The 57,909-nt window shown below is 40.6% G+C and overlaps 1 long non-coding RNA gene across 5 annotated transcripts; it reads left to right on the top strand.

Annotated features, from left to right (window-relative positions):
- The first annotated feature begins 3,474 nt into the window (after positions 1 to 3,474).
- On the top strand, positions 3,475 to 49,845 carry LOC131415003 (uncharacterized). Of its 5 annotated transcripts, none has more exons than XR_009222290.1 (7): positions 3,475 to 3,612; positions 3,852 to 3,921; positions 4,711 to 4,793; positions 9,842 to 9,983; positions 38,027 to 38,213; positions 43,991 to 44,082; positions 46,746 to 49,845. It is a non-coding gene; the product is annotated as an uncharacterized LOC131415003 (long non-coding RNA). The 5 variants fall into 5 exon arrangements; XR_009222288.1 differs by having other exon boundaries at positions 4,680 to 4,793; XR_009222289.1 differs by lacking the exon at positions 4,711 to 4,793.
- Positions 49,846 to 57,909: the final 8,064 nt, after the last annotated feature.

Below are 57,909 nucleotides of genomic sequence, written 5' to 3'. Positions count from 1 at the left end.
GAGATACAATTCACATACCATACGATTCACTCATTTATAAAGTACAGTTCAGTGGTTTTTAGTGTGTCCACAGGGTTGTGTACACATCAGCACTAATTCCAGAATATTTTCATGACCCCAGAAAGAAATCGCATTTTCAGTAGCAGTCACTTCCCATTCTCTCACCCCCACATCCAGCCCTAGGCAACCACTAATCAACTTTCTGTTTCTATGGATTTGTCTATTCTGGGCATTTCATATAAATGGACTCATACAATATGTGGTCTTTGTGACTGGTTTCTTTTGTGAGGAGATCAGCCCTGAGCTAACATCCGCCAATCCTCCTCTTTTTTTGCTGAGGAAGACTGGCCCTGGGCTAGCATTGGTGCCTATCTTCCTCCACTTTATATGGGACGCCGCCACAGCATGGCTTACCAAGCAGTGCGTCGGTGCGCGCCCGGGATCCGAACCAGCGAAGCCTGGGCCGCCGCAGCGGAGCGCACGCACCCAACCGCTTGCGCCACCGGGCCGGCCCCAGTTATTCATTCCTTTTAATTGCTAAATAATATTCTATTGTGTGGCTATACTACATTTTATTTATCTATTCATCATTTAATGGGCTTTTGGGTTGTTTCCACTTTTGGGCTATTATGAATAATGCTGCTATGAACATTTGTGTACATATTTTTGGGTGAACATACGTTTTCATTTCTCTTGGGTTTATGTATATAGGTGTGGAATGGCTGGGTCATATAATAACTCTATGTTTAACTTTCTGAAGTACTACCAAACTATATTTTAAGGTGGGTGCACCATTTTACATTCCCACCAGTAATGTATGAGTGTTCCAATCTCTTCACATCGTGGCCAACACTTGCTATTGTTTGTCTTTGTGATTTTAGCCATTCTGGTGGGTGTGAAGTGGTAACTCACTGTGGTTTTGATTTGCATTTCCCTAATGAATAATGATATTGAACATCTTTCCATGTTTTATTGTTTATTTGTACATCTTTGGAGAAATGTCTATTCAATTTCTTTGCCTATTTTTTTTTTTTTTTTGTGAGGAAGACCAGCCCTGAGCTAACATCCAATGCCAGTCCATCCAATGCCAATCCTCCTCTTTTTGGCTGAAGAAGACTGGCCCTGGGCTAGCATCCATGCCCATCTTCCTCTACTTTATACGGGACGCCGTCACAGCATGGCTTAACAAGCGGTGAGTCGGTGCGCGCCTGGGATCCGAACCTGCGGACCCCAGGCTGCTGCAGCAGAGTGCACGCACTTAGCTGCTTTCACCACCGGGCCAGCCCCTTCTTTGCCTATTTTTAATTGGGTTATTTAATTGCATCTTTTTATTGTTGAGTTGTAAGAGTTCTTTGTCTATTCTGGATACAAGTCCCATGTCAGATATATGATTTACAAACATTTTCTCTCAATCCTATTGGTTGTCTTTTCACTTTCTTGATGGTGTTCTTTGAAACATAAAATTTTTTAGCAAGTTTTGATGAAGTCTAATTTATCTTTTTTTCCTTTGGTCTCTTGTGCTTTTGTTGTCATATGTAAGAATCCATTGCTAACTCAAGGTCATGGAGATTTACTCTTGTATTTTCTTCTGGAAGTTTTAGTGTATGATGCATTTTGAGTTAATTTTTGTGCATGGTGTGAGGTAGGTATCCAAATTCATTCTTTTGCTTGTGGATATCAAATTGTCCCAGCACCATTTGTTGAAAAAATTCTTTTTTCCCCATTGAGTTGTCTTAGCACCCTTGCCAAAGTCAATTGACCATTGTTTTGGACTGAGTGTTTATGTCCCCCCCAAATTCATATGTTGAAATCTAATCTCCAGTGTGATAGTATTTTGAATTGGGCCCTTGGGGAGGTAATTAGGTCAAGAGGGTGGAGCCCTCATGTATGGGATTAGTGCTCTTATAAGAAGAGGCCAGAGAGCACCGTCTCTCTTTCCCCTATTTGAGGATGTAACAAGTCTGCAGTCTGCAACCCAGAAGAGGACTCTCACTAGACCTGGACCATACTGGCACACTGATCTTGGAATTCCAGCCTTCAGAACTGTGAGAAATAAATTTATGTTGTTTATAAGCTATCTAGTTTATGATATTTTGTTATAGCAGCAAAAGCTGAGAGCCATAAATGTAAGGGATTATTTCTGGACACTCAGTTCTATTCCATTGATCAATATAACTAGCTATAAGCCATACTGTACTGTTTCAGTTACTGTAGCTTTACAGTAGTAATAAATTTTGTAGTAATTAGTTTTGAACTTGGGAAGTGTTGGTTTTCCAATTTTGTCCTTCTCTTTCAAGATTGTTTTGACTATTCTGGATCCCTTGCATTTTCATATGAATTTTAGAATCAGCTTGTCAATTTCTGTGAAAAAGGCAGCTGAAATTTTGATACAGGTTTTATCCCTTTCTACAGATTGAATCTGTAGATGAATTTGGGGAATATGTCATCTTTACAATATTAAGTCTTCTGATCCATGAACATGGGTTGTCTTTTCACTTTTTTAGATCTTTAATTTTTATCAACAGTGTTTTGTAGTTTCAGTGTACAAGTCTTGCATTTCTTTTGTTAAACTCTTGTCCTAAACCCCCTTCAAATATGAATGAAGCTTAGTGATGGCTGGGAACTATGTCTTGGTCAACCCTGAATCTCTCCTACCTGACTTAGTGTCTTGAATTGTGGTTGGCAATCCCTGTGCTTATTGAAGTGAATTGAGAAGATATCTTTTATATCTATAGAAAGTTTATGATATCATTTCCTTTTTTATTACAGCATCCCATTAACAAAACAGGAAAAGTATTAAACCTATTTAATAAGAAAGTTAACTGATGGATAATATATTAAGGCCAAAAATGTTAATAATGTGACCAAAGACACTCAGTCCATGTCAAATATAAAATTAGAGCACAGTTCAACATTTCCCCCTAGCATTGTATTAATTCTGAAAGCATTTGAGCCAGAAGGACATGGAGAAGATCAGGAGACAAAGGGGGATGGCACTAAGTGATTTTACTGAATTACATTAAAAATGTATATTGTCATATTAAACAGCTCCTTCAGGGCTAAAAGAAAGGTTTCACTAAGGAGACGTATTTCTTTCTTGGACTTCTAAATTAGCAGAGTGTTTGGAAATGAGGCTTACAGTTATCTCCATTTCAGTGACTCAATGATGCGAGGGTACAAGAATCTTGACTTGATGGAAGTTAAGGTCTAACTACTGGAGATGGAGTTAAAGATGTAGGAAACCTTCCAGACTCTCTTTTCTACTTGTGTTTCAAAGGTAGGGATCTCTTCTATGAGTTGACATCTCCTAGAATGTTGTCTCTGCTTCAGCCTTTAGAATTGAGCATCCACTTAAGCATTTGGTTGAGCATCCAATAGGGAAGCTCATGGGATGAAATAGGTGTTAAATTACTGCAATTGAAAGGAGAGCACGGTATGAGTGTCGAGCATTTACTGAGAGGAATTTCCAACCAGGAAGACATTGTTAAGGGGAAGCAACCAAATGGACCAGGAGGAGAGTGCTAGCCCTGGCTAAATATTACTGATTACACAACTCTCAGTAAAAAGGGGAAAGAAGTCCCGCTGACGGTTTCTTGACCGTGAAAACAAGAGGTACATTAAGAAAATGCCTGTTATCTAGGGTATTAGACACTGTGGCCTAGAAGGAACTGCTGTGATTGACTGATGCCTTTCAGGTCTGAACTGGATGAATGATGATGGCTGCCTGGATCCAAGATAAAAGAAATTTTCAATTATAAATGGTTAAAAAAGAAATGATCTAATACTCCAGGAAGTATTCTCCAAGGAAGCCAGGTTAAAAGCTGCGATAATAAAATATGTTTTCTCTGTAGGAAAATGTAAGTAGAGGGACAGGGGCTTCGGAAATGGGAGTGAAATACACGAGAACTTGCAGAAGGAGATGTGAGTTGAACTGCTCTTAACCACATATTTACTATCTTATCAATTGTTTGAGAGTCAAACCAATTAATATAAAGGAAAGGTACACATTTGTTGGAGACCATGAAATACACCCTTGGCATATGTGGGTGTAACATTTGTAATTCCACTACATTTAGATCATTCTAGAGGTCCAAGGACTTTGTAATTTTGCTGAGTCACAAGCTTGACTTCTGAATTTGAGGTTGGAATGGGAGAGGAAGTTATTTAGTTAGGAAGTGACTTAGCTAGAGAATAAGAGAGAATCTTTACAAAGTTGTTTGGTTTTATTTTGTTTTTGTTTTTAATTTGCCAGCAGCTCTGGTAAAAATAAGTAGGAGGTAACATGAGTATTTACAGTAAAATATTTGAATTACTTGGGTTTTATTTCATGTTAACCTTATTTTCCATTAACATAGATAAGCGAGTTTATTTGGAGGAGATAGAGCAGTTCCACATTTCTATTCAGGAGTTTCTTAGAGATAGCAAATGGTAGGGAGGTGATGACTTTCATTGTGAAGCTGCATTTCCATAGTGAGTATCCAAGTTTAATTTAGGAGAAAATTAAATAAAAATTGGAAGACTATTTTTTCATCTCAGTTTCAAGTAGGCTCATAGTTTCTTAAAAAGAGAAGAATCAGAATATTGTTGTTGCTAAGCAAAGTTGAGATACAATTTTGAATAACAGGTTACCTAGGCATTTTCCTCAAACTGTTATGGGAATAATATCTGATCCATTCCAGGTTATAAGGGTGAAAGCTATTTTTACTGCAGTGGCTGTTTGGATGCAACATAATTTTGTGAAAGGCATACCCAGAAGTCTCTTTGAGATGTCTTTGGAAACTGCAAACTCAAATGTAAGTTTTTCTGAAGACTGAAGGTATTTCAGGCCCCAGGTGAACAGAGCCAGAGTGGGCTCATTGGATTTAGCAATCAAGGACCGGATTTTGCGGAACAAACAACAGAACTGTGAATTAGGACCCACAGTAGGACCTGATGCTGGCTCTGACGCTGTGTGGAATCTCGGAGCACAGAGTTGAGTTCTTTGATGTTTATAAGCAGGACAAGTCACTTCAGTGAGCAATACATCAACCTTGTGTCCTTCCTTTTGAGGCGTTTGGCTCTGAGGCTGTCTCGAGCTTTAGAAGCTGCAGAGGCAGGAAGATACTATCCTTTCCACGTCAGCACCCCCCTCCCTGCAGGCATTCAAGGGGATAAACAAATGAATAAATGCTAAGCCCTTCTTCTGATTTTGAAATCCATAACAACAAAGGAAGGAGCAATTCAGAGGCAGATCAAGAGCTGAAACAAAACGAGCACTTGGAATCCCCTTTCCCTTTGGAAATGTCTTATGTTAAGACACACTGCTTTTTTTCTTTTCTGCTTCGGGTGTTCATTGTTTCCACTGTTGCAATGTAATAGTTTGAGTCAGTGTATCTTGGTGATGGCACATTTCATTTGCCCCAAATCTTCTATACAGGGATTTTTTTTTCAATCGTGCCTTTTAATATTATCTTTTTAATTCAATGATTGGCTTTACAACTGGTCAAGCGTTCCTAGATACATACTCTCTTGCAGTGCGTACTCCTTCTCTGGGTCTGCAAAAATCATACTTTTCACGAATCCATCTTCAAATTATCTTTCATGGAGGCTTAGAACAAAGTTTTCTGAACTTAGCAGATTTCAAGACAATTTTAGTAATTATAAAACCTTGAAGTTTTAAACAAGACTGAAGCTCATTAAAAAACTCTGAGGCATTTGTAGGGGAGAACTATAAATTTTCCAATCAAGGACTATAAAATTGAAGGCTTCGATTCTATATCATGTCCCCTAGGAGAGAGAGGGAGGGAGGAAAAATGAAGATGGGGATGTTGAAAAGACATTTCACCCCTAGAATGAAAAGAGCAATAAAAAGCAGCTCAGCTAGGGAGAGAGACAGGATAGAGAATGAGAGGTGGGAGGCAGGACTTAGTGGCAAATGTGCTCAGGTGACACTCTGCTTTTTAACCATCCTAGTAAACAATACACTTTTATTTGAGCCCTCATATACTTATGGATGGGATGATCATCCTTTTTCTCCCTGTATCCTTTTAAAACATCATTTGCAGCCCTTTTGATTGACTTTTCTTGTCGTTCATGAGGAAATAATCAAATTCCTTTGGAATGCCTGCCTTCTCCAGCGATATCAAATAGACTTCCTGACTTGACTGGAAAATATCTTTCCTACTCTTATCTGCTAAAGCCAATGTTTATTTTCTCCAATTCTAGTCATTTAACACATGTGCAAGGTGTGTGTTAGGTGTTAGAAATTTTCTTTTCAACTTAGCTTTTGGATCATTGAATTTAAATTTAACACAAACTTGCCTGATTGCGGGACCGGCCCAGTGGTGTAGTGGTTAAGTTTGTGCACTCTGCTTCAGTGGCCTGGGGTTCGAGGTTTTAGATCCTGGGTGTGGACCTACGCACCACTCATCAAGCCATGCTGTGGCAGCATCCCACATACAAAATGGAGGAAGATGGGCACAGATGCTAGCTCAGGGCTAATCTTCCTCAGCAAAAAGAGGAAGATTGGCAACAGATGTTAGCTCAGGGCCAATCTCCCTCACCAAAAAAAAAAAAAATCATTTGCCTGATTGGCTTACCTTTGGTTTCAGAAGATATCTGGATATCTAGATTACCTGGCTCTCTTAAGGTTAGTGCCTATCGATGTGACGAAGAAGACAGTGTTTGTAGGAGTCTTTCCCAGAGCCTTGCACAGAGCAGGTGCTCAGTGGTTATTGGTTTTCTTACTTCCTCGACAGTGAAGTGGATAATGGAAGGTTTTTTTAAGTGGCAAAATTATAATCTAGGATTAAATGGGTTAACTAAGGGTCTAATTTTCTTTCTGGGTAGACTTCGTGTTCCTATACCCACAGAGCCTTGCTAGGATCCAACTAAAATTAAAAATTCGAAAGATTTTAGGGCCAGCCCTGGTGGCCTATTGGTTAAGTTTGGCGTGTTCCGCTTTAGTAGACTGGGTTTTGTTCCTGGGCGCCTGGGCGCAGACCTACACCACTCATCAATGGCCATACTCTGGTGGTGACCCACATACGAAACAGAGGAAGATTGGCACAAATGTTAGCTCAGGGTGAATCTTCTCCACCAAAAAAAAAAAAGAAAAGAAAAGAAAGATTTTACATCACCAATAGTTAATAATGTTTCATATTTGCATCTAAGGCTTAATACACTTTAAGTTTCCTCTGACTATTTTGAAGTGTCCCTTTGGTATCAGTAGCAAGTATTTTAGGTATAAAACACAGTTCCTTCTGATCTGAAGCCAAACCTTGTGTCTTTGCAGCCTCAGGGACCCTCAGCAATAGAACAAGTCATTTAGGGTTATTCAGGAAAGTTACAAAGTGTTGTTACAGCTGTGAATGCCTATGATGGTCTCCTCCATTCGTTAATGTATCCAGTGAGCATTTATGGAGCACCTCTGTCTAGCTGTGCTCACTGTTCCTACACTGATGACCAACACATGCTGACTTCGTCCCTTCTCGGGGTTTTTATTTTTGTGATGGCCAATTAGTTGAGCAGTCTTGACTCCCTTCCAAGGCTGTTTTAGATACCATAATTTTGAAGGATTTATTTTAAACATCATATCATGTGAAGAATAGGTCAGGGAGCCAGGTAAAGTTACTCTGAAAGAGAGAAGTCTTGAAGACCTGTCTTCACCTTTTTGAAGACTGTGGTATTTACATCTCCTAAGAATTTTGTAGGAAAGATTCTTGCAATATAGGCTGACGTGAAGTTAAGCCAGAAGATTTCTAAGGCCCCTTTCATATGTAGGATTTGGTGAATTGGTAACAAACCAAGGGGTGAGGGGAGGATCTCTCCAAAGTGACCCCAGAAAAATACAGAAACCCCCTAAAGAAGTGCTGCTGGATTCTATGTAACTGTAGTGAGCTCTAGTGAGCAGGCAGACACAGGGTATGTCTACCACACTATTGACCCCTGCTCATCCTTTATCTTTTTGTGCAAAGAAAGTCTGGAAACTAACGGAAAAGCATTATGGAGCCTTTATTGATCTCTGCTTCTGACTGGGACTGGAGCTCCAGACTTGTGAAGCTAAACGAGCTCAGCTGAGACTTGGGCTGTTAGCGTTTATGCGGAACCTGCACATTAGCTTCCCGGTCTGCAGGGTTTTCTTCTGACTGGGCATCAATATTGCATGTGCACAGTTTTGAACTGGGCTTTCTGGTAGTTATAAAAAAAAATAAATAAATAAAGTGTGCCCTTTTATTTTGTAGTGAAATGTAGCAACTTTTGTTGTTTTTATATTAGAAGTAAATATGTTTAGAATTTATTATTACAAAGTGTTTTTCTACTTAATATTTGGTAGCATTTCCTCATTGTCAGTAAAGAAGACTGTAACTTCTTGCTTTGTTGAGGAGGTGGGCGGTGTTAATTTCACTACAGTGTCCCTTGTGGTTGGAGGTATTTAAGCAGAGCCTTGGTAGGGGTTAATATTATAGGGCAGTGGTTCTCACAGTGTGGTCTTGAGACCAGCAGCATTAGCCTCACCTGGGGACTTGTTAGGATGGCCCCCTGCTCCAGGTGGTCTCCCGTGCTAAAGTTTGAGAGCCCTCTAATAGGAATATGAGCCTTAGATCAGTAATTTTCTAGGAGGAGGAAGAGGAGGGTATCAGAAACACTTGGGTTTCTTCTTTTCTCAAGCTCATAGCCTCTCTTCCCTTTCCTACACCCCTCCTTCTACTCCCATTACTGCATAGTAAGCCATTACTCTGAGAATCTGACATACCCTTTGGAGGCATTCAGGTGAACATTTAGACTAGATGAATGAAATTTTCTAGGAGATTGCCAATCATGATAGAGTCATGTCCTGACCTTGTGACCTTTTTAGGATACTTGTTAATGAAGATTTGTGTAGTTCTGTTGTCTTTGCATCTACTGTAGATATACTGATAGCCCCACCTGCTCTTATGAGTTAGACAGAAATAGGAAAAGATGTACATTGTTTTACAATCGTGGACTAGCCTCTGGTTGCAGATCTTTCCTAGGAAACTTAAAAATGATTCTACTCTTTTCTGAGATAAAGGTTTCGGTCCTATAGTATAGTGCCTTGCACTTTGGGTTTCTCCAAGTTAAGCCACCCACTGACTGGCATTGAGAAAAGACAGTGCAGTGGTTGGGATGCTCACATGGCCTTTGAATCCAGGCTGCCTGGACACAAGTCCTGGCTCTGCTCTTTGCTACATGTGTGACCTTGGGAAAGTTCCTTTACTCCTCTTGGTCAGTTTCTTCATTTGTAAAATCAGGCTAGTAATAATGTCTACCTCTTAGTAAGTTTTAGGTAAATTTAATAAGTTAATAATGTTAAATTACTGACACTTGATAAATGCTCACTAAATGTTAAATATTACTATTATAACTGTTGTGTAATGAGACAATTACCTACCACTGTGAAGATAACTAAGAAGAATGATAAGTGAGACTGGAAAATATGTATAATCTGTCAAGATAGAGTAAAGGAGCTATGGAGTCAGACAACAGACACACAGGTTTGGCATCTTAAATTAGTAACTTAGCTGCTCCTGAGCCTTCACTTTCTTATCTATGAAATCAGATAACGCCATCTGCTTTGCAGGGCTGTTGTGAGCAGAAACAACATTTTGGAAGAGGCTGGTATACTCAATACAAATGACTATTCTTTTTATTGCTGCTTGCTTTTCTTGAACTAAATTTTAAATAGCAACGTCTTCCCTTTCCTATGGAAATCTAGGGAGTCTGATGTAGAGGAAATGTGTGTATGCTGTGGAATGGCCCATATGCCACTTTGCTATTAGAATATGACTCATTATTTCTAAACTTAGTGTTGCTTCATTTGTATGCTGTTTGGTTTTCTCAGAAATCCCTATGTTCAGCTCCAGTCATAAACTTTGGATAACAAAAGAAAGCAACCTCGATTAAGTGCAGTTTTTGGAGCCACCACAAGTCACTTGTATGAGCTTCCCTGACCAGACAGTGACAAAAAGAGGACGAGTATTTTGGTAAGCAACTGTGCTGTTTTACATTTGTACAAAGCTCTTCTATTTACAAAGGTCTTAAATTTTATCATCATTTTTATTGAGGTACAATTCACATTTGGTGAAAGGTGTAGATCTTAAATGTGCATTTGATCAGTCTTGACACGTGCATACACTATCAAGGTACAGGACACTTCCATCACCCCAGAAAGTTTCCTCCTGTCCCCTCTCAGTCAATTTCCCCCACCCCAGCCCTGTGCAATCACTGTCCTGATTTCTATCATCACTGGCTAGCTTTTCTTGCTGGAGAACTTCATAAATAAATTGAATCATGCAGTCTTTTGTGTCTCTCTTTTTTCCCTTAGTATAATGCTTTTGAGAGTCATCTGTGTTGTTGCGTATATCAGTATTTTGTTCCTTTTTGTTGCTGAGTAATATTCTATCGTATAGTTCTACCACAGTTTGTTTATCCATTTCCCTGTTGAGGGACACCTGGGCTGTTTGCATTACTTCTTTTGATTGTCAATATAATGATGTTAGATAGGCAGAAGGTTCTACTATCTCCATTTTCCCAATTAGGAAGCTGGGGCTCAGAGAAGTGAGGCAACGTACAATCCCACTGCTGCAAACGATGAATCCTGGAGGAGAATCTGGTCTGGTTTCAGGGCCTCTGCTTCCCTCCCATTTTCCAAGGCCAGTTTGCTTCTGGCCTGTGCTGGAGTTCCGCCATGTCTGACCCCGGGATTCCATCTGACTCCGCCTCGTCTTTGATTGAGAAAGACACAGAACAGCAACATTCAGGGATTCAGCCCTACTCTGGGGTAGCCCTTGGCAAAGCCTTAGTTTCTCAGGTGGGAGTGAATGGATTTCTGAGGCTGGCCCAAGGGTGGAACGAGAGCAGTGGGCCTGGATGACGCTGGGTTAGATTACAGATCTTCCGAAGTTCTGAAGATGCTCTAGGAGAGGAGCTTTGTCTTCCATGCTGCACAGGGGAAATAGGATGGACGTGGAGTAGGACAGGCCTCTGTTAAATCCCAGCTCTGCCCTGCACTGGCTGTGGGCACTCGGGCAACTCTGCTTCTGAATCTGTTTCTCCATCTTAAATGAGGTGGTTTAATGCTTCCCTCCCAGGTCCTAGTGAGGAAGTGCCTGATGCAGAACCTGCCTTTCTGTGCTGCATCGAGCGTGGGCGTGCAGGGGCACTGCAATGTGCTGTTGACTTTGCGGTGGGATTTCCGTTGTATGGAAGAACGAATTCTCCCCTTGATCTCTGAAGACACCAATTCATTATTTATAGACTCTGAGTAGAGACAAGAAGGTTTACTTGTTAGTAAAGTCCTCTCAAAAATAAAGCAAGGGAGGGGCACCGAGGGATTCCTTTGCTTTAAGAGAGCTGGGAAAATGAATACAGCGAAATGTGTCCTTTGAAGACACTCTTTCCTTATCCCTTCTCAAGAAAAATGCAACCATCTTCAGGAGGGTATCCTTGTTCAGGATGCTGACTAGGCTTCCTGGTTAAGGAAGGCCTGTGGGAAAAACAGAAGGAGAAAGTGGTTTACTATCAGACTTCCATCACCCTGTTCCTGCCTGTCTCTGGGTCTTTTTAATGTCTCTGGGTCTCAGTTTCTCCACCTGTAACCTTTAATAGCTTATTTTCTTAAATAATTTTTTTTATTTATTTATTTTTTTCCCCCAAAGCCCCATTAGATAGTTGTATGTCATAGCTGCACATCCTTCTAGTTGCTGTATGTGGGACGTGGCCTCAGCATGGCCGGAGAAGCGGTGCGTCGGTGCGCGCCCGGGATCCGAACCCGGGCCGCCAGTAGCGGAGCGCGAGCACTTAACCACTAAGCCATGGGGCAGGCCCATCCACCTGTAACCTTTAAATAGCACATTTTGTCACACACCTCAGGATTTGATGTGACATTTGATGAGTTCACTTTTCCAACAATCAATGTGTATGCAAAGATTTTGGTAGAAAAAAAGAATTTGGTATTTATGTGTATACTATGTAATTTGAGGTTAAGTATGCTGTCCAAGAAAACCTTACGATCTGTGAGAGACTGATATGTGGATGACTTCATGGTAGGAGATATTAAATTCTGGTCATAGCAAAAATAGGGAGGAGTCAGAAGATTCTAGGGTTGGATGATTAGCTTGGTTAGTAAGAGCTTCTAGAGGAAATTTCTAAGAGTTCATGGCCTTACTGAGCTTTTTTCAACTAAGATTGAAAATAGCTGATCTCAACTGATTCAAAGAGTATTTGCTGCTCTGCAGAACAGCCCTGCTTCGTAGCACTTACCGTTAATGTTTCCCTCAATATTCCCAAGGAAAGGACACACTTCTAAAGACTCAACGCTTGCACTGGGAGAGGAAAAACAACCCTAACAGGCTGGAAGGCAGCCTGCTTGCAAAGTATTCATGCAGGAGACTAATGATATGCTTCATTTACGGCTTTCCATAATTGGCATTTAAACACGGTCATTCTGCTGGCTCACCTTTTTAATGTAACAGATCCTTTGCATGTAGGAGGAAGAAAGAATGAATGCTTCTAAATGTGGGGTGCCTTTTTTAATGAAGATGACCTGAGGGAAAAGAGATGACCGTAAGACAAAGACAAAGTATGTTAAAAGGAGTAAGTGTAGAAGGGAGCAAAGATGTCCCGTGCATGGGATGTTTATTGGCCATTTGTTTGGTTTGGGCTCTTTGTTGGAGAACATTTTCTTTCAGAATTTACATTATTTTATGTATTACTTTCAAGTGTATTGTATGATTTCTGTATTTATTTATTTATCTGTCTCCCAGGCAAAAAGAAAAAGAGTCTTTGAATTTCAGGTGACAATAGGACATAATAAGACTAGGATTTTGGCAGCTTATTTAAAAGTTAACATTTATTGAGTGTTTTTTTATGTGCCAGGCATTAGAATAACCACTTATATATATATTACTTTATTGGAATCTCATAATGATCATATGAGGAAAGTATAATTATTATTTTTTTTATTATTGTTACAAACGAGGAAACGGCAAAAAGTTAGGTTGCCACGATTAGACAATTGGTAAGGGGCAGATGTCCAAGCCAGAGCATTGAGCTGTGGCTCTCTGCCATAGTGAGCTTCTTGACAGTGCAGATCCTGTCTCATCCCTCTCGGCATCCTCAGCATTCAGTTCAGTGTCTATAATATAGTGTTTGTTGAATGATTTACAGACCTAACATTTTTTTGTGTGTGTGAGGAAGATCAGCCCTGAGCTAATATCCATGCCAATCCTCCTTTTTTTTGCTGAGGAAGACCAGCCCTGAGCTAACATTCATTGCCAATCCTCCTCCTTTTTTTCCCCTTTTTCTCCCCAAAGCCCCAGTAGATAGTTGTATGTCGTAGTTGCACATCCTGCTAGTTGCTGTATGTGGGACACAGCCTCAGCATGGCCGGAGAAGCGGTGCGTCGGTGCGCGCCGGGGTCCGAACCCGGGCCACCAGTAGCGGAGCGCGGGCACTTAACCGCTAAGCCACAGGGCGGCCCCAGACCTAACATTTTTAAAGGGACTTTGGCAAAACTGCTGGTATCCTTAGATCTTTTTTTCCCACCATGCACACAATCAAGAGGTGGAGATTATTAAGGGAAAATTTGGAATCCCTTTAGGAAATGTTAGCTTTGAGATTCCAGTTAGACACCCAAATGTGGATGTTGGTTAAATGATTGTATTTATGAGGCCAGAGCTTAGGGGAGAAGTCAGGGCTGGAGATAAAATTATGGTGTCATTAGTGAATAGACATTTAAAATCATGGACCTGGATGAGATCTATGGGGTCGGGGGAAGTAGGCACCGAGGCAGGTGGAAGAAAAGAGGGCTGAAGACTCAGTCCTGGTCTCCTATAATTAACAGCTGGGTATAGAAGGAAAAAAAGCGACTTGGAATAAGAAAACTAGGAGTGAGAAGCCTTGGATGCTAAGAGAAATAAGTGATTTGGGAAGATGGGTGTGGATGGCTGGGTCAAAACGCAGCGAGAGTTCAGCTTGGAGGAGGGTAAAGAGCGGTCCATTGGGTTTGCTGTGGCTGGAGGTCCCTGAGACGAGTTGTTTCCTGGGCATGTGGGGATGAAAGACGGGTGGAGTGGTTGCAGAGAGACTGGAAAGTGAGGGTTAGTCAGTCCTTCCGAGTTTTGCTGTAAAGAGGAGCTGAGGGATGGGTCAGAAGCTGAACGGGACATAGGGTCAAGGGAGAATCTAGATTTTTTTCTTAATAGGTGATATTAAGGTATTTTTTTATGCTCACGGGAGTGATCTAGTAGTGAGGGAGAAACTAAGGATGCAGGGGAGAGATGGGAGACTCGCTGAGGTGATGTCCCGGAGGCAAACACCGGGGGGGAGCAGAGCTCTGGCGGCGGGCGTGGCTTGGGCGGGAGCGGGGCACTTCTTCCGCGTTCCGGGAGGGAGGGCAGGGTATGCGGTGCTGCCGATCAACATTCCTCCCGTTCCCTCATGGCCTTAAACTGATGGATCAGTTTAAGAGCCGATGGATTTTGCATATGCCAACAGATATAAGTTTATTCTTAGGGACAAGTATATACCCAGAAACTATTCAGTCAGGAGCTGGTGTAAGAAGAAGGTAAAATAGTCCAAGGCGATTCATTATCAGACCTGCGTTTAATATTGAACTTGAAACTGCTTGCTGTTTCCTATCGCTGTTGCCTCAGATTAAAGGAAGGAATTTGCCAAAAAAGTAAATGCAACACAATCTTTAATAAACAGGTAAAATGTGAAAGTTTTAAAATCAAGAATTGTCTTCTGTTTTTGCTCAAATAATTTAAATCTTTGCAGAAATAATAGGAATAACGATGTCTATAATCAATTGTTGTAACTTCTGTGTACTTAGAACCTATCATATTCCTGGCACTTTTCAAACATTCTTGCTGATCTTCACAACAAAGCAAACAAAGGGATTTATTACGATTTGACAAGTGAGAAAACCGCCAGTGAGGCTCTGCAGTGTTTAATGATTTGTTCAAGGTCGCCCAGCTGGTACAGAAGGATTTAAATTAAAGCTCATTCTGGATTCAGAGTTACTTGCCCTCATACACTGTCTTGACATAGTAAATGTTTTGATGTAAGTAATATCTCTATTTAACATGGGAAAAACATTTGGCTCAAAAAATTAAGTTCCTCAAATATCAAATATTTGCACAAATTATTTTTCTTCTAATCTAGTGTATAGGTATGGTTAAAAGAAAGGAAGGAAAGAAGGAAGGAGGGAGGGAAGATCGATGTAAAACTAGAGAGAATAGTACCATGAACCCACATACCTCATGTTCCAGCTTCAACAGGGGTCCATTCCTGGCCAATCTTGTTCATCTCTATCTAATCTTGTTTCCCCTCCCTTGCCCCACTAGATTATTTTGAGGTAAATCCCAGACATCATATAATGTCATCTGTTAGTATTTCAATGTATAGTTCTAAAAGATAAAGACTATTTTTAAAATGTCACTTTAATACCATTACCTCATGTTTAAAAAATTAACAATAATTTCTTAGATTTGTCAAGTATCCAGTCAGTATTCAAGTCACCCCAACTGTCTTATGAATGATTGTTACAGTCAGCTCACTCCATTCCAAGCAAGGGTTACACAGTGTAGCTGGTTGAATCATTTCTGAAGTGTCTTTTTAATCTATAGTTTCTATTGCCTCCGTTTTTTTCTCCCCCTTGTGATTTGTTATTTGTCCTGGAGAGTTTCCAAATTCTAGATTTTTGCTGATTCCATCACTGGGCTTTGGTTTAACATATTTCCCTGACTTAGTGTTTCTTGGACATTGATTTCTATAATTTTTTTTTTTATTTATTTTTTTCCCCCAAAGCCCCAGTAGATAGTTGTATGTCATAGTTGCACATCCCTCTAGTTGCTGTATGTGGGACGCGGCCTCAGCATGGCCGGGGAAGCCGTGCCTCGGTGAGTACCCGGGATCCGAACCCGGGCCGCCAGCAGTGGAGCGCGCACACTTAACCGCTAAGCCAAGGGGCCGGCCCGGGACATTGATTTCTAATGCTTGATCAGATTCAGTAGTATGAAAGCAGGCCATATGCTGTATATTTCACTAGTTTAAAGTTATGATAGAGCTATGCCCTCAGTCAGCCAGCCATTCCCACCCGCAGTCCCTCTCCTCCTGGAGGTGCAGGAGCCTTGGGCTCCTGGGGACCAGCCTTGCCCCCTATGCACTTGAGTGGCTGCCAGGATCTGCTAGGGCAGGGCAGGGTGGAGTCAGGGACTGGGCCTGGGACTCCTGGCTGAGACTTGATCTACCTGCTCCCAGTGGGGACCAACTAGTTCAAGCTCCCCAGGGAGCCAAGGGGACAGGTCTCCCTTCCCACACCTTACTTCTCCAACTCAGGATTTCCAGGCATTTTAAACACCTCCCAAAATGACACCTCTGAGTAGAGGGTTGAGAGGGAGCACAGTTGTCTGGGGAAACCAGTCTGCTGAGACCCCCACTGCTGTCAATGCTCCACTCTTCCTGTTCAGTGTGGGCACTGCTGGCTGTTGCTCTCTTCCCTGGGTCCTCCCAGTCATCCTACAGTGGCGCCTACTCTGCATGTGAATGCTTCCAGATGGGCGACTGAGGCCTGCTCTGCTCTGCACCTTGTTAGGAGGATTTTTCTAAGGTATGTGCCTCTTTATCTGTTGCCTGCTGAAGACACCACTGCTGTTGCCCTCAAGTGTGGCCAGCTGCAACAAGTCCCAGAAATCAGTCACAAGAGATGCCAAACGTGGGGAAAATCATATGCCCACTTTACTGAAATGCCACAGAGGACAAGTATGAATAATTTTATGTCTAATCTTTTGAATCCATCATCTTTAGCATCAAAAAGTCATACAGCTTGGAATAGCTATTCCACTTCCGGGTATTTATCCAAAGAACAGGAAAACACTAAGTCAAAAAGATATATGGACCACTGTGTTCATTGCAGGATTATTCACAATAGCCAAGACTTGGAAACAACCTAAGTGCCCATCAATGGAGGAATGGATAAAGAAGATGGGGTATATATACACAATGGAATACTACTCAGCCATAAAAAAAGATGAAATCTTGCCACTTGTGACAACATTGATGGACCTTGAGGGTATTATGCTAAGCGAAATGTCAGAGGAAGAAAGTCAAATACCCTGTGATTTCACTCGTAAGTGGAAGATAAAAACAACAACAAACAAACACATAAATATAGAGGTTAGATTGGTTGTTACCAGAGGGGAAGGGGAGAAGGGGAGGCTGAAAGGAGTAATGGGCACATTTCTACCGTGACGGATAGTAATTAGTCTTTGGCTGGTGAACGTGATGTAGTCTTCACAGAAATTGAAATATAATGATATACACCTGAAATTTATATTATGTTATAAACCAATGTTAATTAAAAAAAAGTCATACAGTTTGAACCAAATTTTTTCATCTTAGTTTAAGAGATACAAAGCCACTCTTACGTTTAGATTTATCTGTGGTTACCTTTGTGTCAAGATTTACATAGACATCCTAGAAGGGCAAAGAATTTGGGCTACTGAGTTCTTTAAGGCCTTGCAAGGTGGGGGAGACCAAAAGCAGACAATGTGCACAAACTTGAATTTGAGCTGTGGACGATTTGACTGGGACATGTCAGTGAACCATCACTGGTTCGTGGATAGTGAGGGGCTTGGCTACGTTCTGCAGTTCATAGCTTCCATCATCACGATTGTTTTAACCTCGTACATACCTGTGTCAGTTCTGATGAGGTCGTTCTGTTCATGGCTTACTCTTTGATTTCAGAGAGTAAGTTTATAACTTGTAGCCAATAGGGTCAGAATTATAAAGCACATATAAGTTCCACTGAAAGTAAATATAGGGAATGTGGGAGATCAAATTTGGCCACCCTGAAATATATCTCTTTACCTTGATTGTTTTCTCTGAAGGACATTTGACCTCCCCCACTAACTGCCTAAAGAATTTGACATGGTGGCTCCTTCCTGGAACAGATCTTCCATCTGATGGCTGTAATATAATGTAAAATAGATGTTACAATAGGAAAGGCACCAACAAGCCCATGTTATCAGAAATTCTGTCTCTCTGGCCACATTCTCTGGATGGCCCTGCGAGGAGTTGCCAGACAAACATTTACATTTATAAGGGAAATCTCCATTTGTAAAGGTATCTCCCTCTCTGTCTTGGGAAGAGGGGGGATGACCTCATTTCTAGAAACTTATCAGTGTGGAAGGTGAGGTCTTAAATCTGCATAATAACCTTACTCTTGTTTACAGTGCTTTAGTGGTAATCTCCTGTAACTGACACCCCCCACCCCCAACATCCTCCTTTGTCTTTAGAAGAAGATGGTATTTAAGACGAGAATTTCTGCTATTGTGTTGAGAAACGCAGTGTCCCTGCTTTCTCCCATGTATACATGTTATTAAACTTGGTATTATTTTCTCCTGCTAACCTGTCTTGTTGATTATTTGGCCAGCCAGAAGAACCTTAAGGGAAAGGGCAGAGGGAGATTCTCCCTCTTCCCCCGACAGTTTTGGCGAGCCAGCCAGGAGAAGCACTGGCTGGTAAGTTGCCTTCTCTGGTTGGAAGACCTGCCTTCTCCCTGGACTACTGCAGATGATGAGATACGGGAACGCCTGACGAAAGCCGGCAAAAGGTAAGACTTCTTACCACGTCAGCCTCCCGGAATCTCTATCTGCGGAGCCCGGCGGAAGGAAATGGTGAGAATTTTTTCTCTTTCTAAATTTAGATTGGCAGGAGAAAATATTTGGGAAACTACTTTCTTGGGCTTTTAGTGACTCTTGGTTTAAATTTGGTAGAGTACTCTTGGTTTTGATCTTGATCCCTTTTCCTCCCAGAGTAGTTTCTGTCTTGTTCTGTGTCCTGAGAAAACTTGGCTTTGTGACCAGTGAGAATATTCTCCTTGGTCTCCACCATACGGAAGGTGCATTTACCGGGGTGCACCTTGGTGGCCAGTCGAGTAGACTGGGGTTCCGAACTGTCTCTTTGTCCGGCTGTGCCAAGTTCTCAGGGGAGTTTGTCATAAAAGGGCCCAGTCCATAAGGGCTTTTGTCGTCTTAACCATCGTTGCTTGTTAGTGCTGGAAAAATCCCATTCCAGTATCGCCCGCCCGGTGTCACAGATTAGCGGGTCTGTGACTGGAGGCGTCCCACACTATTGTGGGAGACCGGAGACACCCTTTTATCCTTACCGCCTGTGCAACGAAGGTCTTTACTGTCTCTGAATATCTTTGGGAGTGAATTCTGTGGATCACGGGGGCTACATCATCTGCGCCCTCACCAGGGACGCCTCTTGCGTCCATGGTAAAGATTTAGTCTAAGCGTGGAAAGTTACCTCTGGGTCTTTCCTTAAAAAGGCTTATTGGTTCGAGTCACTATTGGAATAAATATACAAATGAAGATCCTACTCGTCAATGGCCAGACGACGGATCCTTTGAATTGGAAAAACTTCTAAATTGGGAGAAAAAAAAAAAATGTTTTGAGAGCTCTCACATAATTGCTTAATTGGTACCTAAGAATTAAGGCCAGAAAAAAAGGGAAAAATTTGACTAGTCTTAAGACCTTGACTCAGGTTACAATTAAATTGAGAACATGTAAAAGTGTAAGTGTTGATAAGATTATAAAGGTTGGAATGTTTGAGCTAATTTTATATAAAGAGGTTACATCAACTTTGCCTGAGTATGTTTTAAAATGTCTGACTGGGAATGCTTCTCTTGTCCAAAGTTAGAAGACCAAGACCTATTGATAAAAATCTTAATGATAACTATGTTTAAAGGTATAAGAAGTGATGAAAATTGCATGAAATTTTGTAGGAAAAAACTGATGTTATTTCTATTACAGAACTGGTTAACAAAAATAGTAATTTAAATGATGGCTAACTTTATCTGAAGTCTTATGAAGTCTTGTAGGCAATCTAAATAATTATTGGGAACAAGTAAATAGTTGTGAAAAAGATAAATGTTGGATGAACTTTAAACAATAATTATGTGTTATGGTAGTTACTGCTTCCAAACTCTTTTTGGTGACTTAAAACTTTAGAGTTTTGTTAAAATTTATGATAAAAAATTCACTGAGTATCATCATTTCCAAATAACATAAGATATTAGACATTGATTGCTAAATATACGTTTGTCTACTTTTGGCTTTTCATTACAGGAAAACTAAAAGATATTTTGGGTCTATTGGTAAACGTGTTTTATTAAAAGATTGTACTATAAAGTAACATATTTCTAGAAGTTATGAAGTGTTTATAAATTTTCCAAGCCACAAGATACTAATGTAAAAGAAAGTTTACAATTGTTTACTTAGTTTTTACTTACAAATTAAGGTTTCTAAGGGGTAAAATTCCTAATTAGTATATGTGATTGAAAATTAAGAAAAATATGTCTGTGTACAAGAAAAGTAAGATGTATAAAGGTACAAAGAATGGAAATATTTTGTTTGGTTAAGAAAGATAAATTTGTCCTCAAGTACTAGAAGGGAAAAAAAAGACATGGGACAAATTCTGAATGTAAAAAGAAAGTTATAGAAGGTTTGTGGAAGAGGAATTCTGGAAAAGGAGTTTTTGCATGGTCAAGTTGGCTAAGATTGAAATGAATTTAATTAAGTAAATGAGTTTTAATAGCAGAAGTAAGCTGGTGCAAAATTGAAATTTCTCATAAAAGGATAATTTGCTTAAACTTGATAAAGAGGTTATAAAAGATTTTTCTTTACCTTTGAGTAAGTCTACCTAAAAAAAGAAAAAAAAAAAAACTGTTAAAATAATTTCCTACGTTCAAAAGACTGAGGTCTCTCTATTAAGGCTTTTTGGACTGTTAATGCTATGTTTGCTTTGACTGTTTATATTTTTGACAAGCTCCCCCAAAATTCATATCTTAAAGTCTTTTTTTAACTTTTATTTCTTTGAGAATTTTCAAAGGGCCCTGGAACTTCTCAAAGAAATTTGCTCTCTTCCTATAAGGGGAAAGATACTAGACTTATTAGCCTTATTCAATATGTTCAATTACATGGAAAGCGTTGTCAGACAAGTGATGATAAGCCTGCTTAGGTGCTATTATGTGGGCAAATGTTATTGATATAGGTGTTTTAAAACTGTATAACATTACCGAAATTCTGATCTGTCCTGGTTATCAGTCATAATTCTGGTTATTATTATTTTAAAGTGTTGTATGTCACAAAATTAACCAAATTTCTCTGTCAATTGCCATTTTGAGGTCTTGTTGTTTACAGACATTTCTTTGCTCTAATGCTTTTGCAAAATGTTTCAACTTCAGAAAAATTCATGGAAAAGACTCTGACATTTACGCTGGAATACAGGTTTCTGACAAACTTTCTGATCATAAAACTGAACTTGGTAAAAAAAAAAAATTACAGAAATCTGATGGAGAAACTGACTTCATGAAGCTGCTAACAAAAAGATTGGGATCAAAAATGGATTATACAAGACTGAATGAACTGATAAGGATGATTATAATTTTTATGATTTTTCATTTGAAGTATTGCTGAATTTTTAATGTTTTTTTTTTCAGATTTAAGGAAAACTTTTTCTCTTTTCTCCTGAGCTAGCTATGACATAACAATTTGGTAAATGATATTTTTTTGTAAGTAAAATTGAAATATTTATCTTTTTCTCTCTATCTGATCCCTCCAGGATTTGGAAACTCTTAGTGAATATTGTTGTTTTCATGGCAATATAGTTATTTGCATAAGTTCAATAAGAATCTGTTCTCCTTATAACAGGACACAATTGGAAACACTGGGTCTGTTACCAAGGTTGTGACTGGAACATCATGTTTGCAATATAACCATACAGCTTTTGAGGAATGAAGATTGGACTTTATGGAATAAAGCCACGTGGAAATATTGGCCTGGTACCTTTATGTTCCAAGCAGCACTTACCAGGATAAGTAAAGAATGTCACTTATCTGGCAGGTACAAGGAACCTCAAAATATTTTGGGGGAACCTCGGAAGAGAGGAATTCACCCAAATCTGTAGGTATTGCAGGCAACGTCTGATGATAAAATCCTTGGCTTGGCTTTCCTGGCCTCGAGAGACCTTTAAAGTTCAATCTGAGATTCCTTATAAAAAGTTCCAGCAAAGCAGGTTTAAAAGAGCCTATGTGATCAATTGCTATTCTTGCTGTACTTATGTAAATAATTGGGCCAACTCTATTGGATCTAGACTTATTTTGCAAACTAGTTAGTTTTAATTTGGCTATCTTAATAAAAATGAGGGTGATTTTAGAGAGAAAAATTATATTTCAGTAAAAACTATAGTATACATTTGTGGATATTAGATCCTAGTTTTGTTGTCTTTTGAGGTTTTTGTTTTATATCTGTTGACTAGACTGGATCCTGATTTCTTCTAGTCTCCTGAAATATCTGGCTACAGATATCCAAACTAATGTTTTTGATTTTTTCCATCATTTTCATTTGAAATCACTGAAAACTGAACCTGCCCTTTTTCCTGAAGCCTTACAAACTGAAGCTGATGGACTTGATATAAACTTGAGATGACCTGGTGACATCATCTGAGACATTTTAAACTGCAAAAGATGCTTTGATGCTGACATCTAAAATTCTTCTTCACTGGCTGTCCTCTGAACTCAAAAACTGCTTTACAACTTGCTCCAACCATTAACCTTGTTTTTCTTTTATAGAAATGCTTCTATTAAATACTTGATTGCTTGCTTCCACAATATAGGCGTGACCTTGAGAGCCCACCTGCATCACCACCTACCTTCCAAAAGGAACTTAATTGAACTGATCTATTATCAGGACTAAGAAATGTGTTCAGCGAGATGAAACAATCTACCAACTCAGCTTCTGGACTATGAAACTTCTTTAAGTTTCAAAAGGACTGTGAAACTTTTAGTTTCAAAGGGGGGACTGTGGGAGATCAAATTTGGCCACCCTGAAATATATCTCTTTACCTTGATTGTTTTCTCTGAAGGACATTTGACCTCCCCCACTAACTGCCTAAAGAATTTGACATGGTGGCTCCTTCCTGGAACAGATCTTCCATCTGATGGCTGTAATATAATGTAAAATAGATGTTACAATAGGAAAGGCACCAACAAGCCCATGTTATCAGAAATTCTGTCTCTCTGGCCACATTCTCTGGATGGCCCTGCGAGGAGTTGCCAGACAAACATTTACATTTATAAGGGAAATCTCCATTTGTAAAGGTATCTCCCTCTCTGTCTTGGGAAGAGGGGGGATGACCTCATTTCTAGAAACTTATCAGTGTGGAAGGTGAGGTCTTAAATCTGCATAATAACCTTACTCTTGTTTACAGTGCTTTAGTGGTAATCTCCTGTAACTGACACCCCCCACCCCCAACATCCTCCTTTGTCTTTAGAAGAAGATGGTATTTAAGACGAGAATTTCTGCTATTGTGTTGAGAAACGCAGTGTCCCTGCTTTCTCCCATGTATACATGTTATTAAACTTGGTATTATTTTCTCCTGCTAACCTGTCTTGTTGATTATTTGGCCAGCCAGAAGAACCTTAAGGGAAAGGGCAGAGGGAGATTCTCCCTCTTCCCCCAACAGGAAAAAGGAAGGGAATTAAAAAAATGTACTGATGCCCAGAAAGTCTGAGTTTTGGGTCTCACTGAGTGGTCCTGGATTGGGTTTTTCATCCTAGGGCATATGAGCCCTTGGGCTGGCCTGCATGTATCTGTCAGGGTTCCCACGGTTTTCCCAGGAATGCATCCAAGAGTCAGCATATTTACCTTCTCTCCTTTCTCCTCCATTCTCTTTCACATGCTCCCAAACAGCCCAGTACTAAATTTATTTCTGGTCCTCTGTTTAAAATGACAAATTTGTGCAAAATTTATATTCAGCAGCATAATGTTTTTGTGTAGTGTTTTAATATATTTTAAATCAATAAGTTACCCATAATCTTTAAGTAAAGTAGATGGTCCAGAATAATGTGCCTTGTTCCTGTGGCTCTGAGTACAGTGTAGTGTACTGCCCACACTCCTAGTGGTGCAAAAAATTCCATCTGAGAAATAAAAGAGACAGATACTTTTTGCTAAAAGCTGTGAAGGCCAAGTGCCTCTGATCCTCTGTGATATCTGAAATTCCATTTGAAATGATTTCTTTAAGCTCTGTGTTCTCCTTGACAATGCAGCTAGAACGGGGAGCATAATAATTATTCATGCATTAGCAGTGGCTAGGGATAGCTCAAAGAGAGCATGCATTTAAATAATGATAGTTGCATGATAATTGGTTATAGGGGAAATCATGAGCGAAAACTGAGTGGCAGTTCTATATTTTAGAGATGAGGAAACCAAAATAATTACCTGTAAGTCACAGAACTAGTTGATGAACTCCTAGGGTGTCTGGACCTCATTTAATTACTTCTGACTTCTTAATGTCTAGCACATGGGAAGTACGAAATAAATGCTTGCTGAATGAACAACTGGGGCAAGTAGGAGTCACAGCTCAGGCCACTGTGATTTCTGTTTGCGGGAAGCAGAGGTTCTCAGTGCCCTAGGGGCAGGTTTACATTAACTTGAAGAGGATTTCTGCTTGTGGAACTACTCCTCTCCCTGGAACCAGGGGTTGAAGTCTCACCATTACCACCTTTATCCCTTCTATGTCCTGCTCCTGTGGCTTCTTGCTTTGCAAGATCTTCATATTTCTTAATTTCCTCCTCTTTTCTCTCATTCAGGCCCTGGTGGTTTTCCTGCTGAAGAATCATATTAGTCTTCCAGCTGGTCTTTCTGCTTTCAGACACTTCCCCTCCAAATATTCCAGTGGGCTATCTATAGGGTAGGATCACTAACTCACGCATCATTTGTGTTACCCCTGCCCCAAACCTTTATCAATGGCCTGTGACCCATTACATCCAGTTGAACTTGTTTCCTGGGTATTGAAAACCTTCCCACTCTTACCTAACTTACCTTCCAGGGCTTATCTACAAAGCCACTGACAAAACCTACATTCTTGACAATCTAGTTGTTTTACATTTACATTTCCTCAAGCATGAGGAAATGGGATGAGAACATTTTGTTAAATTATGAGATTAACTTTGACACTTGATGGAAATCAGCTCGAGGATGGGGGATGTGTCTTATATCTTTGAATTTGTGCTCCAACACAGCACATACCTCTGTGGAGATGCCTACCAGAGATGCCAATTTCAGCTTCTCTGAGGGGTCCTATGGCAGGAGCAGCACAGCATGCAAGACTTGGACGTGGAGGGCTGTCCCTGAGGCTGGGGCATGGGGTGAGGGGATGGGATGGGGCCAGGGGATGGGGTAGAGCCAGTGCAAGACTGAAAGTGATGGGTGAGGGCCGGCCCCGTGGCTTAGCAGTTAAGTGCGCGAGCTCCTCTGCTGGCGGCCCGGGTTTGGATCCCGGGCGCGCACCGACGCACCGCTTCTCTGGCCATGCTGAGGCCACGTCCCACATACAGCAACTAGAGGGATGTGCAACTATGACATAGAACTATCTACTGGGGCTTTGGGGGGGGAAAAAAAAGAAAGTGATGGCCGAGATTGCGAGAGCTGAGCTGAAAGCACATTTTTATCTGTTTCAACTTCCTGAAGAGGGGGGTCACTGTGGCAATCCTGATGTTCTGTGGCGTGGTGAAACAGCAGGCTTACAGACTGGCACGTGGTGAGAAAGAAACACACTGAGGAGGGTTCAAACTAGTGTCAAGGAGCGGGCTCAGCTGAGTGGAAACCCCAGTGAAAACCAGCACACAGGTCACTAGGTGGAGACCTGGGAGGCACGAACCGGGCTGATGACTAGCTCTCCCAGACTGGGGATTAGGATGCCTTTTTAGGGCAAAGATTGGCTCGGCAGGAATTGCAAGAGGCTAAGGCCTCGTCTGTATGCAAACACTGATCTGAAAATTTTGGTATGCATTAAGTTAAAGTACTCCAGTGTTTGAGGAAATTTGGCCATTGTTTCACACGTGTGTGTTTTCGTGTATGTGTGTGTGTGTGTGTGTGTGTGTGTCTGTTTAGGTGGAGCGTAAGAGAAGAAGGCTGTAAATGATGCTAAGACTTCCTGTAGCCACACAGCAAAGAGCCTTGTGAAAGGGTCTGTTAACTCCAGAGCCAGAACCTGGGTCTAGAACAGTTCTGATTTCAAATATTCTATTAACTCTTCCCAAGATAGCATTCATATTTATTACACTCTGTGCTTTTATTTCTAGTGCCCAAAACATAGGTCTTTTCTATTACAGCACCACTGTCATGGAATTTTCTTTGAATACAAATGGAGTATTCTCCCTTTGCTTTCTCTTCCTTTCCCTCTTCCACTTTGCTTTCTCTCACGCTTCTTGAGCACTTTCTTTGGCACTTTGCCAGAGGGTCAGCCTTCAGAACCAAATCCAAAGTGAAGCTTTCTTGAGGAATGTGGAACCCAGAGGCAGAGAAATTCTTTTGTTTCTGGCTATGTTTTTTTCCAGCACAATAGTGAGAACCCTTAAAGTGGTAAGAATTAAAATTTCTCTTGAGAAATTTTCATATATGGTAGAACAAAAGTCAGGAGATGTCAAATGGTTGTTGCCAAGAATAGAATATTTTCCAGCTCTAAAAATTATTTTCAAAGCAAATATGTACATTTGATACCTGCAAGTTTTGAATGTGCAAATATTGACTCAGTAGATGGATGAACCCAGTTTGAACATGCTCTGTTTTTTTCTCAAGGGTTGGGCCTACTATGATTCTGACTAAGGGTATATTTTCTTCCTCCCCAACTAATGAATTTTCTGAAATGGATGGTTTCCCACTCCTATCTCCAGAATATATAATATCTGTGGAAAATGCTAAACAGATGTTTTTTACCCAGGGTCCCCCTTTGAAAATTTATTTTATGGTTTAGGCTAAATACCTAGTCTTTCTCCATAACTTCTTTAGTGACCCCTGCTGATGACTTATGTCAGGTCACTAGGGGATTTGTTGGGGATCTCCAAGTTGCTTTATTCATTTGATTTTTAGTATTCTCATTTTGAGACTGGTGAAAAAACTGCCTTCATATAAGCAAAGAACCTTGAATGATGGAATTTCAAAATGCTTTCAGAATTAGTTCTGGAGATAAACATGTACATAAAATGCTAAACTGTAAAGCAGTATACCTCTGTAAAACCATAAACCGTAAGACAGTATATAAAGTTAGTTGTTCTTAAATATGATGTGCAAAGCAAGGTACTCATGGTTGAAGCATTAACGTCATTAACATTTCAGTAAAATCATCTTTGAAAAAAGTCAGTTACACCAAGAGGCATTTTTAAGTGCATAACTTTAATCTATGATGCGTCTACAGTTATTAGCCCTAGGTGTGTATTCAGGCTACCAGTTTCTTGAGACCTACTGGACACTCCTAAGTCCCAGATGGAGCTTGCCCACCCAGGGCCCACTGGTTTTGAGTAATCTCTCCTTGTGACCCCAAATCCCTGCCAGGGGAAAGCTGCAGTTGAGGAAGGGTTTTACCTGAGGTCCTGATTTCCTTGCACATCAGGGTTTTGGGGACCCAGGTTGTAGGAGGTTATCTCCTGCTTTATGCTTCTGGGCATGTGTTGTCTTGAGGATCTTGGATCCAAACAGATGATGCAACCATCTATTTGAATTACCTGTATTTTTAATCAAATCTTACATGTGCAGACATAGCATTGCTTTGGCAACTGGCACCTGCCCTCTGTTGTGAGCCGTGCAGGCGGTTTTAGCTTCACTTTACAAATATGAACATGGAAACCCGAAGAGGGCAGGGACTTGCCCGAGGTCTGACCTCAGTTCTTATACGCCTTACTTATGATACTGAGCTCAGAGTGCCATTGGGAAGGTTTCACAGAGCTTGGAATTCCTGGCAGTAATTCTTAAAGTCAATTCCTGGAGTATTACTTTTGGAGTAAGCTGAGGCTCTGGAAATTTTGAGATTAAAGAGAGGAATCAGGTTTTTTGGAAATAATGTCTCACCTATGTGATGGCTCCATGTTGCCCCCTTATGGATCTTTCCATATTTGCAAAATTCTTTACCAAATTAGTCTTTCATTAAACTGAGACAAATAAAACAAGATTTATAAGCATTAGCTTTTCTCAGGATTACATATTATATTATATTCATAAATTGAATCAACTATTACTGAAATTTTGCCAAATGTAAGGAAAATGTGATTATGGGTAAGCCTACTTTGTACAAATTTGTAGCTCTATGTTGTTATGTCACAGCCCCTTCCACCCATATCCTCAAGACTAACCATTTAGTACACATCTTTTTTTTTTAATATATCTAACCAAATGGGGTAGTGGTCTCAATGTTTTACTAAACTTGAGGGGTAAGACAGTGGCTTATTTTAAGTTTCATATTTGTGAAATGTTTGGAAATTTGGTTAAGTTTTTTTTTTTTTAACATGGCCTTGAATTCCAGCTCTGGCCCTTGTTGGCTGCATAACAGGTAAGACTCTTAATTTCCTTAAGCGTCAGTGTCTTCCTCTGTAAAATGGGGAGAATAGTGCCATTTGTGAAGCATCTGAAGCAATTCCTGTGCAGAGTATGCGCGCAATAGTAGAAGTCGTTGTGGTGGTTGCATTTGTGGCCGTGACCCCTGGATCTGACTCTCCCTAGTTATTACATCAGGAGATTGTACTAAACGAGTTCCCAGGTCCTCTGAAGGTCTTACATCTCTGATCCAATGGATGCAGGATAAAAGGGGAAGGAGTAAGCACCAAGAGCAGTGTTGTCATCTCCTCCCAGCTTTCCCTCCCCACCACACCTGGGAGGGGCAGGAATTTCAGTTAATTGCTGGTAGGGGCTCCTGGTGTGGACCACAGTTTCTGAGTACTTCAGCGAGTTAGATGCAACAGGGATACTTCAGATCCTACACTCCCTCCTGGGTGTACAGCTAGTCTGCCCCCAGGACCACACTCCCCAGGTGCCATCACTGGTTGGGGACAGACTCAGGTGAATGGGAGCTGGTGGTAGGCAGAGAGTGGTTGCAGGGAGATTAGAATGTGGGGCACTAATCGATGTCTAAGAAAGGGGCTAGAAGAAGGCACGCTGACGGGATGACAAGGAAATTCTGCCCCTCGTCCCAGTCTCACCTTCTACATTGTCAAAGATAAACACAGCCGGACATTAGTCAAAGCAGTGAAAACAGATTTTATTCAGTAACTACCTGCAGTAGGGGAAAGAGCTGAGCTCCATTCTGATTTGCCTAACGGTGCCTGGGTGTTGTAAAGGGAGGGAGAGAGAGCAGTGGAGGCGCTCCAGTGGAAAATGACACAGGGTTGGCCTTTGTCATGAGATGAGGCCAGCTGTGTGTGCCAGCTGGCAATTATGCAAGCTGGGATTGTATCCTCCCAGAGGCTGGGACACAGAGGCCCTATCCTTCCTGAAGGTTACATTTGTAGGGGAAGAAGACAAATCCTCTACCCTCTAGGTCCTTCTGGCTGGCCTAAGAATTAAGTTGACATAAGACAGAATAACAGGAGAAAATCAAACAAAGTTTTATAACATGTATACATGGGAGAGATCCTGGAAAACTGAGCAACTCACCAGAATGGCCCATGCTGCCACCTTAAATATCATCTTCAGCTAAAGACAAAGGAGGGTGCTGGGGGTAGTGGTTTGGGACTTCCAAGGGGAGGAAGGCAATTCACATGGAGAAGGAAAAGCAAAAGTTTGGTAAACAGAACTTGGATAAGAATGGGCTTAGCAAGGACCCTCACAGTCTACCAATACCCAAAGTTATCTATGATGATGGCCTGTCCTGGGGACAGGACTTTTATCTTGAATTCTTTTAGGCAGTTAGAGGAAGGTCAAAATTTCTTTCAGAGTCTTTTGTTCTCAAAAATAATCAAGGCAAAGAGACACATTTTGGGGTGGCCAATTCTGGTCCCCCACACATTTCAAAGGAATGGCTCTCAGGTCCTTGAGAAAGACACTCCTGAGTTGTAGGAGATACGTATACATCTCAAAGAGATAGTGGGAGGATTCACAATTGTAGGCTCTTTTTAGTACATGCTCTGAGAAAAGGAGGTTGGGGCCTATCCTCAGGTGTTGGCCAGAAAAGCAGTATATTTTCCTGGCAGTGGGAGCTTTCTCAGGCAGACGTTTTTATGGGGGGGGCTGGGGTCTTCCTAGGGACACAGCCTTAAGCTGCTAAAAGTCTGCTAGAGTTCGGGGTTGACTTAGTGCAGAGGTTTGGGTGGGGTTCTGCAGTTCTCACCAGGAGGCCTTCTCTGACCAAGACAACTCCTCACGGGTCTCCATCTGTCAACTGTGATGGCATTCAGAAACTGGAACGCTAGTGGTCTATCCACTCAGTCCACAAGGATTAGTTGGGAGTCTTCTATGTGCTGGTCATAGTTCGAGTCAGGGAGTCTTAGAACTGTTTGTATTGTTCACTAGTTGTTTTATTTGTGTTAGTCTTAACGAAATAGATAGTTAACTTCTTTGAGGCTAGAGATGCTGTCTTATTTTTTTGTCCTCCACAGTTTGTAATTTAGTAGAGCCCAATAAATATTCAATTGAATTTATTCAATATAATTGAACAACACAGCATAAAGAAAGAAAGTGAAGGAAAATACTTTGAAACAAAATCTGAGTAATTTGAGAGTTAAATGGAGAAGAAAAAGAAATTGACAACAATGAAATATAAAAGAGAGTATTTTACTGGCCTTTTTGACAGGAGGAAAAAACTAAAATTCACTCTAAAGGCCATGATAACTTCTACTATATTTTTGAAATATTCTAAAAAATATTTGCTATTTGCTTCCTTAAATACAAGGAAAGAATGAATCTCTGAGATACACAGTATAGAAGATATTAAAACTATTTTTTTCTGTGGGGAAGATCAACCCTGAGCTAACATCCATGCCAATCCTCCTCTTTTTTTTGGCTGAGCAGGACTGGCCCTGAGCTAACATCTGTGCCCATCTTCCTACACTTTATGTGTGATGCTGCCACAGCATGACCTGACAAGCAGTGCGTCAGTGCGCGCCCAGGATCCGAACCCAGGCAGCCAGCAGCGGAGCGCACGCACTTAACCACTACACCATGGGGCCGGCCCCTAAAACTGTATTTTTTTTGTGTGTGTGTATCTGAAATAGTAAAAATTTCTACTAGTTTAACATTTATCTAAATCCTAAGAATAAGTACAAAGAATTTTATTCCTTCTCGATGCTAGGACTAGTCGCAGATCTTGCCAACTCTGCAGCAAATGGAGGCGGTGGTTCTTGGATGGCAGTTTTCCTGGAGGGAAGCTAGGCTGCAGTTGGCAAGTTGTGATGTTTTCATCTGAGGTGTTGGCATGAAGCCTTCCACCACTTCCTCCCCTGTTATTTCCAAAGGAAGGCCAAGATTGGGTAAGGGTCAGGGCTGGCCTGGAACTAAAAGGCATTGGGCTGCTTTTACAAAGATGTATGCATTTTATCTAGTAGCGTTCCCCTATAACAGCTCCAACATGTCTTCTATTTCAGTGGTTCTCAGCTGGGGTGAGTTTTGCCTCCCAGAGGTATCTGGAGTATACTGGAGAGTATACTTCTCCAGTCAGAAGTATCTGGAGACATTTTTGATTGTCATAACTGGAGGATTTGCTACTGGCATTTAGTGGCTAGAGGACAGTGTAGGGGAACAGAATCTGTCACCCCAAAATATGGCTTTTTGCCATAAGGATTATGTTACCCTGGTTATTTTTAAGAAACAGCAGACATGGGAGAAGCTCTAAAAACCAAGGGGAAGTTATTCTTTGTAAAAAACACTTACATTTGTAGGGAAATCTCCATTTGTAAGAGTGTCTCCCTCACTGTACCAGGAAGAGGGGGATGACCTTGTCTCTAGAAACTCTTATCAGTGCAGAAGGCAAGGACTTAAATATGCATAGCAACCTTACCATTATTTACTGTGTTTTTCCTGGTAACCTCTCATAACTGATTGCCCCCACCCCAACATCTTTTGTCTTTAGCTGAAGATGGTATTTAAGGTGGTGGCTTCAAACATTTTGGTGAATTACTCAGTTTTCCTGGGTCCCTCCTATATATATAGGACGTATACATGTTATTAAAATTTTGTTTGATTTTCTCCTGTTAATTTGTCTCATGTCAATTTGATTATTAGACCAGCCAGAAGAACTTGTAAGGGTAGAGGAGAAAGTTTTCTTCCCCAACAGTTGGCGACCAGCCAGGAGACTTCACTGGCAGGACGCTGCTCCCTCCGAGACTGCTGCAGCTGAGAGATCTCGGACCTCTGATAAGAGCTTGCAGAAGGTAAGAGTTCTTACCTCAGTCTCCTAGATCTCTGCCGGCAGGGTCCAATGGAAGCAAGAGTGGTGAGTGTTTTTCCTTTCTAAATTTAGATTAGCAGGAGACAATATTTGTGGAGCTATTTTCTTGGGCTTAGCAATTCTGGTAAATTTGTTGGAGTACTCTTGGCTTTATTGATCCATTTCCTTCTAGACATGGTCACTGTTTTTTTCTTTGTCTCTGTCTGTTGTGTCATTTGCCTTGTTCTATGTCTTGAGAGCTTGACTTTACAACCATTGAGAATATTCTCTCTGGTCTCTGCCAACTGGAGGATGCACATACTAGCATGCGTTTGGCAACCAGTTGAGTAGACTGAGATTTCAAGCCAGTTGGTCAGAAGCACAGGTAAAACCTGGGCTTGCAACTGATATGTCTTTATCTGGCTGTGCCAGCTCTCAGGGGAATTTGTCATAAGAGACCCCAGTCCATGAGGGGCCTTTGTCATCTCAACCTTTGTTGCTTTGTTAGTCCTGGAAAAGCCCATTCCAGTAGCACCTGCCTGGTGTCACAAATTAGCAGCTTTGTGACTGGAGGTGTCTCATATTTTTATGGGAGACCAGACACACTGTTTTCACTACACCATCTTACTACTTGTGCAAAAAAGGCCTTTTCTCTCTTAAACTATTTTGGGAAGTGAATTTTCTGGATCTTGTGATCCTTTGTACTCTCTCGTGGGATGCCTCTTGTGTCTTTGGTTAAGCCATAAAAGGCTTATTGATTTGAATCACTATTGAGATTAATAGATCCTACTTGTCAATGGACAGATGATGGATCTTTTAAATTGAATAAACTTCTATGCAGCCAGCCTGGTGACGTAGTGGTTAAGTTTGCATGCTCCGCTTTGGTGGCCCAGTGTTCGGAGGTTCGGATCCTGGGTGTGGACCTACATACTGCTCATCAAGCCATGCTGCTGCAGCATCCCACATATAAAATAGAGGAAGATGGGCACAGGTGTTAGCTCAGCAACAATCTTCCTCAAGCAAAAAGAGGAGGATTGGCAACAGATGTTAACTCGGGCCAATCCTCCTCGTGATCCCCCTCAACAAAAAAACACAAACTTCTAAATTGAAAATTGTTTAGAGAGCTCTCATCATAAACAGTTGTTTTATTGGTACCTATGGAAAGACCAAATTAAAAGGTGGATACAAAGAAATATAATGGCTAGCCTTAAAAACTCCCTTAATAAAAAACAAAACAAAACAAAATGGTTTGGGAAGCCTCATCCAATTTGCATTCTCAGCTTCCCCTCCTGGGTCTTAGAGATGCTAATAAAAACATTAGGTTACTTAACAAGAGAATGGGAAGAGGCTGAGGGGAGAGTCAAAGGACGCTTCCCAACAAGGTGGAGATTTTTAAAGGGTTATTAAGAAATAGGGTGGATAAAGCAAACAATGAAAGAGGTGGACAAAGAGGAATCAGAAAGGGAAGAGTCACTGGACTCATCCCAGCAGGGTGGAAATCTTTAGATGATTATTAAGAAATGGGATGAAAAAAACATTCATTCAGGGGTTAGAACAAAGGCTTTAATATAGCACTACCTAAGGTTGGACAGGCCAAAGGGACTCTCCCTGCTGGTCCCTCAACATTGAAGGGCCCGAAAAAGTTTGCTTTATTTACCCCAATTTGGAGAAATTTAAAAAGCCTGAAGGCAAGAATTACAATGAGAAACCTGATCAGCAATCACCTGGGGCAACAGTTAGGCTGATTAATCAAGTTAAAGATTGACAAAATGGCCAGGGTCCCTTGGCTCAACCTCTCAGTGGAGACCCAAGGCCTTTTGCACAGGAGTGTATAAAATGGCTGGGGAGTAAAGAGGAGAAGTTTCTGGGGCTCCTTGATGTGGGAACCCCATAAGCTGTGATACCAAAACCACTGGTGTGACACTAACTTGTGCTACAATTAGATTGAGAAAATGAAAAAGTATAAGCGTTAACAGGATTATAAAGTTTGGAATGTTTGAGCAGGGGTTATGTGAAGAGGTTATGTCAGCTTTGCCTGAGTGTTTTATGGGAATGGATGTTATGTCTGGCTGGGAATGCTTCCCCCACCCAACATTATAAGACTGAGACTTGTTGATGGGGTCCTGGTGGAGGCTATGGTTAGAGGTATAAAAGTTGATGGAATTAAGGTGAAAGCTTGTAGGAGACTTGCTGTATTTGGACAAACTTTATGTAACGTGGTTGCGTCTCTTTTGCCTGATTGTATTGTGGAGATGAACATTGTGTCTCACTGGGGAATGTTTTCCCTGCCTGGTATTGTAAAATAGGGCGTGTGAATCCACACTTCAGGTGATGTTAATTAAACATGCTAAAGGGGGGCCGATGGGGTTGCCTGAGCGCACACGGTGTGAGATAGAAGCTAGAGGTTGATATTTGGGGGCTGACAGGAATGATAGTGGAAGCTTTTCCCCCTGGAGTGAATTGGCCTGGGGTTGAATTGTGCACTGGAAAGAGGGCCATTGTTGAATGCTTTGTGCAGACTTTTTGAAGATGTGCTACATTGAACTCTGAAGTTCTAGAACATAGAAATCTTTTGATTTCCATCTTAGTTGGAATGGAAGTCTTCTCCCTGATAAAAAGAGGCAAATTGAAGATAATTTAGTTGGGTGGGTGGGTCAGCCCTTTGATATTCAGACTGCGACTCAATTCTTTGAGGAATTAGAAATAACTGTCCTTGTCTTATAAGTTGAGTCTTTACAGGACCAGAGGTATGGCTTCAGAAACAATTAAAAAATCTTCAAACTTCCCCTATTTATCTCAAAAAGCTTATATGGGAAAAATTCTGGCCTTAGAAAGCCATAGCCCTTCTTGGAGGAATTTTCTCTGTGCATTTGGGATGTAAATTTTCTACCCCCATCTTCTCTAGGACTAGGAGCTATTCTTCGAAATTCAAATTTTAGGGAGAAGTTTCTTATCAGAAAAAAAAAAGAGGGGAGATATTTGGAAATTGGGCAAACAAAAAATCTTAAGTGTCTTCTCCATAAATATTAATAAAAAACTTTAGCCATCTGAATGGATAAAACTTAATTTTTTCCAACTGCCAAAACAAAATTTGGATTCAACTGTTCTTTTATAAACTAGTGAATTTTGTACTATTGTGCTCATCTCATTACTAAAATTTTTTAAGACAAAAGCTATATGATCTCTGTTTGCATCTGTCTGTGTGTTTGTGTGTGTCTGTGTATATATATATATATATATATATATGCAGTAAATGTGAGATATTTTTCTACCTCTGAATGGTATTGCCAATGTTAATTTGTAAAAGAGCTCTATTTAATTGGGTTAAATGTCAAGCGCTTCTAAGGATTAGGGATTTTAGTGTTCTTGGAAATATGACAGAAACTAACCCAAATGTTTTTCAAGTTCATGTGATCTAGTATTAACACTTAGTAAATACAAGCTAGTTTAAGGTTGTTTATTTAATTAATACAAACATGTTTTTAGAGTTATCAACACTGAATATAATGCAGATAAACAGCTTTTATTCCACCTGGGTTTACTAATCAAATTCATATTTTCTGTTGCAAAATTTGTGAGCAGAAAAAATAACTTACAACAATGGCCGATTTCGTCTAATGTCTTATAAAGTTTTTGTGGGTAATCTAAGCATAATTGTTGGTAGCAAATGAATTAAATAGATGTAAATGAAATAAGAGTTTATAGATAAACTTTTTAGTAACAATTATATTTTGTGTACTTAAAAATAGTTTCCAAAATCTTTTTGGTAACTTGAAACCTTAGAGTTTTGCAAGTTAAGTTAAATGATGGAAATTTATTGAATATCTAGATCATTTTCAAATAAGATAAATTAATGAAACATTAATTACTGAACATAGGGCTACCTACTTTTGGCTTTTTATTACCAAGAAACTAAAGATATTTGGGTCTGTTAGTAAACATGTTTTCTGCTGCACTGAAAAGCATGTGTCTAAAGATAATAAAAGATATTTATAAAAGTTGCCAAGCTATAGAATGTTAAAGATGGTTCACAATTGCTTACTTCTAGTTTTCACTTGAAATTAAGATTTCTAAGGGGTAAAAATTCTAATATGTATTATTAAAACTACTAGAAATAATAAGGGAAACAATTCTATATGCAAGAAAAGTAGAATATGTTTTTGGTTAAGAAAAGATATGAGGTATGGAGATGCAATTTTTTAAAATGGGAAATGAGAAGTAATTTTGTCTAAACTAGAACTTTTGTTATGAAGAAAAAATTAAATAGAAAGGAGAAAGAGAGAATTTTACCTTGCATAGTCAAGTTGGTTAAAAATTGGATTGTTGATATAAGGGGTTTGGAAATAGGCTTTAATATCAATAGTGTACTTATAGAAAAGTAAACCTTAATTTTTTTTATCTGTTAAAAGGATGGAGTTTTCTTGGACTATTGGTTTGCTCCTGATAAGAGACTGTAAGAGGTTTTCTTTTGAAGTAAATCTACCTAGAAAACAAAGATTCTGTGTTTTATGAAAATAATTTCTGTATTTGCCTTTGAAATATTTTATTATCACTTTGGTTAAATAGATAATTAAGTATTAAGTTTCATAATGATCTGTGATCCTACTTAGATAAGTGTTTTAAAATCTTTTTTTAAAAAATTTTTTGATGAACCTCCAAAAATCAAAGTCCAAAAATGAAATCTTTTGACCATAAAACTAACTTTGAAGTTTTCTGGAGGGGCTCTGGAACATTTCAAAGGATTTTTTCTCCTATAAAAAGGATATATTAAATTAATTAAGCTTATTTGATATGTTAAAATTACTTGGGAAGTATTGTCAAATAAGTAATGATAAACTTTCTAAGGTTTTATTGCATGGGTGAAAGTTATTAATATAAATGTTCTAGAAATTGTACAAAATTTCTAAAAATTCTTATATGTCCTGACATAATGTTTTGGTCATAACTCTAGTTATCTTAACTGTTGTGTGTCACAGAGATAACTAAATTTTCTTATTGCATTATAATGAACCCTCATCTGACCTTTAAGTATGGCCATTATTAAGTCTCTGTCATTTATAGGGAGTTATTATTTTACTTTGATGTTTTTGCAAACATATTTCATCTTCAGAGAGATTCATAGAAAGGACTCTGACACTTACCGTAGAATACAGGTTTCTAATAAAATTTCAGAACATACCATTGAACTGGATAAGAATTTGCAGAATTCTAGGGGGCTGGCCCTGTGGCGTAGTGGTTAACTGCACGCACTCTGCTGCTGGTGGCCCAGGTTCAGATCCCGAGCACGCACTGATGCACCGCTTGTCAGGCCATGCTGTGGCGGTGTCCCATATAAAGTAGAGGAAGATGGGCATGGATGTTAGCTCAGGGTCAATCTTCCTCAGCAAAAAGAGGAGGATTGGCATGGATGTTAGCTCAGAGCTGCTCTTCCTCACAAATAAAAAAAAAAAAGAATTTTCAGAATTCTAACAGAGGAACTGATGGCTTTGTAAAACTGCTAAAGATCAAAATCAAGAATTACTTACACAGGACTGAATGAACTGATGAGGATGATTATAATTCTTATGACTTTTTAAATTTGCAACATTACTTATTTTTTTAATGTTTCATTTTTCCAGATTTAAGAAAACTTTTTTTCTTTTTTTCTCTTAAGCTATGACTTAAGAGCAATTTGGCAAATTTTACATTTATGAGAGAATTGAAACATTTATATTTTTCTCTCTACCTGATTCCTCCAAAATTCAGAAACTCTTAGTGAGTATTCTTATTTTCATGGCAATATATTTATTAACATAAGTTCAATAAGATTTTGTTCTCCTTATAACAGGATGCAACTGGAAACACTGGTTATATACCAAGACTTTGACTGGAATGTCATATTTAAGGGAGGCATGCATAAACTCAGATGTGACCAGACAGCTTTAAGGAACTAAGATTGATTTTATGGGGCCAATAAAAGCCCCTTGGAAAAACAGCCTGGTACCTTGCTTACAGGTTCCCGGCAACCTTACCAGGTGAGAAAAAAGATTACTTCCTGGCAAGTGCAAGAACTTATAGGTAATTTGGGGACCTTGAGAAGAGAGGAATTCACCCAAATCTATAGGTATTGCAGGCAAAGTCTGATGGCAAGTCCTTGGCTTAGCTTTCCTGGCCTCAAGAGGCCTTTGAAAGTTCAATCTGAGATTCCTTATAAAAAGTTCCAGCAAAGCAGATTTATAAGAGCTTATATGATCAATTGCTATTCTTGCTGTACTTATGTAAATAATTGGTCCAACTTTATTAAAACTAGACTCATTTTGCAAATAAATTAATCCTAAATTGGTTATCTTTGGTAAAAATGAGGGTGATCTTAAAGAGGAAAATTATGTTTCAGTAATACACTTATGGATGTTAGATTCTAGTGCTGTTCATTGTCTTTGAGGTTTTCAACTGGATCCTGAATTCTTCTAGTTTCCTCTAATATTTAGCCACAAATCTCCAAATTAATGTTTCCAATTTTCTCCCATCCTTCTTATTTGGAAGCACTAAGAACAAAAGCTGCCCTTTTCCCTGAAGCCTTGCAAACTGGAGATAGATCACCTGATAGAGACTTCAGAAAAATAACCACAATAGCTCACATTTAGATAATCTTTGTGTCCGTTTCTGTGTGGGCCACACTCAGCAAGATCACCAGAGACATTCAAACTGCAAACTAGGAAAATCTGCTCGATTGCTACCACCAGCTCTCACTCCATCTGAAAATGGTCTTGGCTGGATCTAGAAATCTTGATTGGCTGCCTCCTGGGCTCAGAAACTGGCTTTTAGTCTGCTCCAATGATTAACCTTTGTTTTGTTTTGTTTTGTTTTTTCCATAGAAATACCTCTTATTAAATACCCAATTTCTCACACAATATAGGCCTAACTTTGGGAACCACCTCCTGAAATGAGACACAACTGTTTAACCGAACTGACTTATTCTCAAGACTGAGTGACTGGTTCAATGAGATGAAGCAATCTAGCAACTCAGCTTCTGGACTGTGAAACTTTTTGTTTGAAGTTTCAAAGATGGGACTGTAGGGGAGCAGAATTTTTCACCCCAAAATATATCTCTGTCAGGGAGGAGGAATTCCCCCCTCTACCCTTCTTGTGTTCTTATGGCTGGACTAATAATAAAATTGATACAAGACCAGATTAACAGGAGAAAAACCCAATTTAATATGTACGTATTGGAGGTCATAGAGAAAGGATGCTTGGTGAGTGAACAAAGCAGGCAGTATATATCTTTTACACAAAGAAACAATAAATTTGTGAGGAATGACAGGACAAATAAACTTAGGTTTGAGTTATGTAATAAGAGAGGAATTTAAACAGAGTTTAGGCTTGAGGTAGTAAATTAGTAAAAAGTAACAGGGTTTGTTTGTAAAGGCTTCTCAGCCTTGAATTCCCTAGCTCTGGTGATAAGGATGTCTCTCTCAGCCTCCAGGCACAGGGAGAACACTCTTCACATGGGAGATTTATTTCCTGCTTTCAGAGGGAACAGAGAGAAGAGGGTCAAAATGCCCCCTTTTTTTTGCACTGCCTGCTTCTCAAGTAACTTTAATTCAAAATAATTAATATGCTATTGTGGAATATCTTCCAGCAGCTCTTTGGCATAAGGATTATTTTAGGCTGATTATTTTTAAGAAACTGCAGACATGGGTGAAGCTCTGAAAACCAAGTAGAAGACATTTTGTAAAAGACATTTACGTTTGTAAGGGAAATCTCCATTTATAATGATGTCTCCCTCACTGTACCAGGAAGGGGGGAATGACATTATCTCTAGAACTCTTATCAATGAAGAAGGCAACGACTTAAATCTGCATAACAATCTTACTGTTGTTTACTGTGCTTTTCCTGGTAACCCCTCATAACTGACTCCCCACTCCCAGTATCCTCCTTTATCTTTAGCTGAACATGGTATTTAAGGTGGTGGCTTCAGCCATTTTGGTGAATTACTCAGTTTTCCTGGGTCTCTTCTATGTATACAGGAGGTATACATGTTATTAAACTTTTATTTGTCTTAACAGGCCATGTCAGGCCCTTTTGGAAACACAAGGTCAGGCAGAATTAATTTTAAACCAAATGGCTTCCTCATATACTCTAATATATCCTACTGCTTTTCATTTATTTATCAAGACATAGTCCTGGCCCTGCCTAGGTAGTGTCTTTAAATTCACAAAAAAAATCATTTCTCCATCTATTTTTGTTTTTCATCTTTATTGAAGTGTCTTTCACTACTTTGCTCCCTTTTCCCTCCCTCCCTCCCTCCCTCCCTCCCTCCCTCCTTCCCTCCTTCCTTCTTTCCTTCCTTCCTTCCTTCCTTCCTTCCTTCCTTCCTTCCTTCCTTCCTTCCTTCCTTCCTTCCTTCCTTCCTTCTTTCTCTTCTAGTTGCTCTGCTTTATCATAGCTGTATTCATTTGTCTTTATCCCACGTGCGTGCATTGCTTTTTTAGGTCTTTAATTTTGAGCCACTTTTGATACCAAAAAAAAAAAAAAGCAGACACTTATCTCTTTAATTAAAGGAAATTGTCCTATAGGGAAAAGTGGATAGAATCTGGAAGGACAGCCATACTTTCTGAATCCTGATATAACACAATTCAATTCAGCCTTCCTGCACTGAGCCTTCAGTATTGAGATATTAAAAAGGAAAGCAATAAAGCTCATCCAGTACTAATTTAATCAGAAGCCAGTGCAATCAGTTTCCTTGATATACCTTTTGTCAACACAGCTTTACGTGTTGAATAGGCAATCTAAAACCCTGGAAATTTACCACATTGACTTATCAGCAAAATTTATGCTGAACCTAGGTATAATAATAGAACTGATTAAAAAAATAAAATGTAGTCTGCATACCATGCCAGTGTACCATAAAATTACGGAGTCTTTTAGATATCTTATTTAGAAATTCTCTCTCTTTTTAAGCTTTTGACTGTGTCAGGTTCACCATCTATTAGCTCTACAGAAAATATGAGCTAAAATTTTAAACCATTAAAGCAAACTTTGGTTCAACTTGATAAACATTTACTAAGCACCTACTGTTTACAAGACCAGGAATAAACATTGTAGAAGATTAAAAAAGATTAAGATACAATCTTTGCCCTAGTTTATAATCTGATGTGTGTGTGCGCGTGTGTGTGTGTGGGTGTGTGTGTGTGTTGTGTGGCGAGGTAGATAAGCACATACAGAAGTTTGTTTATGGTAAGTATATTAATACATGTACCAACAGGGAGCTGCAGGAGTTTATAGAGAAATGCTCGTGTTTTCTTATTTAAAAGTGAATTTTTGGGCTGGCCCTGTGGCTTAGCGGTTGAGCGCGCGCGCTCCGCTCTTGGCGGCCCGGGTTCGGATCCCGGGTGCGCACCGACGCACTGCTTCTCTGGCCATGCTGAGGCCGCGTCCCACATACAGCAACTAGAAGGATGTGTAACTGTGACATACAACTATCTACTGGGGCTTTGGGGAGAAAAAGAAGGAGGATTGGCAATAAATGTTAGCTCAGAGCTGGTCTTCCTCAGCAAAAAGAGGAGGATTAGCACGGATGTTAGCTCAGGGCTGATCTTCCTCACACACACACAAAAAAAGTAAAAAAAAAAAAAGTGAATTTTGAAATTAAAAAAAAAAGGACTGATGAGGCTCTAGTTCCTAAAAAGCTGTGGTTTTCTCAGTGACATTTTACATCTTGGTTAACAATTACATTAAATTTCAGGGAAGTTTAAATAAGGAGCTTAAGTAGACCTGACGTTCTTAGTTTAGCACTTCTATTTATGCCTGTTTTCCTAAGAATTGCCTCATAGCTATATTTTTCACTCATAGCTATATTTTTCAACATGTCTCCTCACTTCTCCATGGCGTGCTCTTTTTTTTCTTTAAAACTATGGTGGTCCCAAAGCAGAGTCTTACTCTTTTTGATTGTGGATCTAAGTCATACATTGAAAACAGTGAAACCATTACGTAAACATTGAAGAGAACCTGCTAAAAACAATATGTAATGGGTATTTTATCAATTTAATTGAATAAAATTTATCTTGCTTAAGAATGACTTTTTAAAATAATGCCTATAATAGTCACTAGGCAAATTTCCTCACCTGACATCTATTTGAGACTTTAATAATAAGGCTCTAGAAATGATTTCCAACTTTCCCTTGAGATCTAATTGTTATCACACCAGGTCCATTTTTGCCCATCGCCCAGAAAGCCAATCACCGAGACGATGCGATTGCAGAGAGAGAGGGTTTAATCACAAGGCAGCCAAGTGAGGAAAACGGGAGAATAATTCTCAAATCCACCTCCCCGAAAATAGGGACTCGAGTATTTATGGAGAAGGGGGCAAGGTGGTCTGAAATGATTGGAGGTGAGGAGAGATGAGGTAATTGATGATCTGCGCAAGCGTAGCCAGACTTCATGCCTCTGTAGGACACATGTTCACAGAATGGCGGCATTAGCATGCCCTGAGGGTGGAGTTCAGCCTCTTGCTGTCAAAAGGGCCCAGATGATGGGTTGGTGGTCTCAATCCTGCCTGAAGTGGACAAGGGGTTTGGTTTCTGAAAAAATAGCTCAAACATCCATTACCATGGTGACCCGACTCCAGGAGGATGTTATCTATAGGAACCTAGTGGGAGTCAGATAGCATATTACCAAACAGCACAGTTAACAATGGGTAAGTTTATCATGCAGATTTAAGTCCTCATCTTCTGTTCTGATAAGTTTCTAGGTAAGGCCATTCCCCCCTTCTTCCTGGTACAGGGAAGAAGATACCTTTACAGATAGAGATTTTCTTTACAAATGTAAATGTCTCTCATAAAGGGCAACCAGAACTAAGAATGGGCTTAGCACGGACCCACCCAGACACTGGAGATGTCTATGGTGATCACGGCCTGTTCTGGGGGCAGACCTCCCATCCCAAACTCCTTTGGTTAGTTAGTGAGGGTGGGGGCCAATTCTGATCCCCCATAGTTACTAGCTGTTTAATCATCACTGGCTAACTCTTTGCCAGTTTTGTAATCAATATTCAAAAGGACATATACTATCTGAAAATGACAAGTAATGAGAAAGTTAGTCTTCTTGCTCATATTCCGTGACCTTTCAAATGACTATTTGTGCCAAAAATTACTCACTATTTGGACTGAATTCCTAAAGAAATCCAAATGAAATTGAGTCCTACTAAAGCTTTATTCAATTAGGCAATCACATTGGAAGATCAATTTTTAAAAGAAGCTGGATAAAACTGGTTTTATGTGATATGTTTCTTAAGGCAACGCTCACCTTTTGAAACTGGCAGGTGTGTCCTTACTATGTGGTGGGGAAGATCATTAAAGTAATTACAGATGTGTGTTCACCACCATTTAAACAAGTCTACCTCATTAATATTCTGGCCTTGGATTTTCTAATCATTCTTTATTTGCCCCAAATTGTGTGAGTCATTTTCTCTCTGAACTGAGCACTGTGTTTACGTCCTCACACATAGCTTTTCTGCAGCCTCCATCCCCTTAACTGCTGACTGCTGTTGACTTGACATCAAAGCTTGGAGAACTGGTTAGGTGGGTTTGTTTTGTTTCGTTTTTTAATGAGATAATGAAAAGGCCTCTTTGGAATGCTGAAGGTGCAGTGGCACTTTAGGAAGCTAAAAGCTGGTGAAGAAACTTGAAACAAATTAAAAAATTCTGCTTCTGAGAAAACAGATGTAAAGGAATCACACTTTGGAAAGCACTGAAGAGATGTGTTTTTGTTTTGTCCTACAATCATCTTTTTTTCCTTCTATTCTTTCACCTTCAAGCTTGAACCATGAAGTCAAATCCTTCAGGGAAGGGGAGAGTGGGTCTCGTCTGGGCACCTTTTGGACTGAGTGCATCACCCGTATCCTGCCAGGTACGTCTCGGTCAGAACAGAAGAGAAAGAGGGGAGCCCATCCTCCTGGAAGGAAGGACGTACCAGAGGCAGAGGAGCACATGGTGAGACGAGGTGTCTGAGTGACCCTGTCTAGGCCAAAGTGCTGAGCATGGAGCCGTTTAGGTAGAGCGCGGGCAGAGGTGGAAGAGAGGCTTTTGCCCTATTTCTTTCTTGAAAGGAGGAAATCTCAGAGAGTGATTCTTCCCGTAACAATATGGGCAACTGCAGGGTGAGGCAGGTGGAGTGAGGGCCTGATTCCCTAGATTCTCCCCTTTCTAGAAGTTTCCATGAATGCTATGGCAAACTATCTGGATAGCTAAAGGTACTACTGGGTGAACTTAATGGGACGGATATTAACATCATTGGGGCACAGTGACTCTTTAAGCAAGGGTAGGTGGCCCACCTGGGCTGGAGAAAGAATGGAAGTTGAAGGTCAGACCTCATCAGACCCAGCTGAGAAAGACCTGACTGTTCCTCAGGCCCAGACTTGAACAGTAGATGCCAGGAGGTGGTTCCAGTGACCAGGAATAGGAGAGGGAAGGTAGGCAATGGTGTGTATGTATCCAGGGCCCCAGCATCATTCATTGAGTTGCTATCTTGGACAACAGCCAGGGCAGTGGAGGAAGTTTAAAATGCTCAGCCTTCTCCTCGAAAAGCCTGAGTTACCCAAAGATGCTATGTATTTAATGGAGTTTACCAACTGGATTATATTTGTGTTTTCCTCTATTGGTAGTGTAGGGACCCAGAAGGAATATCAAGAATTATAGAACATAAATAAGCCAAGGGGTTTCTGTGCACAACTGTGTGCAGGATGATAAAATTTGCAAGGCTGCCATACAGGTCTGGCTCACACACCCCAGGACCTATGAATGTAATTTACATAACTTTTTTTAGAGCTTCAAGAATTTCTAAGTTGTAAAACTATCCAGTAAATTTAGAGTGGTAGACAAGACCCTGATAATTGTACTGTTGCAATGTTTGTGCTTTTTGTAAGAAAGTCTGCTCTGTGACCTTGGGGCGTGCGCCTCCCTGTGGTGAGAGGGCTAGTGCTGTGGCTTGGTGCTTCCTACATAGAGCCTTGAGAAGAAGAGCTGGAGAGGGCTGTGCTGGCTCCTTGTTCTTCTGAAATGTTCTTGCTGTCTCTCTTCCTCTTTTCACTTCCAAGCTGACTCTTCCTCTCTTCTTTTGTGTTCAATGGACACTTTGTCCCATGTCAGAACTGCCAGATGGACAGGTTGGGCTTGATGACCCCAGAATAAGGACCTCTCAGATGAACTTTCTAACACTCAAATAACTGCAGCCACTACTGGAGAAAGCACAAAGTCATTCCCCGGGAGGAGAGTACATTTCGTCCCAAGAGTCAAAGCAATAGGATAATCAGAGTCTGACTGAGCAATTTTGGTTTGTTCATTTCAATTTGTTCTTCAATGCTACACTGGAGAGCAACATTCCTAGGTTTTAGGGAACTGCCATTTCTCCCTCCTTTTAAGTGAATTTTACTAATCTATCATCCTCACTGTAAAGTATGAGAACAAAAGTACAGAACTCCACCGAGAGACTTCAAATTGTGTTAATCTTGTGGGAGATTAATGAATTTATGCTCCTCAAATGTCACACCCTTTCGTTTCCCCCAAGAGAGAAACACAGTGTGGGGTAGGTGGTTTGTGGAGCTCGCAGTAACCCAGTGTTAACTAAATGGTGCTAACTGAACAGACACAGAAAAACCTAGACAAGAAAGAAAAGGCAGCCATGTTGAAAAATGCCTCTTTGAAAACACAAGGTAGAGAAAATCAGTAATGTTTGCCAGGGAAACTGATGGCAGTGGGAATCTATGTATTTTTAATAACAACGTATGTTACTAATGAAGATAACAGATACATAGAAACAAAACAGTTCATGAGCCTGTGGTCTTACGTTAGGGTGAGGGGGCTTATGAAGAGGGTGGAGAAAAATCCTTCAGGTGCAGTCAGACTGAAAGACTCATTTCGTATATAAGTAATTCCTGCCCATAGAATCATTTGTCCTTCAGTAAAAAAGCAAGAAGTGACTTCTTTCATGATTCTGGGCAAGAATGACTGGATAAAATTTTTGAGAAGGTAGTTTGCAAGATGTTGTCAATAAAGTAAAAGGAAAAAGTGAGATGTGGGAGAGTTTGTCCCATTGTGGAATAATTTTATGTGCTAGCCTGGTGCTTGGCACATATTATTTATTGAACAAGTAATTGAATCCTATTTCTTTATAACATACAAAGTAAGTTTCCTAAAACCAACATTTAACAGCCACGTGATTCCAGGGCTGCCTAACTGCCCCTGATTCCACTGTATCTCTTTCCCACTGTCTCTTGCTGCCTCCTGATTACACTGATTAAGCACCTATGTTGGATGTATCATGGTTTGGTGTGTTTTGCCAACAATTAAAACATCTAGAGGTAGAACTGCCCAATGAAATAGAGGATGCCCAGTTAAATTTGAATTTCAGATAAACAACAACATTTTTTTTTGCGTAAGGATGCCTCAATTATTACATGCTTCCTGCCAGCCCCAACAGCATTCCATTCTTTCTCTTCTGTCTTAATTGATTCACATCCCTTCATTCACTCACCACATATTTATTGAGCAACTTCTCTGTGTGTTGTGTTCTAGGTGCTGAGGAGAAGAGTCAACCAAATCAACAAGTTTGCTGCCCTCATGGAGGAGGGAAATAAGGAAATGAGGAAAGACCTCACAGAATATCAGGAATGTCGAGGGCATCAAAGAAAAACAATGCAAAAGAAAGGAATGGGGGTGACTGGTGGGTGGACTCAAAAAGGAGTGGAGACTGTGCGGTTAAGTCTCCACGCAGGGAAGACGTCTCTGTGATGGGGACATTTGATTCGAGGACAGATGATGTGAAAATGTGAGTCATGTGGAGATCCGGGACAAAACTGTCCAGTCAGAGGGGACAGCAGATGAGCTCGAAATCTAACACAACCTTGAAAGATCTAAACATTGTTGTTGGTTTTTAGAGGTACTCTATTTTGGCCCCTCCCTGGCAATTATTTTTTCACTGCCCTTTTTCTGTATCAAATCAGCGGAGGGCACAAAGGAACCGGCTGGCGGGGCTTCTCTGCTGCGACAGGAGATAATGTGGGCAAAACCCTGTTTGTTCTCGTGGGCAGTTTTTTCTGAGGAAACTAATGAGAGGCAGTGTCTTCTGAAGCAGGCTTCCTCAACCCATTGGGCTCCTCCCCCATGAAACCTAGGCCCAGGCAGCTGCGGGATGTACTGCTTTTTGAACGATGGAGAGCCAAGTAATCAGGCTGCTGTACAGTTTAACTCTATTGGTTAGATACGGCATTAGCTTTCACATATAAACAGCTCCTGTATGGCACATTTCCCAATAAAATACAGAATAAAGGACCATGGGTCACAGTGACCTTATATTCTTAATCAAAAATGCTCCTACCTCCGGACAGCTGGGCCCCTATTCTTGGCCATGTACTAAAGGTGGCTAACCCTCACCTTTTGCATTAGATCCCATGCCCTTTGGACATTGCTTTGGAAAGTCTCATCTTCTAATCACAACCTCCAGTTTTGTCTCTCTCCTGCTAATAGCACAAAATCATGCTATCACTTCTCCCATCATTTGAAAACTCTCTCTTGGCCTCATATCACTCTCCAGCCATGCCTTCATTTCTGGGTCCCCTTTCTACCAAAATTCCTTAAAATAACTGCTATATTTGCTGTCTTCTACATCACACTTTATCTCTCTACTCCTCTCTCATCAGGCTTCCAGCTCCACCACTCTAGGACGCTGCTCTTGTCAAGGCCCCCACGATCCACCGCGCTGACATCAAGGGGGAGTCCTTGCCCTCAGCTTCTGGTGGATCACTTTCTGCTCCTGGAGGCAGTTGGCTTCCGACACCTCATTCTTGGTTTTTCTCCTACTCTGCTTGACACTCTTTCTCAACGTCTGTTGGTGTCTCCTCATTGCTCTGACTCCTAAACATTAGATGTCCCAGTGTTCATTTTCAGACCTTTTCTTCTCTTTCTACACTTGTTCCCTTTATAATCTCATTCCATCTCTACACTTATATCTCCCACATTTATATTTCCAGCCTACACCTCTTCCTCAGAAGCCAGTGTCCTGTGTGTAGCTACCTAGACAAGAGCTCATGGGCACCTCAAGCGTCATCTGTCCCCACGTCTTTGCTGCTGTCACCCTGTCCCACTTCACTATTGTTTCTCAAATAAGTGTGGTAGCTTCCTAATTAGTCTTCCTGTTTCTACCCTTGTCTCTCTACAGTCTATTCTTGAAATAGTAGTTGGAGTGATACTTTTAATACATGCAGATCATATCCTGCCTGTGCTTAAAACCCCAACTTTCCTCCATCTTGGAGTAAAAGTCCGAGTCCTCATGTTGGTTGTCAAGGCTCCACCCTGGGGACACCTCCCCCTCTCCCGCTCCTTCTCTCCAGCCACAGTGGCTTCCTCACTATTTGTCACTGGCCAGCTCCACTCCCCCTCCAGACCCTGTGCTTGGTGTTCCCTCTTAGACTGGAGTGATGTTTTTTCAGATCCACCTGACTCTGAGCTCCATAAGCTGTCTGCTCAGATGTCAAGTCGTGTGTGCGAAGCCGCCCCTGGCCACTCTGTTTAAAATTGCAGCCCCGTTTCCCAGCTTTATTTTCTTCTCAGCACCTGTAACCTTCTAATGCGTATATAAGATGTACGTGTCTGTATATCTTCCCTGCCCCACCCCTCTGGCATGTAAATTCTTGAGGTCAGGGATTTCTGTTTTCTCGTCACTGTATTTGCAGGCCCCAAAAGAACATCCTGCAAGTGCAGGGGATCAGTAAATATTTACAAAATGAAAAAAATTCAGGCTTTATCTTGTAGTACATGATCAGACAATGGGATAAAATATTTGGAATCAAGAATTAATCTAGCAGCCTTTCAAGAAACTTTTCAGGAATCAATTGCTTTTCTTCATTTTATGCTAATGGTTTATTAAGTTTTAATTCCAAATTGTATTGTGAACACCATTCTATAAGTAGTGATAATTTCAGTAAACCTATATAATACTGAATGCCAATAAAGGCATAGTTTTCATTGGAAGCACTGATTATGCTAGTAATTTATTGAAATTCCATTTGTACATGTACTTATGTTGAAACAAATTAAATACAAAATTTTAAATAATGTTATTTTTATATAATAATGTGTTACATACATAATGAAGCATTTATAATCTTTACTCTTTATAAGTATTTTTCAGTTAAATACTTTCTATGGAACATAAATTGAGCAGTCTGAGCGCTGCAGAAATGAGAGAATGTAATAGATGAGCTAATATTGTCCTCTAGTGGCCAATGTGAGAAACGCACTATTGGAATCGGATGCTCTCGGAGAGGTCTATGCTTTTATCCAGATAATGTCTAGGGATTGGATGTTTCCAATAGATTATCTGCTTTTACAGTGTTGAGTTAAAAATTTTTATTTAGTATTTAAAATCTGAATCATATAAAACACTTGAATAAGCAATGAACAAAAAAAAAGGACCAATTAATTTTTTAGAAAAAGTGTTCACATTTCATTAGCAGTCAAAACATACAAATTAAGAAAAAAAAGACAAAATCGTCCCAACATGGATGGACCTTCAGGGTATTATGTTCGCAAAATAAGTCAGACAGAGAAAAACAAACACTGTGTGATCTCACTCATATGTGGATGATAAACACACAAACGGAAAAAGAGAACAGATTAGTGGTTATCAGAGGGGAAGGGAGGAGGAGGGTGAAAGGGGTACAGGGGCACATATGCATGGTGATAGATAAAAACTAGACTATTGGTGGTGAGCACGATGCAGTCTACACCGAAACTGATATATAAGAATGTATACCAGAAATTACACAATGTTTTAAACCAATGTGACCTCAATAACATAAAAAAAATACAATGAAGAAAAGAGCGGTATACTTTTTTCATATGAAATCAGTAAAAAGTTTGAAAAGAAATGAAGGTGTGAGCAAAGAGGCATTTACATTTTTGGTGGGAGCAGAAGTTGGTACTAGGTCCTTAACCTGGGGTCTTTTGGGGGGGTTTCCTAAAATTGTATGAAAATTTTTATGTCTTTGCCTTTTTTTCTGAGGAGAAGTGAAAGTTGTCAAATTATCAAAGGGGCCTATGCTCCCAAATGTTAAGGAGAAATGTGTAAATCATTTCTGAGGTGCAAATTGGCAATTTGTGCAAAAAAAGGTCACAGGTATTTGCATTCCAGCATTGTTTTGAGGCTTAACAATTACCATCCACCAAAATGCTCAACAAGACGGGAGTTCCAGGTAAGTCGCATTCCAGCCCTAGCATGGAGTCACTGTGGCTATTAGCAATTGTGCTGCAGAATTAATGATTCTTCCGCTTGTAAATTTTATTAGCAAAGGAACTAGTAAGGGAGGTTGGGTGGGGAAACAACAATTTCTGAAACTGATTTCTAATTTTTCACCAAACGGTACAATGGCACCATTGTAAGCCTTGACTAAGTCTGTCCATCTTTCCATCTGACATTGTGTTTTAGGCATGGACCCGTCTTCTTGGTCCTCAGCAGAGTGGGGGCAGAGAGGCAGGGGGCACATTATAGTATTGTGAGAACATTGCAAATTGTATAGACAAAATGTCTACCAAAGAGGAATTGTGGCTCTGGAGCACAATGAATGCACCGTTACAACCAATGAAACAGCTGCTTATAGAGTTGGATCTTCAAGACACAAGGTAAAGAGAAAAAAACCCAGTCGGTGGATAGTCCTGATGAGAGATTTTCACATATTGAGGTATATGTTAACTATTTGGCTTCAAAACTGATTCAGCTTGAACTAAAAAGCTTGACTTATGACCTATCAAACATACATGGTACGGCTGCTTAACCGTTTAAGATAAGAATGCATACTTCCCAGAATGACATCAGCATCATGGCAGAGTGAGCTTCCCCCATTGATCTTTCCCCCTCTAAGACACAACAAAAAGGACATTCATATTGCAACAGAAGCTATTCATACAACACACAGGACATCTGAAGCACCCATGCAGCTGTATATCTGAGGACTGAGGCGCTGGAATCCCCAGAGGAAGTGGAAGGAGATAAAAGGAGCTCCTTTCCTTCCCCCAGGACTGCAACCCTGAGACAGACCATGTGGCTCTCAGAGGGGTGAGAGGGGCAGCTCTCCTAGGGAAAACTGGTGTTCTCCAAGACCCCTCACAGCCCATGGAGAATCCCCCTACAGAGGGAGTGGAACTGTTGCAAGGGTACTTTCGACAAGCTAGCCCCTCAGGAGGGCAGAGAGCAACAGTGACGCGAGAAACCTCTGAGATCGGGGAGGTGAAAGTAAGCTCCCCTCCCCGACCTGCCTGCCTGCCTGGCCCTTCAGCACAGCGGCCCTGCAGCTTTGGTGAAGCAGTGCTTCAGCACGGCCCTGGCCCCAGAGGCGGTGGCCCACAGGCACCCAGGCACCAGTGGTGGTGACCTCCCAGTGCCGGGGCCCCACCAGCAGTAGCAGTGTGACTGCGTCCTGCTCCCAGAGGCAGTGGCCCCCAGGCGCAAGGGCCCCACCAGCGGTGGCAGCCTGCCCATGCCCCATCCACAGAGGCAGTGCCCCCCGGGTGCCCAGGCCCCACCAGCAGTGGCGGTGTGCCCGAGCCCTGCCACCAGAGGCAGTGGCCCCTCGGCCCCCTGGGCACCAGCAGTAGTGACCACGCAGAACCCTGGCCCTACCAGCGGTGGTGGTGTGCCTGTGCCCCGCCCTCAGAGGCAGTGGCCCCCAGGTGCCCAGGTCCCACCAGCTGTGGCAGCATGCCCATGCCCTGCTCCCAGAGGCAGCAGCCCCCGGGCGCCTGGGCAGCAGCAGTGGCAGCAGTGTGCCTGTGCCTGTTCCCAGAGGCAGCAGCCCGCTGGTGCCCAGGCACCAGTGGTGGTGACTGCCCAGTGCCCGGGCCCCACCAGTGGTGGCAGCATGCCCGTGCGCAGGCCCCAGAGGCAGTGGCAGCACGCCTGTGCCCAGGCCCCAGAGGCAGTGGCAGCATGCCCACACCCAGGCCCCAGCAGCTGTGACCCCATAGCACCCTGGCCCCACCAGTGGCAGGGTGTGCCCACAGTCCCACACCAGAGGTGGTGGCAGCTCAGGCCCCACCGTGCCATAGCCCCAACTGCTTCAGCTAGACCATGCCATGGCCCCAGATTCTCTGGCTCAACCATGCCACAGCCCCAGCTCTTTTGGCTTGACTGTGACCCGGCCACAGCTGCATTGGCTCAACTGTGCCCTGCTCCCAGCTCCTTTGGCTCTACCGCCCCCCTGGCTCCAGCTGCTTAGGCTTGGCTGCACTCAGGCTCCAGCTGACTTGGCACCGGCAACTTCAGCCTACCCCACTCCAGTTCCAGCTTCTTTGGCCCAGTGGCACTCCAGCTCCTGCTTCTTCAGCCCGGCTGCACTTCAGCTGCAGCTGCTTCAACCCACCCACACCCGAGCCCCAGCTGCTTCCGCCTAGCCATGCTCCAGTTCCAGCTGTTCTCATGCTCCAGCTCAAGCTGTTCCCACACTTCACCCCCAGCAGCCTCTGCTCAGCCATGCTTCAGATCAGTCACTCTTCAGCTCAGCTGCGCCTCAGCTCAGCCAGGGGCCAACCAGAGCACTGGTGGATCAAGGTGGGCACAGAATACACAGCCCTTGATCCCCAACTAGTGGTGGCAAGAGGAAACTCAGACCAGATATGTTCACTATGAGGAAAAATAAGCCAACACTGACAGGCACTATGCAAAAATATATTAAATATCCAGACCAAAAGGAAAATGACAAGTACCCAGAAGTCAACCCTAAAAGCACAGAAATATATAAACCTTAATGACAGAGAATTCAAAGTAGCCATAATAAAAAAGATCAATGAAATACATGATAACACAGATAGACAATTCAATGAAATCGGGAATTTCTTCACAAAAGAGATTGAAACTAAAGAAAAACCAATCAGAAATCTTAGAGATGAAAAATACAGTGGAGGAGATAAAGACAAATCTGGAAGCCTTAAGCATCAGGGCTGACAATATGGAGGAAAGAATTAGCAATATTGAGGACAGCAATGCAGAAATGCTCCAGATGGAGGATGAAAGAGAAATAAGACTAAAAAGAAATGAAGAAACTCTCTGAGAAATATCTGACTCAATTAGGAAACCCAACATAAGGATTATAGGTATTCTAGAGGGAGAAGAGAGGGAAAAAGGAGCAGAGAACTTGTTCAAAGAAATAATAGCTGAGAACTTCCCAAACTGGGGGAAGGAACTGGAAATACCAGTGAATTAAATCAATAGATCTCCTAAACATATCAACACGAAAAGACCCTCTCCAAGGCATATAGTAGTAAAGCTGGCAAAAGTCAATGACAGAGAAAAAATATGAAGGGCAGCTAGACTGAAAAAAAAAAAATGTACAAAGGAATTCCAATCAGGGTCTCAGCTGATTTCTCAACAGAAACTTTACAGGTAGGAGAGAGTGGAATGATATATTCAAAATTCTGAAGGTCAAAACTTTCAGCCAAGAATACTCTATCCAGCAAAAATATCTTTCAGATATGATGGAGAAATAATAACTATCCCTGATAAACAAAAGCTAAGGGAGTTCATTGCCATAAGACCTCCCCCACTACAAGAAGTGTTTAAGAAGGCCCTCATGCCTGAGAAAAAAAAAGAGAAAGAGGATTCGAAGTTTTGAATAAGGAGGAAAATAGGTTGACAAAACCAGAAAAATTGCAGCTCTATATCAGAAATAGATTAGCAAGCACTTAAGTATAAAACCAAAGATCAAGAGATGGAAAACACCAAAAATAAATATAACCTCATCACTTTAAACACAAACTCACAACACAAGAAGTAATAAGATGTGACAACAATAATTTAGAAGGAGAAGAGGAAAGGGCTCGAATCAACTTAGTTTAAGGGAATAAGAGGAAATCAAAAAATGGACTATCACATCCACAAGATGTTTTGTACAAAACTAATGGTAACCACTAACCAAATAATCAGAACAGTCACACACAATAAGTAAAGAGAAAACTAAGAGAACCCCTATACAGAACTACAAAACTGAATTGGTAGTCCAAAACACATGGGATGAGAAACAAAGAAATGCAAAAGAACCAGAAAATGAGTGATAAAATACCAACAATGAGCCCTCGTATATCAATAATTACCTTTTTTTTTTTTTTTTGGTGAGGAAGATGGGCCCTGAACTAACATCTGTTGCCATCTTCCTCTGTTTTGCTTGAGGAAGATTGTTGCTGAGCTAACATCTGTGCCAGTCTTCCTCCATTTTGTATGCGGGACCCTGCCACAGCATGGCTTGATGAGCAGTGTGTAGGTTCATGCCTGGGATCCAAAACTGCGAACCCTGGGCTGTCAAAGCAGAATGTGTGAACTTAACCACTACACCACCAGGCTGGCCCCTATCAATAATTACCCTAAATGTAAATGGACTGAACTCTCCAATCAAAGACACAGAGTGGTAGGATGGATTAAAAAACAAGACTCAACAATATGCTGCCTCCAGGAAACACATCTCAGCTCTAAAGACAAACACAGGCTCAGAGTGAAAGGATGGAAGACAATACTCCAAGCTAATGGCAAACAAAAGAAAGCATGTGTTGCCATACTTATATCAGACAAAGTTGACTTCAAGATAAAACAGATAATGAGAGACAAAGAGGGGCAATATATAATGATAAGAGGGATGCTCCACCAAGAAGACATATCATTTTTAAATCATTTTAAATATATCAAATTTGTATATATACAAATTTGTAAATATACAAATCATTTTAAATATATATGCACGGGAGCACCAAGGTACCTAAAGCAACTATTAACAAACCTAAAAGGAGTTATTAACAACAACACAATAATAGTAGGAGATTTTTTTTTTTGTGAGGAAGATCAGTCCTGAGCTAACATCCATGCTAATCCTCCTCTTTTTGCTGAAGAAGACCGGCTCTGAGCTAACATCTATTGCCAATCCTCCTCCTTTTTTTCCCCAAAGCCCCAGTAGATAGTTGTATGTCATAGTTGCACATCCTTCTGTATGTGGGACACAGCCTCAGCATGGCTGGAGAAGTGGTGCTTCGGTGTGCACCCAGGATCCAAACCCGGGCTGCCAGTAGTGGAGCACGCACACTTAACCGCTAAGCCACGGGATGGCCCAATAGTAGGGGATCTTAATATCCCACTTACATCAATGGTTAGGTCATCCAGACAGAAAGTCAATAAGGAAATAATGGATTTAAATGAAAAACTTGACGAGATAAACTTAATAGATATATATATAGAGCTCTCCATTCAAACACAGCAAATTACACGTTCGTCTCAAGTGCGCATGGAACATTCTCAAGAATAGAGCATATGTTGGGAAACAAGGCATGCTTATATAAATTTAAGATGGAAATCATAACAAGCATCTTTCCCAACCATAATACCATCAAGTTAGAAATCAACTACAAGAAAAAAACTGGGAAAGTGACAAAGTTGTGGAGACTCAACAACATGCTACTGAACAACCAGTGGATCATTGATGAAATTAAAAGAGAAACCAAATCATATCTGGAGACAAATGAAAACAAAAATACACCGTAGCAACTCATATGGGATGAGTGGTCCTGAGAGGAAAACTCATAGCAATAGAGGCCCACCTTAAGAAACAAGAAAAAGCCCAAATAAGCAACATCAAACTACCCCTAACAGAATTAGAAAGAGAAGAACAAACAAAGCCCAAAGTCAGCATAAGGAGGGAAATAATAGAAATCAGAGCAGAAATAAATGAAATTGAAATAAAAAAAATGGTAGAAAGGATCAAAGAAACAAAGAGCTGGTTCTTTGAGAAGATAAACAAAATTGACAAACCCTTAGCCAGACTCACCAAGAAAAAAAGAGAGAAGGCTCAAATAAATAAAACTAGAAATGAAAAAGGAGAAATCACAATGGATACCACAGAAATACAAAGGATTATAAGATAATACAATGAAAAGTTATATGCCAACAAATTGGACAATCTAGAAGAAATAGACAAACTCTTAGACTCATACAACCTCCCAAAACTGAATCCAGACGAAATAGAGAACTTGAATAGACCAATCACAAGTAAAGAGATTGAAACAGTAATCAAAAACCTCCCCAAAAATAAAAGTCCAGGACCAGATGGCTTCTCTGGAGAATTTTACCAAACATTCAAAGAAGATTTAATACCTATCTTTCTCAAACTATTCCAGAAAATAGAAGAAGAGGAACACTTCCCAACACACTCTATGAGGCCGACATCACCCTAATACCAAAGCCAGACAAAGATAATACTAAGAAGGAAAACTACAGACCAATATCCCTGATGAACACAAACACAAAGATCCTCAACAAAATATTGGCAAAGTGAATACAGTAATACATTAAAAAGATCATACACCTTGATCAAGTGGGATTTATACCAGGGACACAGGGATAGTTGAACATCCACAAATCAATCAATGTGATACACCACATTAACAAAACGAGGGATAAAAACCATATGATCATCTCAATAGATGCAGAGAAGGCATTTGACAAGATCCAACATCCATTTATGATAAAAACTCTCAACAAAATGGGTATAGAAGAAAGGTACCTTCACATAATAAAGGCTGTATATGACAAACCCACAGCCAACATCATACTCAATGGGGAAAAACTGAAAGCCATCCCTCTGAGGATAGGAACAAGAAAGAGTGCCCACTCTCACCACTCTTATTCAACACAGTATTGGAGGTTCTGGCCAGAGCAATTAGGCAAGAAAAAGGAATAAAAGGAATCCAAATAGGCAATGAAGAAGTGAAACTCTCGCTATTTGCTGATGACATGATCTTATATAAAGAAAATCCTAAAGAATCCATTGGAAAACTATTAGAAATAATCAACAAGTACAGCAAAGTTGCAGGGTACAAAATCAACTTACAGAAATCAGTTGCATTTCTATATACCAACAATGAACTAACAGAAAGAGAGCTCAAGAAGACAATCCCATTTATAATTGCAACAAAAAGAATAAAATATCTAGGAATAAATTTAATCAAGGAAGTGAAAGACCTATACAATGAAAACTGTAAGACATTATTGAGTGAAATCAATGATGACATAAAGAAATGGAAAAATATTCTGTGCACCTGGATTGGAAGACTAAAAATAGTTAAAATGTCCATAGTACCTAAAGCAATCTACAGATTCAATGCAATCCCAATCAGAATCCCAATGACATTCTTCACGGAAATAGAACAAGGATCCTAAAATTCATATGGGGCAACAAAAGACGCTGAATAGCTAAAGCAATCCTGAGAAAAAAGAACAAAGCTGGAGGCATCACAATCCCTGACTTCAAGACATACTACAAAGTGATAGTAATCAAAACATCATGGTACTGGTACAAAAACAGACACACAGATCAATGGAACAGAATTGAAAGCCCAGAAATGAAACTTCACATCTGTGGGCAACTAATCTTCTACAAAGGAGCTAAGAACATACAATGGAGAAAGGATGGTCTCTTCAATAAATGGTGCTGGGAAAACTGGACAGCCACATGCAAAAGAATGAAAGTAGACCATCTTCTTTCGCCATACACAAAAATTAACTCCAAATGGATCAAAGACCTGAAGGTGAGACCTGAAACTATAAAACTCCTGGAGGAAAATGTAGGTAGTACAGGTACAAAAATATTCGTCATTGGCCATAAAGGGATCTTTTTGAATTCCATGTCTACTCAGACAAGGGAAACAAAAG

Source organism: Diceros bicornis, chromosome 15 (assembly GCF_020826845.1).
Source record: "Diceros bicornis minor isolate mBicDic1 chromosome 15, mDicBic1.mat.cur, whole genome shotgun sequence".
In the NCBI taxonomy this organism is placed as follows: Eukaryota; Metazoa; Chordata; class Mammalia; order Perissodactyla; family Rhinocerotidae; genus Diceros; species Diceros bicornis.
This window is presented reverse-complemented; position numbering and strand designations above follow the sequence as displayed.